The sequence below is a fragment of the Vicia villosa genome, linkage group LG6, assembly GCF_029867415.1.
Source record: "Vicia villosa cultivar HV-30 ecotype Madison, WI linkage group LG6, Vvil1.0, whole genome shotgun sequence".
Taxonomy (NCBI): Eukaryota; Viridiplantae; Streptophyta; class Magnoliopsida; order Fabales; family Fabaceae; genus Vicia; species Vicia villosa.
Window position 1 is genome coordinate 162,487,776 of NC_081185.1, and position 72,089 is coordinate 162,559,864.

The following is a 72,089-nucleotide window of genomic DNA, read 5'->3' on the forward strand; positions in this document are numbered from 1 at the left end:
TCAAGGTTATATTGAAGTGATACATAACATTACAACTGAAACTTTCATTTGAAATGGATTAACAGAACTTAACATTCATTCATAAGAAACTTAACTTAAAATTACATCTAAAACTTAACATTTGATTCTTAACATTACAACTAAAACTTTCATTCGAAATGGATAACATAACAACTACTCTAACTTAACCACAACTACAAACACCATCCATGACAGACTAATTACAAACATCATCCGGAAATTTTTTTCTCTTTTCCAATACAATCTTTCTCTTGAGTTTTTCTAATTTGTTAAGCCTTCCTACTCTGCAATCAATCTCCTCAACAATCTCTTTTCACAAACTCTTTCAAATAAACCTTGTTCATTTCACATTGACGAAATGGACGGATTAATTTCGTTCACTTCAAGCTCATTGACCAAATCATTCCACAAGAATAGACTGCAACCATTTTGCAATTTAAGTTTAATATGATTAACACATAAAACCGAAAATGTAAAGTCAATATGATTACATGCTTATAAATACTTACCATAGAATTCCTACATTTTCATAACTTTCTAACATCATTCGTTGAGGAAGATTTGCTTCCACCCATCCTAGATGATGGTGGACGAAGATGAAGGGGATGTGTACGAAGATGAAGGGGATGGCGTATGAAGATGGAGGGGAGAACGGGCGAAGATGAAAGGTAGAAGAACGGAGACAAAGAGATAATGAGGGAATAAAAACCCTAGCTTTGAAGAAAAATTGGAACTTATGCCATGTTATCATCAATATGTGTCCAAATCTTGGAAAACAATTAAAAATAAATGCCACACATGAAATAATGTCTGAATATTTTCTATAACACCATGCTATTGGGGGGTTCTATGAGGTAATCTACATAACATAAGGGGGTTTAAAAAAAACTTTACCAGGGGATGAAAATAAAACTCGCTAACATTACAGGGGGATTTGTATAGTTATGAATACATGTTGCTGCCCAGGATCAAACTTGAGACCTATGAAGTCTGAAGATGGGTCTAGGGTCGTGCCTATTTGAGGCCGATTAGTAGTCTGTAAGGGTGTCTTCTTCTCTTTATTTTTATTCCTTTGTCTACTTGTATTTTTCATTATCTTAAATTCAGATATGTACTCGAGATTTTTATTTCAATTTTCAATCTTATTTATCTTCCATGATATTTATTTTTTTAATCCATATTTTTCAATGTATTTTATACCACAAGCTTAATGGTTTTTTTATTTATAAGTTTATTAGGATTTTCACGCATTACTTTCTTGCATGTACATCTCAAAAAACAAAAATTAAAAATACATGTTGCTGCCCAGGATCGAACTGGAGACCTTTAGTGTGTAAGACTAACGTGATAACCACTACACCACAGCAACTTGGTTGTTCAATATTTAGAAAACAATTTTATGTCCTAAAGTTTCAACTTTTTTTAATCAATTTTAACAGTTTTCTCATCAGCTTTTTCTTTTGGGTTATAATTTACAATTCTCTTATAAGGTTTTAGTCTTTGAAACAAAAAAAAAGTATCAATGTCAAATTCTTAGGGTACTTTTGTTGCGATATTTTCATGAAGTCTACTTGTAGATATACAAATTATTTTCGCAAATGAAGATTTTGAATAAAGGGAATTGAGCATTTTAAGAATGACATACTCAAGGAAAAATTTGTGCATGGATAGAAAGAAATAGAAATAGAGAGAGGAATGAAAATGTTAAACGCTACTAAATTATATTGGTTAAATGTTATATAAACCGATGAATTAAGCGCAACTAGCTACCACAATTTGGTAGGGCAAATAAAAAATACTTTAACTCCCTCGATGTGTGTGCAGAGAATAAGCTTTTGTGGATTCTTTGTCGGTGGTTTCTCTATCTATTATTGAGGAGGAACATGGCTAACTTGGTCTCCCATGGAGAATGCAGGAGGAGTTTGATGTCTTATTATCTTTTTCTAATTTAGGGATTTCGGAGCTTCGTCTCTCTGAGATGACTCCGACGTTAGGATGATGATTAACCCTCTCTTAGAAACGGCTTCCTTAATGGTGTATCCTCTTGTACATTATGTGACCATAATCGATCAGATATTGTGGTTTTTATGTGCAATAGAGGACTTAAACCTCTAATGTTATGAAGGAGGGGCATACTTGTATTTGGTGAATGATGTACTTTTTGTTCATATAGGGGAGATATTATAACCATCTGCTATTCTCGAGGAATTAGTTTTTGGATCCGTTAGATAACATATATTTGTCAATGTATGTAATACCACAAGCTTAATGGTTTCTTTTTATTTTTAAGTTTTTTAGGATTTTCAAATATGCCTCAAATAAACATATAAATTCATTATATAGTAGTTTATTAAGAAAAACAAGATAAAAAGAAATATGCTAGCTAAAAAATGAAAAGCTTAGAAAAAATAAATGAAGTTTGCATTAGATTCTTGGATTTATATCTCAAAAAATAGAAATTAAGAATGCATGTTGCTGCCCAGGATTGAACAAGAGACCTTTAGTTTGTAAAACTAACGTGATAACCACTACACTACAGCAACTTGGATGTTGAATATTTAGAAAACAATTTTATGTCCTAAAGTTTCAACTTCTTTTAATCAATTTTTACAGTTTTCTCATCAGCTTTTTCTTTTGGGTTATAATTTACAATTCTCTTGTTAGGTTTTAGTCTTTGAAACAAAAAAAAATATTGGATGTCAAATTCTTAGGGTACTTTTGTTGTGATATTTTCATGAAGTCTACTTGTAGATATACAAATTATTTTCACGAATGAAGATTTAGAACAAAGGGAATTGAGCATTTTAAGAATGACACACTCAAGGAAAAATTGTGCATGGATAGAAAGAAAGAGAAATAGAAAGAGGAAAAAGAAGATGTTAAATGCTACTAAATTATATTGGGTAATTTTCATATAAACCGATGGATTAAGCGCAACTAACTACCACGATTCGGTATGGAAAATAAACAATACTTTAACTCCCTCGTTCTGGTGCAGAGAGGCAGCTTCCGTGGATTCTTTGTCGGTAATTTCTCTATCTATTCTTGAGGATGAACATAGATACCTTAGTCTCCCTCAGGGTTTTAAGGAGGAGTTTGATGTCTTATTAACTTTTGCTAATTTAGGGTTTTCAGAGCTTCGTCTGTCCGAGATGAGTCCGACTTTGGGACGACAATTTGCAATCTCTTAGAAACATATTCCTTAATAGTGTTTCCCCTTGGTTGTGCATTGTGTGACCATAATTTATCAAAGATTGTAGTTTCAATGCGCAACAGAGGACTTAAACCTCTAATGCGATAAAGGAAGGGCAGACTTGCATGATTAGCACTCAAACCCTTAAGTCAGTATTCAAGTGAAATGAGTGAATGAAGTTTGAATTTGAAATTGTGTGTTCGGTGAATGATGTACTTTTTGTTAATGCACGAGAGCTGTTATAACCATCCGCAATTCTCGAGGCGTGATTCTCTAAGATCCCTTAGTTAACATATATTTGTCAATGTATGTAATACCACAAGCTTAATGGTTTATTTTTATTTATAAGTTTCTTAGGATTTTTTTAAATATGCCTCAAATAAACATTAAAATTCATTATATAGTAGTTTATTAAGACAAACAAGGTAAAAAGAAATATGCTAGCCAAAAAATGAAAAGCTTGGAATAAATAAATGAAGTTTGCATTAGATTCTTGGATTTATATCTCAAAACCTTGAAATTAAGAATACATGTTGCTGCCCTGGATCGAACTAGAGACCTTTAGTGTGTAAGACTAGCGTGATAACCGCTACACCACACCAACTTGGATGTTCAATATTTAGAAAACAATTTTATGTCCTAAAGTTTCAAATTTTTTTAATCAATTATTACAATATTCTCATCAACTTTTTCTTTTGGGTTATAATTTATAATTCTCTTATAAGGTTTTAGTCTTTGAAACAAAAAAAAAGCATCGATGTCAAATTCTTAGGGTACTTTTATTGTGATATTTTCATGAAGTCTACTTGTAGATATACAAATTATTTTCGCGAATGAAGATTTGGAACAAAGCGAATTGAACATTTTAAGAATGACATACTCAAGGAAAATTTTTGCATAGATAAGAAGAAAAAGAAATAGAAAGAGGCAAAATAAGATGTGAAATGATACTAAATTATATTGGGTAAATTTCATATAAACCGATGTATTAAGCGCAACTAACTACCACAATTCGATATGGAAAATAAACAATACTTTAACTCCCTCGTTGCGGGTGCAGAGAGGAAGCTTCCGTGGATTCTTTGTCGGTAGTTTCTCTATCTATTCTTGAGGAGTAACATGGCTACCTTGGTCTCCCCCTGGGTTTTAAGGAGGAGTTTGATATCTTATTAACTTTTGCTAATTTAGGGATTTCGGAGCATCGTCTGTCCGAGATGAGTCCGACTTTGGGACGACAATTCGCCATCTTAGAAACGGATTCATTAATGGTGTTTCCCCTTGGTTTTGCATTTTGTGACCATAATTGATCATAGATTGTAGTTTCGATGCGCAATAGAGGACTTAAACCTCTAATGTGGTGAAGGAGGGGATGACTTGCATGGTTGGCACGTAATCCCTTAAGTATGTATTCAAGTGAAATGAGTGACTGAAGTTTGAATTTGATATTGTGTATTTGGTGAATGATGCACTTTTTGTTTATATGCGAGAGCTATTATAACCATCCGCAATTCTCGAGGAGTGATTCTTTGGGAGCTCTTAGACAAAATATATTTGTCAATGTATGTAATACCACAAGCTTAATGGTTTATTTTGATTTATTAGTTTCTTAAGATTTTCAAATATGCCTCAAATAAACATATAAATTCATTATATAGTATTTTATTAAGGAAAACAAGGTAAAAAGAATCATCTCACCTAAAAAAATCGAGTTATAATATAAAATGCGCCATGGTTTTTTTCTATAAAAAAAATCATCTATTCTCACGGATTTTGAATATAACGGAGGGGAAAGGTAATTCATGACATGCTTCGAATTCTAGCAAAAATAGTTTAAGTGTTTATTTCCTTAAAAATTGTGATTTTTTATTTATTAATTAATTGATATATTCCTTCGGTTTCTTTAATAACCAATGATGTTTTTGTTGTTGTTGTTTCCACCTCTCTTGCAAGGCCATTTTTATATTTTGGGATAATGTTCCTTTTTTGCAAATCAAAGAAAACATAATTTATTGTTTTCCTCGGTTGACAATATTGAAAAATTTATTCATAAACATACTGTAAATTGCAAGAAATATTTGAATATTGCAACACACAAAGAAAGTAGTGAATGGTAAATAATTGAAAAAAGAAACATTACATGTTACTTTTAATTTTTTATCATTCACCATTTTTTTCAGCAGGTAATATATACCTCTTTTTTTATAAAATCGAGGATAAAGTCCCTATTTTGTTTTATTTTTAATTAAAAATGAAATAACCTTTTTTATCGATTTTATAAAAGAATCGAGGGGTATATTTACTTAGTAAACCAACAATAAATATATGTCCTACATTCATAATATAACAACGCCCAAGATATTGCCAACACATCAATCCACAAGAAACCCTCTATATCCAATAAGAATGCGAACACCACCACTATATATCTTGGACGTTATCTTTTGAAACTCAAACATTGATAATGAAAGTGTTATGAAAACATTGATAATAAAATCTTGGAACATATCTTTGGGATGGATTGCAAGTGCAAAAAAAATTGTTTCAAGGTTGGTGTCCTTGCATAATATCTTTTTTTACTTACATTTTAAGTTATGTATCCAACCTTTTTTATGTTATATCAGAAATTGGAAGCGTGCAAACCATTAAGTTTGAAAAGCATTGGGTAAATTAGAATTTATTCAAAGTGATGGTGTTGAATCAAATTTATAAAAAATATGTACTTATAGATTGAAATCAAAACAATGTAACATTAAAAACTTTCAATTTAATATTTTATATAACTATAAACAATGTAGTTTAATATTTAGTATAAACAATATAATTTAATTTGTATTTTTTTTTTAATTTCTCTCGATTTTTAACAAAAATCGAGAGGTATGTGGTGGTAGTTTTTAAAATAAAAATATGTTGTTGTTGGGGATTAAACTCATGACAATTTTCACTATTCCATCGGTTAATATGAAATCGAAAAGTAAAGTGGAGAATTTTCATGACGCCATTTGTTATTTCGCTTTCGCTTGTGTAATTACGATTATAAATTATTTATAGTAGTGACTATTCCATTGAAAATAATAAATGTACATGTGAAACTCGCTTAAGAATTTTTAACATAGAACATTGGATTAGATCATATTATAAGTTGGACATTTTCATTTAACAAACCTTACGGATTTGTTTGCGAGTTTGGAGGGGATGGGAGGAGAGAACTTTGAAAAATATGAAGAATTGAGTGAAAAGAATAAAAAGATAAAGGTAGGAGAAATTTGGAGGATTTGATTTTATTCATAACACCAAAAACTCCATAAAATGAAGAACTCAAAAATTGTATTGAATGAGGGTTTTAGAGGGCTTACATAAATTTTCCAAATATCTTTTAGGTTGTTACACTATTCTGAAAATTAAAAATTTAGTAATGATAATGACTCTTTTATCATTTTAACCAAAATTACTTTTTTTAAAAATGTTAAATATTTTTTTATATTTTTTTAAAATTTATTTTTCAGAAACCTTCTCCTCCAACTCTCCTCCAAGCTCGCAAAAATAACTAAAGAAAAGTATATTTCATACATTTGAAGTTTTTTTCTTAATAAATAAAAATACAGTGAAAGCATAGAATTGAGTCAGATCCTATCACTCACTAGTGACTGATGACACAGCTTCTGATTAAATCCACATGCTATGTGATCAACTTAATTAGAAGGATAATCAAGTGAATAATAAATTGAAAAATGATTCCAAGTTTAGTAAAGATAATTCAAATTCCATTTCTTTGCATTATTACTTTAACCACAGAAATAAAAAAGATAATGTGTGGAAGTGTCATTATCAAATTTTTAATAACTTGTTGTGCTTATACACCACTTTTTAACTTTTCAATTTTTTTAATTTCCTTATATTCTTCTATGCTTGTTTGTATTATTTTATTGTCTATAGCTATGACCAAAACAAAAAAAGCAATGATGTTAAGTTCACTTTTAGTGGCCTTATTTGAGATTCGATATTGATGATGCAAACATTTTTCTAACTTAACTTTTTTTCTCTTTTCTTTCTCATTTCTTAATTATCAGCAGGGTCAACACACTAGGTATTGTTGGATTTAAAGCATAATTTCTAGTTAATAGATTCTTATAATTAATGTTTGTTCAATGATGGGTTCTTCAAATATATTTTCGTTTAATTAGTGCATGAACAAGTTGTTGGAAGGTGCACTTAATTTTTTTTATTAATCAAACATTAAGTCCTCATGTCAAAATGAATTGATATGGCTGCTTGTAAAATGTAGCTGGCTGCTATAAGTTGAGACTAAAGTTTTATTCTATGATATATGTCTTAAAATCTTAAATTTGAAAAAAAATATTCATATTTTGGTATTTATATATTTTGGATTTAGATTTATTAACATTTTGATAGTTATAAATATTAGTTTTTTTCTTTTGTTGTAATACAAGTTGCAAAATTTATTGAAAGTAGAAATTCTAGTGAGAATTAAAGGGTAAAATTCTTTAGTTATATTTTAGGGATTTGAGATTCTTTTAGATTTTGTTTGGGAGTTTGGAAGGGAGTGGAAGGAATGGCTTCCGAAAACGAATTTCTAAAAAAATGTAAAAAATATTTAACAATTTTTGAAGAAATAATTTTGTACAAAATGATAAAAGAGTGTATCATTACTATATTTTTAATTTTTAGAATAATATTATACCAATATAAAAGATATTTGTAAGTTTTATGGAAGTCCTCCAAAATCCTCCTTGAATACAAATTTTGAGTTCTCCAAATTATGAGATTTTTGGTTTTATGAATAAAATCAAACTCTCCAAAACTCTCTCAACCAAAATCTTTGGACTCATTCCACTCAATCCTTCTCTTTTTTCAAAATTCTCCCCTCTCTTCCCCTCCAACACCTTTAGGGTTATCAAAGAATTGGTAAACACTTTAAGTACATTGAGTTTGTGTAATTAATATATTAAGGTTATGTTTGCGAGTTTAGAGGGGAGGGGAGGGAAAGGCTTCCGAAAACGAAATTTTAAAATAATATAGAAAAATATTTGACATTTTTTGAAAAAATAATTTTTTTTTAGAATGATAAAAGAGTCATTATTATTACAAAATTTTTAAATTTGAGAATAGTGTAACAACCTAAAAGATATTTGGAAAAATTATGTAAGCCCTCCAAAACCCTCTAAGACCCTACTTCAATACAAATTTTGAGTTCCCCTATTTTATGGAGTTTTTGGTGTTATGAATAAAATCAAACCCTCCAAAACCCTCCTACCCAAAATCTTTTTATTATTTTCACCTAATTCTTCCTATTTTCCAAAGCCCTCCCCTCCCTTCCCTTCCAAACTCGCAAACATAGCCTAAGAGTCTGAGAGATTGAGAAACACTTGGGTAAAAATAGGATTTATTCTTGGGAACTCCAAAGACTATTTTCTTGTTACTTATTGTAATATCTTGTAATAACTTTTGAAGTATAGTAAATTGCAGAACCACTCTTTCCCCTAGACGTAGATCAATTTGATCGAACTAAGTAAGCAAATTCCATGTGTTCTTGTCTATTATTATTTTTAATCCTTAAGACCATTTGTCTGATGGTTATTGTTCTTTGTCTCATACATCAAATTTTTTGGTGTGATTGAACTCTCAATAATTCTGCCGAAATGGTTTTAATTATTCTATCAATTTTACAACATGCAGCGTCCACCATGAGACAAATGGGTTAAGTTTACAAGTGAGCATCATGGGTTCGAAGTGAGACATCATAAAAAAAATTCAAAGACAAAGACTTCAGATTTTGGAAGGTGAAGATGCAAGCAATACTAATTCCACAAATGTGTGTAGAAGCATTGAAGGGACATGCAATGATGCATGCATGCCTTACACAAGATAAAAAGACTGGGATAATGGATAGGGGTATAATTGTCATTATTTTGTACCTCAGAGATAAAATATTAAGGGATGTAGAGGGGGAGAAGATCGTGATTGAGGTGTGGGCCAAGTTTTACTCATTATACATGATAAAGTCATTGGCTCATTTATTGTGTTTGAAACAATAACTTTGTTCTTTCGTATGGTGTAGAATAAATCTATTGTGGAGCAGCTGGCGAAATTTCACGAGATCATTAATGATTTGTAAAATATATATTAAAATTGAAGATAAGGACAATGATCCACTACTACAAATAATACATTTTATGACGAAGCTTTCACATCAGCCAATAAAAAAATACGAGGTATTATGCCTAGGCGCTCCATGTTTTATTTTTTTATAATAATAATAATAAGGGTTAAGTATGTTTTTGGTTCCTATAAATATCTCAAATTTCATTTTTAGTCCCTATTAAAAAAATGACATATTCTAGTCTCCATAAAATTATTATGCACGTAGATTTAGTCCCTACTGTTAAACCGATGTGTATTTTTTAATGGTTATTTTACAGAAATGTTAAGAACGTTATAAAAAGTTCCTCGAAAAAAAGAAACTCAAAATTTGATTTTTAAGTTGAGATCTGCATTACTTTTATCATTATCTTTTGAAATTTAAAAAATTCATATTTAACTTTTCACACTATAAAAAATTATATAATTTGGTAAAAACATATTTCATAATATTCTAAACACGTATGAAAAAAATTATTCAAAAATTTAAAATTTTAAGGGTAATTAAACAGTTTTCAAAAATTTTAAAAATAGCAGGGACTAGAACTGCTTGCATAAAAATTTTATAGGGACTAAAATATGTCATTTTTTTAATAGGGACTAAAAATAAAATTTGAGATATTTATAGGGACCAAAAACATACTTAACCCTAATAATAAAAACAATATATTTCCTCAGTTTTTAAGAAAACCGGGGGAAAAAATAAATCATGACACGCTTCGATTCCCTATTTTTGCAGTTTATGTTTTTATTTGTTTATAAGTGTAGACTAAATGAACTAACACTGCAGTTTTTTGATATAACTGAGGGATCAAATAATAAGATTTCACTGTAAAAGCACTCGTCAAACAGATTTTAACCCAATTTTTACTTATATGAACCGCTCCAAACTTGCATGCATCATTCTTTGGGATGGGCTGCAAGACAGAAAAATCTTCAATGTTCTTCTATCTAGAACAAAATATTTTTACTTCTCTTGCAATCTATCTCACATAACAGTGTTGATATTGTTGTTGTATTTTTGCTCATTTGATAGATTCCAGGTGCAAAAAATCAATCTTGCTTCAAAGATTTGTTGTACATTTTCAACCAAAGAAATAGTATGACATTTATTGTGTACTCATCTCTCTTCAAACAAACAAACTGCTAAAAAATGGTGAATTTAACTGCAAATTTCTGACATTCAAGTATCACTCTTTTGAAAAATGGTGAATTTACGCTTGTTTTGAAAATAATATAGTTGGAGTTGATGGAGTTCAAATCCATGTGCATATAACTATACCCCTCGGTTTTTTAATCACCGAGGTGTTTAGTGGAAACTTTTTCATGACGCCCTTCGTTACCTCGCTACTTTCGCCGAGGTAAAACCCATTCCGTATCCGAGGTTAAAAGCGTTATTTGTTGTAGTGATCTACTCTTGTTAAGATAATTAACTAGATCATTTATGCATTTTAAGGATGCCCTTTTTATGGTAAAAAAAGAACTATAACTTTAGATGATCTCCAAAAAACCGTAAGAAGAAATGAGTTATCAAAGTTGAAAGATTTAAAGGTTGACGATATTGGTGAAAACTTAAGTGACTTGAGAGGAAGGATTGATAATATAGGAAACCAAAAAGGGAAAAGATGCAGGTCAAAATTCAAGTCTAAGGTTTCTGATAAGTTAAAGTTTAAATATTTCACTTGTCACAAAATCGATAATTTCAAGATGGATTATCCCGAAAGAGGGAACACGGGTAATTATATTCATATTGTGATTGCCTCAGACAAAGATGGTTATGAAAGTGTTGATGCATTAGCGATAACAAGTTTGGAAACAAATAAGAGTTAGGTTATAGACTCAGATTGCTCTTATCATATGTGTCCAAGAAAATAATATTTTGAAACTTTTGCGCTGAAAGAAAGTAGAGTCGTTAGATTTTGAAACAATAAGGCTTGCAGAAATTCATGGTATTGGTACAATCAGACTGTAAATGTTCACTTATCGTGAGTTCCTTCTATGTAATAAGAGGTATGTTCTTGAACTTAGGTGAAATTTTTTGTCTATAATCATGTTTGACGATTTAGGCTTCTACACTAAAGTTGTACTTGGGTGATGAAAATTTTACATGGTTCATTAATAATGGATAAATGGTCCAAAATGTGTTGGTTGTATATTTTAGATGGTTCCACTGTCATTAGTCATGCATCAGTAGTTAGTTAGGACCTTCTTGATAAATCTAAGTTGTGGAATTCGATGTAAGGGCATGTCAATGTAAGAGGTTTAGTTGAACTTGCTAAACAAGGTTTGATAGGGAATTGGAAATTAAATAAACTATAATTTTGAAATAAGTGCATTTTAGGAAAATAACACAAGGTGGAATTTGGAAGTGATGTGCATAATTATATTAGACCTTTTGTCTATGTTCACTTAGATCTATGGGGTCCAACAAAGGTGGAAACTTATGGGGGTGAATTATATTTCCTCTTTATTATTAATGATTTTTATTGAAGATTATAGATCTACATTTTGAAAAGTAAAGGTGACACCTTTGAAAAATTTAATGAATGCTATACTTATATAGAGAATCAATTGGAAACTAAATTGAATGTTGTAAGAATTGACAATGGCCTGAGTTTGTTTTAGAGAAATTTAATGAGTTTTTCAGGAAATATGGTATCAAGAGATATAGAACTGTTGCAGGAACACCTTCACAAAATGGCTTAGTTGATTACATGAATAGAAAGTTTTTGGAGAGAGTGAGGTTCATGCCGTTGAGAGTTGGGTTACCAAAGAGTTTTTGGGGTGAAGTGGTTGCTACAACATCTTACTTGATCAATAGATGACCATCCACCGAAATAAACTTCAAGACATTTAGAGATAATTTGGAGTGAGAAACCTCTAGACTATTCATAACTGAATATTTTTGGAGCTTTTAAGTTTGCTCATATCAAACAAGACAAACTTGATGTTAGGACTGTGAAGTGTATCTTAATTGGTTATCTTGAAGGGATGACGGGTTACAAATTGTGTAAGATGAATCTTGGAGGATAAAAAATTATCATAAGTATGAATTTTACTTTTTATGAGACTCGTATGAGGATGAAGTGAAAAGACCTAGAGGTTAAAAGAATTCGGGTAGAAAAGACTCACTTTAAGGTGGATATACCTACTAGCGAGACTAGAGACAAGGAGGTAATTGAGACTCCTATTTTGAGTACTATTGAAGGGCATCGTACAATGTTTCCTAATTATTAGTTGGTATGTGATAAAGTGAGGACATAAATTGTATCACCTCAAAGGTACGGTTATGCTGATCTTATTTGTTATGCTTTGATAGTGGCTAAAGAGTTGGAAGACTCGTAACCAAAGACCTTCAAAGAAGAGATCAAAAGCAAAGATAGGCAAGGATCTTTTATAGCAGTAAATGATAAGATGAGTTCAATGATGAAGAATTGTACTTGAGAGATTGCAAGACTACCTAAGAAACAAAGGGTGGTTGGATGAAAATGGATCTTCAAGAAGAACGAATGTATTTTAGGAATTTAATAACCAAGGTTTAAGGAAAGACTTGTAACTAAGGGTTTTATTCAGGAGGAAGAGATTGATTACCAAGAAAAAATTTCACCTGTGGTAAAATATTTTTCTATAAGAGTGCTTGGGACAATTTTAAATCAATATAATATTGAATTGGAATGATAGACGTCAAATCAACTTTCTTACATGGAGACCTTGAAGAGACAATCTACATAGACAACCAAAAGTTTTTGTAAAAGAAATGACTAACATGTGTTTGTTGAAGAAATCTTTGTATGAGTTGAAACAAAGTCGATGCAGTAGTATCATCAGTTTGATGAATTTCTTCTTAAACATGGTTTTGTATAAATATTGAAGAGGAATAAGAAAGTTATACTTTCTTCTATATGTGATTATAGTTTATTGGCAATCTCTAGCAAAAACGAGATTGTTAAGCTCAAGAAGATCTTGAATGGTAAATTTGAGATAAAAGATCTTGCTTAAGCTAAAGAATTATAGGTATGGATATCATGAGAAGCCATGGGAGAGGGAGTTGTTATTATCTCAAAGTAGTTACTTGAATAAAGTGGTAGAGTTCTATAGAATGCAAGATGTTAAAATTGTTAACACTTCTTTGGATCATCACACGAAACTTTCAGTTAAAAAATATCCTCAAATTGAGAAAGAGAAGAAGATCATGCAAATTACTCCCTATTCAAGTGGGGTTGGAAGCATTATGTATGGTATGGTTTGTAATAGATTGTACTTAACATATGCAATCAGCATAGTAAGTCAGTTTATGCTAACTCCTGGTCAAGTTCATTATGAAGCTTTAAAGTGGGTGTTGATATATTTGAAGGACTATATAAAGGATGGTTCAATTTACACAAGGTCAAATCAAGAGGAATATAATTTAGAGGACATTGAAGAATCAAACAATGTAGGTAATATGAACATTAGAAAATCCCTATTCAGTTATGTGTTTAAGTTGTTTGGGACAACTATAAGCTGGAGGGTAAATCAATAATCAATTGTCGTGTAATATACTATTCATGCGGAATATATTAAACTTGTTGAAGTGTCATTCACTTGGTCAATCATTAAGTTTATGATAAGAGAACAAAACACATTGACATCCGTTTACAACTTATAAGGAACATAATAGAGTCAAAGGAGATTTAGGTTCATAAAATTTCCCTCAAAAAAAAATCCAACAATTATGTTCACCAAATCATTACCAAAATTAGGGTTCAAGCATTGCTTACACTTGATCAAATTTGTTGAATAATGACTCAAACTTTTGAGAAATTAGCAAGGTGGTTAGTGGTTAAATTGACATCACCGTCAATTTAAAATCAAGGTGGAGAATTGTTGTAATGCCTTAAAATCTCATGTGAGAAAAAAAATACTTTGATACTAACATATTTTTTAGGCATGAGCTTGCTAAGGTTTTGGTAGTTATAAATATGAGTTTCCCTCATTTGTTGTAATACAAGTTGCAAAAGTTGTTTTATATATAGGATGTATACTATGAGAACGTAATTTTTATGTGAAAACATGATAATGAATCTGAACCATTAGATTTTAAAATAAATTGTGGAGATTATGTGTCATTCTTATTTTCTCTCTCCTCCATTATTTATTTTAATAATGGAGGAAAGAGAAAAATGAATGACACATAATTTTCACTATTTATTTTAAAACATAATAGTTCAGATTCATTTTCATATTCTCACATAAAAATAACATTCTCTAAGTATATATATATATATATATATATATATATATATATATATATATATATATATATATATATATATATATATATATATATATATATATATATATATATATATATATATATATATATATATATATATATATATATATATATATATATATATAGATGGATCAAATTACACTCGAAGAGTTACACTCGCTCAATAACTACATTTCAAATAAATATTTTTTAAAATCAACCGTTGGATTGAAACACACTATCATACAGATCACACCTATAAAGTTTGAGATTAATTTATAATAATTTATTATGTCATTGAATTACATCAAAATTAACGTTATATGAAAACTCATTTTGACGTTAATCTTTGGATATCTTGACGGTATAGTAAAAATTATAATATTATGTTTCAATCCAACAGTTGAATTTAAAAAATATTTATTCGAAATGTAGTTATTGAACGAATGAAACCCGTTCTATATATATAAGGCCTATGGTTGATATGGATAGTTTTTACTCTTTAAATGTCCATTGAAGTGGCTGACTTATGCATGCTTTGTCATTTTTCCACTTTCTAATCAAAACTAATTATTTTAATATGAACTGAAAGGCTGACCACTGCTGTATGCATTCTCAAGGGGAGGAAATCAATTTAGGTATACATGTATAGCTTTTCATAACTTTAAATATGTTTATTGGCACTTTATAATTTATATAAGCGTTTGTGTCATTCTTCTCACTTTCTCCTTATCAAGGTAGAAAAAAAGTTTGGTATGTTTTACCAATTTTTACTACCATGTTTCTCTTTACAACCAAACTTGTACTAATAGAAGAAAAAAACAAACACACAAAACATTCGTTTGATTTACTTTTTACTCCACTAGACAACTTGTCTCTGCCTATGAATGTCTCCTACTTACAAGTTATTCAAAAGCAATATCTAATACCTATGGCTCAAATTGTTTTACCAAAATGTATATATCGATCTTATAGGTTACAGTTGTTATTTTGAATGCTCTTGGGTCTGGATGCCACCCTTTACAATAAAAAGAAAGTAGAAGGAAATGAGAGAGTTGAAATGGTAAGTTCTATCTTCATAAAATTTAACACTTTAAACTAAAGCTAAAATTTATTAGGACAAAAACTTAAAAGGGTAATACATAGTGACCCGAGATAGAATAGGAAAGGAAGCCAAGTTCAAATAAATGGATCAATATTACACCTCTCACTTAATCTACCACCTCTCCTAAAACCTACTATTACATAATATTGAAAATCCATATTCATCTTTTGGCTTTCAATCTTAATATCCCACATCTCACTTAATCTCTCACCTCTTATAAAATTTTATCTTACAAAATATTGAAAAATCATAACCATGTAGATCTATACAATCATAACCTCCAATAGGAAAATAAATGTCGTGTGTGGTCATAGGGGTCTCTAAAGCGAGAGTTATTTTTCATACTTAAATTAGTCAAATTCAAACCATAATATTCTTTTTTTACATGCATGGACCAACACCTGCAATGATAACATGTGTTCTAGACTGGGCTTGTGGTTGTGGCTAGCCCAACGTCGGGCAAGGCCTAATCCAGGTTCTCGTCAAGGACGGTCCAAAATACTGGCCTAATCCGTTAGGGTTAGTAGAGGGCATGTTCCCCATGTGCTTCTCACCCGAGGAGAACGTCTTCAACTTCCTCGCCACGTTTCGCGCAACTAGCGAAACGGTTTCACCTTTTGTAACAGATAACTCCGCCCACACCTCCGGAAACCACGAGACTCTTGACTCAGGATCATGAGCACGTGCTGCTCATCCCCTCTTTTCACGAGAATCCTGACAGTTATTCATTATGAGCCTAGATATTCAACCCATAATGGAAATCATTGGCCCAACGTTGGAGGCTTAGTACAAATACCCTCCTCTATGAGAGGGTTCAGGTATTCTATTATAACCTTACTCTCTACCTCTACGTCGATACTTACTTTAGCATCGGAGTGTCTGCAAGTAGACCCACCTCCTTTGTTGGACCACCAAGCCTACGACGTGTTGTCGGCCACTTCCGTTCTGATCACTGGTAAGATCAGTGGCGCCGTCTGTGAGAATCATTGTTTCCCCCATCTTCTTTCTCCCTGAAACCAAAAGATCAAAACAAAACTCTCTAATGACCGAATATGACACACATCTTAAAATTTTCACGAGAATATGCATCATTAACATCAACGTTGTCATCCTACAAAACTTTTTAATCTTCAATCAGTGGCATTAGATAAACATCTATATAGTTTTCTGGTTGTTTTGGACTCGAAATCATCATAAGCAACATCATATATTTGGACTTCATGCACAACCATTGAGATAGGTTGTAAATTATGAGAAAACCATGCCATAAAGTATGGTTAGTACTCAATTTTCCAAACGGATTCATTCTATCGATGGCAAGTCCAAGTCTAAGGTTTCTTATTCGGTGGACAAAATCCAGAAATAAGAAATCAATTTTTTTCCATTGCAAAGAATCAATTACATGGAAAACTTTTTCATCATATTTTCTTTCATTTACTTGTCATCTAATATTCTTTGTGTCATTAACATTAACAAATAGTCTCATAAACCTTAAAATAATGGGTAGGTACCACATCACCTTGAGACGAGAACTTTTTGCTCACACCATCATAATTCATAATCATCATCACCGCTATTATCCTTTAGTTTATAGCGTGACTCCCCGTATCCCAGGAACTCACTCAATTTTTCATACTATTTCCTATATAATATGCAGTCATTACAATATACATGTATTTTGACATAGTCCAAACCCATTAGACACAGTATTTTTTTTACCTCATAATTATGGTCCAACAACGCATAGATTGCTAAAGAAAAAACCAAAATAACATTAAAGAGGTGGGATACAGCGATGTAGGATGATAGTGACTAAAGTCTGTGAGTCAGTTACTTCCTCCAATAAATTACTACCATATTTTATCTATGCTTATTCAGGAACTCTAGTAAATTTACTTTGTTTAATCTGTTTTAAGAACAAAACAATTCCAAGCTCGAGGTATATCTCAAAACATTCCCTTTCTATGCATGTTTTGGTACATATTATTTTAAGATCAATTTCTAAAAGTATTGTACTTTTAGTCATGGGCATGCGTGTTTAATCATAATATATTTTCTGTGACCAAACTACTTTCTCAAACAAAATTAGTCTCTCACTTTCAACAAAAGACAGCAATTCATGTATTGATTAATTAATTAAAATAAAATAACTGGCTGCTTGAAACAAGTATATGCTTTAATTTCTACTCCTATAAATATAACTCTTCAAATTCATTTCAACCTCAAGTCTTTCAACTTTCAACCTTATTTGCTCAATTTCATATTTTGTTCCATTTTGAAACTTAATCATTTATATCTTGTCATGGATATTAAGTCAACAAATCAAGTTAACAAAGCTGGAATATTATCTAGAATGGGTGGTTTCTTCAATGCTTTGGCTTTGAAGTTTAAGTCCAAGTTAATGAATGCAACAAAAAGTGTGAAAAAGATTGGAAAAGATGACCCTAGAAGAGTAATCCACTCATTGAAAGTTGGAGTTGCTCTTACAGTTGTGTCATTGTTTTACTATTCAAGGCCTCTTTATAATGGCTTTGGAGTTGCTGGAATGTGGGCTGTTCTTACTGTCGTTGTAGTTTTCGAATTTACTGTTGGTAAGTTCAACATTTCAATATCATAATTCTACAAAATAGAAGTGTCTGGTCCAAATGAGGACCAGATACTTAGACGCATGTACTATTAGATGTATATTTAAGTATAGACGGAATATATGATAATTGAATATCAAAGTTTAAAAAAGTTTTGTTCCTAATGAATCAGGTGCAACCCTTAGCAAAAGTTTGAATAGAGGATGTGCTACATTAGTAGCAGGTGCTTTAGGGGTTGGAGGGCATCACTTGGCCACTGCTGTTGGAGAAAAAGGAGAAGCTATTGTCCTTGGTGCCCTTGTCTTCATTCTAGGTAAGTAAAACTATACTATAAAAAAGTTAAGAATAGGAAGCTTATATATATTTGAATCTAATTAGTAAGATGTTTTGTGTTTGCAGCTGCAATTGCAACATTTTTAAGATTTGTTCCAAAGATCAAGGCAAGATATGATTATGGGATGGTGATATTTATATTGACATTCTGTTTGGTTAGCGTGTCGGGGTATAGAGTGGAGGAACTTGTTGAGCTTGCACATCAGAGACTTTCAACAATTATAATTGGAGCTGCAGCTTGCATGCTTATCTCCATATTTGTATGTCCAGTTTGGGCAGGTCTAGACCTTCATAACTTGGTTGCTTCCAACATAGAAAAACTAGCAAATTACCTTGAAGGTATACATAATAATAAGATACTACATTTTTCTGAGTCTCTTTGTTTGTTTGTGTTGTATGTTAATATCTAAAACTATTTACTTTCAGGTTTTGAAGGTGAATATTTTCACTCATCAGAAGATAAAGAAAAATCTAAGTCACTTCTACAAGGATATAAAAGTGTTCTCAACTCCAAAGCAATTGAAGAATCTTTGGTAAGTAGTTTAATATTTTTCTTTTGAGATATGGTATTGAATAGTAACATTTTTTCATGTTTTTGGATGGACCTTATAATTTTCACTTAATTTTCAGGCAAATTTTGCAAGGTGGGAACCAGGTCATGGCGGTTTCAGTCTTCGTCATCCTTGGATGCAATACTTGAAAATCGGAGTACTTGCTCGCGAATGCGCATACAAGATTGAAACCCTCAACACATATCTTAACCCTGAAATCCAAGTAATACATCATTATTATTACTATTCTATATAAAATAAACTTGCATGCATGTCTATTTTATGAAGATCATTTTGAAGCTAATATATGCATTTTGGTTACTACAGACTTGTTTGGAATTCAAGTGCAAAATTCAAGAAGAATGCACAAAGATGAGTTCAGAATCCAACAAAGCATTGAAAGCAATATCATCATCAATGAAAACAATGACACACCCATCATCAGCTAAAAGCCACATAGAAAATTCAAAAATCGCAATTGAGGAACTCAAAGTTGTACTAGAAGACATTTCCTTAGAGGATGTAGAGCTCTTAGCTATAATACCAGTTGCCACAGTTGCTGCAATACTTGAAGAAATCACTATTTCAGTTGAGAAAATCTATGATTCAGTTTCTGAGCTTTCTCATTTGGCACACTTCAAGAATGTAGAATCCAATGTCTCACCAGAAAAGCCACCACTACTTCATAGAGGAATCATAAAACCTGTCGAGGACATTGATAACGCGCCACATGTTGCAATCGTGATCCAAGATTTATGTACAGACTCTCCGAAAAAAGCTAGAAAAGAAACCACTGAAATCCTTCAAACAATAACTATAAATTAAAATAGTTGTCACTATAACATGATATTAGGTAGTAATTTAACTTGACATGAAATCAAGATGTCTAGAGTAACAATTTTCATGCATTCACGCAACTAGTAACCATGACGTGTTCGTTGGATTAAGATTCGAACGACTCTGATTTTAAGTTTGACGGTAACTTTATAAACAAACTTGAAATCAGAGTCATTTAGTCTTTATCCAACAACTCCGAGTTGCTTATTTTGCAAATGTATGAAAATTGTTACCAAAAACAATTCATATTTCAGTTAAGTTTATTATTACTTAGTTGAGTAAATAGTTGCCAACCTTATTTGACAAATTGTAAAATTAAGGTGAGAATCTTTTTCATATTCTTACCTTAATTTAATTTCTTCATTACTTTTGTTGTTGTTATGTTCTACGGAAAAGCTTTATGCTATGATATGATAGCAGCCACATTTGGTGCTTTGAGTCTTTATTGATCCTTAAAACACTTGTGTACTTTTTCTTGCTTTTTCATCATTTTCATTATAAAGCCACAAATAAAGTATATACTTTCTCCTCGAAGATGCGTAGAACTTGACAATTAGTAAACATTGGACGTTCAATATTTCACAACAAAAACCAATTTAATTGGAAAGCTATAATGTTACTTTATAGAATTAAAAAAAAAAGGAAAGAAATCAAGCAATTGGACTTAAGTGGTTAGTGAGCTCCCTTAACGAACAAAGCGTTTCGAAAATGAGAAAATACAAACTGTGAATTATTTGAGCTTCATTCTCTTAGGAATCAAAGATTGAAACATCAAAAATATTTTAATATCTACATTCATAATATTTCAATAAAAATATTTGATTATTTACATTGTAACTTTTATTAGGATAAAATTCTAAACTACTATATAATTGCAATTTTAACGAAGAAAAAATTACAAATTCTTTCAATTATAATTTTTGAACGGAAAAATCATAAATTTTCTCAACTATAATTATTGTATGAAAAAATTGCAAATTCTCTTAACTATGATTTTTGCACAGAAAATTATAAATTCCCTCAACTACTATTTTTAGAGGGAAAAATTGTAAACTCTCTCATAACACATAATTATTCAAACCTCATTACACTCGTGAAAAAAACTCAAACTAACTTTTCTATTTATATTAATACATTAATTTTTTTCTTTTCACTAGCCAATGTGATATTTGGATGAATCCACTTTAGGAGCAACAAGGCCTTACAACAATCTCAGTTATGCTGGAAGAAGACAGTTGATACGTAGTGTACTCTTTGCTGTCACATCATACTGGATGCAAGTCTTCCCCTTGCCAAAACACATTTTGCAGCATATAGAGTCAATCTGCCGTAGTTTCTTATGGAGCAACACTGAAGAGATAACACACAGAGCCCCTGTTGCATGGGACAATGTATGTAATCCATTGAAAGCTGGTGGACTGAACATCACTGCACTGAGAGAATGGAACACTGCATCTATTGGCAAACTGCTTTGGAATCTGCAATCCAAGGCCGATAAACTATGGGTCAAATGGGTGAATACATATTACCTGAAGGGCAAGGATATCATGGAGTGGCAGCCAAAAAATGCAGCATCCTGGCTATTGAAATCCATAGTGAAGTGTAGAGAACAAGTGATACATGTGAGATATTGGGGAGAGGCTCTACAAACTGGAAAATATAAAATGGCTAAAATGTATAGTAGCCTAAGAGGTGAGAAAGAAAACATGGCTTGGAGACACTTTTTCATTAGAAATCATGCACGGCCACGAGCCATATTCATCACCTGGCTAGTTTTCTTGGGCAGAATTAGTACCAAAGATCGTATCGTGAAATTTTGTACAACACTTGATACTTCATGTGTCTATTGTGGCATACAAGAAAATGTAGATCATCTGTTTTTTGAGTGTCAAAGTACAGGAACTGTGTGGAAGGAAGTCCTCGCATGGCTTGGATATAGAAGACATCCTAAGGCTTGGAAAGAGGAAATGACTTGGCTGATCCAAGAGACAAAGAGGAAAGGATGGAAAAGATTTTTACTGAAAATTGCTCTGACAGAAACAGTTTATCACATTTGGATTTCAAGGAATTCCAAATGTTTTGGGAAGAGTAACCATAGTGATATTGTGCAGGATATCAAACACACTATCATACATAGAGGAAGCCTTAATAGATTAGTCAAAGCCCACATTGATAGAACAAATATGTGCATAGAATAGATGCTTATGTAATTGAGGATGTACCTGGATCCCTGTTGGGGTCGGTTTGTACCCAACTGCTTTTTGGTTAATAAAGTATTTTATTCCAAAAAAAAAAAGGCCTTACAACCTTAGCTTTGCATCTTCAATCTTCAACTAACAGCGCTCGGGTCTTAACTTGCATGTTGATGTCACTCAATATCTTTGGGTGGACGTGGACGTGGTGGGGACAAGATCTACCTTTTTCGGCCAATGTGGAGGGAGCCCATCATGATGTGACATTGTTCTCCTAATTGGTATGTGTCTCATATTGAACCCGACAAAAGGATGTGTAGCTCATTTTACGGATGCTTAGTGTCGTTTCATGAACGTATGTTCTCCATATCGAGATTTAGGTTCCCCTTCAAAGATTTTAAAGTTGAGGAATTGAACTACTTGAGAATCACTCACTCCCAACTACTTGCGGTTGTTTGAGCTTCCGTGAAGGTATTCCAACATTGGTGAAAGTACCATATTGGAATGCTAACTTTAGTTATTTTTCAACATCTTCAACATGGAACGTATTTCGGCCTAAGCAGCACGGGCGCCAGGATTTTTAGCCCTTCGTCATCAAAAGAAGGTGTTTCACATTTATGCTAATAGTTAGGAGAATTTCAAATATCACTACTTCATAGAAGTCCCTTAGATCCCCAAAGCCTATTGTAGCTTAGGTGTTCTTCCGACAGATAACCTTGCCCTTCCTAGTCCCTCTAATTCAAAGTCAGGCATATATGGGAATAAATTTCGAAAAGATAGGGACTCAAGACTGCATCGATACATTGTTTGTTGTAGAAACGACTAATGCACGGGAAAGAAGAAATATTTTCGATTAGAGATGGAAGATTTGTATTTTATTTGTATTTATTATCTAGAAGCATTAAACATGACCTTGAAATTCATTTTATTTTGTAGATAACATGAGGTTGGTTCATAATATCATGAGGAGGAAGAAGGAACACACGACAAATAATATGTTCATACCTCCTCACCTACTTAGTCATATTATGAATGTGTCTGAAGCACTGGCAGAAGCCGCTCTAAAAGGGGCTGATGTTGAGGCGGGGCCATCCTAAATTGGTCAAGAGAAAAGGCCATACCAAGAGTTTTCGTCTTTAAAGGGGTGAAATAAAAATAATTCCACGATCGGTCGAAGCCTAAAGGTGGCGATCCTGCCAAGAGAGATTTTGGCAAGGATTCGGCCTATGAGGGGAACCCTGCTAAAAATTCTAAACCAATATAGTCTTTCCACAAAAGGGTTATCTTAGGTGGTAACTTAGACAACTCTTCTTCTTATTCTCTTCGTGAGCACTTCCTAACTAGGGGACCCCGTACAATTTAGGAAGTACAGTCTTGCTTCCCGAAAGGCAATTATGCCTACATATGGAACCTTTCCAATATTAATAAGCATAAATTTGTGGTCGAAGTGGCGTTTCAGATATACTTGGGTGATTCCTTGATTACTATTGCATTTGTTGGTTAGGGTGAGGTTTTAGTACTTGACAATTTTAGGAATGAGAAATAGAATTTATAAACAAGTAAGACTCTACCCTCTTAGAGTGGAACAAGCTCCAAGAGTAACTTGCTAACCTACAAAAAGAAGTATATAAGCATGGTGTCAAACTTTATTTGGAGGTCACTCTTATGGATGGGTCGTTGGTCGAGAAAGAGAAAACCCATAGGGAGGTCCAAACTTCTCTATCCAAATCGAATAAATAGTTGAAAGATGCTCAGGAGACCATTATTTCTTCTTCCTCCAGAGCCACAAATGCAGAAAACTACCTTCTAGAAGGAGAAAAGTGATTTCTCAAAGGACGTGAATGCTTATGAATATCATTCAATGGGTTCACAGAAGGAGGCTAAAGATTTACAAAATAAATTTGAAGACTTGCAAAAGGAGGTTGGATATTTTCTTCGTGAGAATGCCAACATTATGAAGGATGCCTTCCAAAATGCCTTAAGCCATGTGGATTCGTTATGCCTTGTGGGAAGATTCCTCGGGAATTGGAAGATGTTGAGAAAGAGGCCGTGGAAGGAAAGCTAGTTGGTGATGAGGAAGGTCTTGTTGTCGTATTGATTGATTGTACATGTATTTACTTCTGATTTTATGGATTTTGAAATGACGTTGTTTTTTAACATATTGTAGTTCTTTCCTTATAATTGATTGGATTTACATGACTTTGATTTATCACTTTTATTTAATGATAATTCTACTTCATCACCTTGCACCCGGGTTGGTTTTGCTTTTCTTTTCCAGCCTTGCATGATTTTATTTCATCATCAGGTTTTTCATTATTTTATTTCATCATATAGTCTTCTATAATTTTATTTTATCATATAGTTTTTCATGATTTTATTTTATCATATGATCTTTCATGGTTTTATTTCATCATATAGTATTTCATGATTTTATTTCATCATATCAACGACATCGATAAGTTGGACGTCAGTTTTCCTATGACATCTTTTTGGATTGTTCCCATCCAAAGGTCGGTTCCCCCTCCCTTCCCCGACGCGAAAGCCTAACTCTAATTTAAAGTACTTGGACTCCACTGTATATGCTCAGGAGTGGCTAGCTACCAAGAAAGGGGTGCGCCAGATATAGCTTCGTTTGCCTAGATTTGAGTTTCACCGCATTGGTCGGGTGTCCTCTTCTATATCACAAAAAGCAGGCATATTGCACAATAGGGATTATGGGCTTAGTTAATTAAAAGGTATTACATCAAAGAGTTCTTTCCAATCTAAATAGTCACAAGGTAGGAGAATATTTTAGATAAAATATCGGTTTAGCTTTATCGTGTTCCATGTACTCGAAATTGGTTCCCTATAAAAGGTTTCTATTGTTTACACTTCATTCCTTGTGCTAGTCTTTATCTGATGTGGTCCTTCCAAGTTGGATGCGAACATACCTTCAATGGAATTATTTCCTTCTTGCTCGGTCTATCTTTTCATCAAGTCACCAAGTTGTAAATCTTGAGGCCTTACTCGTTGGTTGTATTTGGTTGTGGCTGTCTGTTTTACAATGACACTCATAAGGGAGGCATAGGTTCTCTTCTCTTTTAGAAATTCTACTTCCTCCTTGATGGGTCGTGCATTGTCTTCTTTCCGCAGTGGCTGCATAGAAACACTCTTCTCCAATCGTTACTTCTCGGCACGGTGCTAGTCGGACCAAAGAGCTTCCCAGCGGCCAGTTCCACCAAGGACCAAAGTGATAGAGACATGTTTGGTATACTGAGCCAAGGTCGCCATTTCTTCCTCTAGAGCGGGCTTGGATATATTGGACAAATTAGAGAAGTCCTCTTCTAAAGAAAGGTATGGAGGTCGATCGTCTATAACAAACATGCAGGAAGACTCAAAGCACTCGACCGAATCGACCTCGTCGGAACAAATTCATCATGAATAGGCATGTTAAACACAAAGAATCTAAGAGTTTCTAGAGCTTACCAAAGATAACATTCCTTTCTTCCTAGGAATAGGCCTTCATCGACAATTGAACATTAGTGAGGTGTTGCAAGCGTTTTCGATCGACCTCGTCCATAGGGGTACCTCCCCTAAGGTAACCCGGTCATTGATAAACCTAAGCAGTCGCTTCTTCTAATACATATCTTAAATAGTAAGATCCTCCTTTTGGTATGCATATAAGTTGTTCACAATAAGAAAATCACTCACGTTCTAGTACTTTGAGACCAAATTAGTGCATCTTCCTTCCATTCCCTCCCCAACAGTGCATATTGTAGCATGAGATTTTGGGAGGATAGGGGTGACCAGAAAGAATCAATCTTCGAAAGGTTGCAGCTCATGAAGAGGCCTAAAGCCACATATGGTCGGCTCTTGGAAGATTAATCCCCTACTATGCTTTTTATTTGCAAGACTACACCGACATCGAAAGACATGAAATAAAAGGATCACAGAAGGCTTTCCTTTCAAGAATTTAAATTAATATTATTAGACTTTCACATACGCCTAGCTTGTGGGATGAAGTGGTGAATGAGTCATCGCCAAATCCTTCAAAACTTCTATCTCAAAGGCAGTGAAGGTTATACGAAGACCCAGAACTAAGATCGTGCATTCATAAAAAGGATTCACACAGACAACATACTTATTGTATATCCTTTCATCCTCAGTGGGAGTTAAAGCTAGGGATGGAAAAGATTTTTCTAATCGGTCCAAACCGTTAGACCCAAGTGATCCGTATACAAGTTGGTTGACCCATGCGGGTTATTTGGGTTAAACTAAAATGGATATTGTTGGTTAATGCTGGTCAATTTCGGATGGGTGAAACTAACCCATTATAATCCAGTTGTAATCGATAGTATAAAAAAATATTTCTCTATACTGCTACTAAGCTAGTGCATAGAGAGAAAACAAGTGTAGAGTACTTTTTCAGCTATTTTTTCTATTATAATTAAAGCAAGTCATGAGCATTCTTTCCACCAGTCTAATCTTTCCTTTTTTTTCCTCAGAAAATATTAAAATATAATTAAAATAATTAATTTATTAGTATTAAATATCATTTAATCAAAATGATCACATTTTTCAATGAGTTCTTACACTTGCTTCTATATTTTCCTTCACACTTATCGTGTCAATCTATATCGTATTGAACTTTTATCTTTAATCTTATCCTTTTAAAATCTCATCTTTTTTCACCAGCACTTTTCTCTATTTCAATAAAAAATTGTTGTTCTATTGGAGTTGAGTTGTGGTTAATCTCTATTTTTCTCATATGGGTTTTCACATCTGAGTTGTATAGTTTAGTTTCTTTATATCTTTCATCTTTTAAGCGTTCAAAATGTATGTAGATTGTTTCTAACCCGTTTGAAACCACCCAGCCAAACCGAAATTTGATATAAGTGTAATCGGACATAACCGTAAACTAAAATAAACAAAAATGGTTTATGTTCTTTCAGACGCAATTTTTTTGGATGATCGATTTACAATCTGAAACTGATCTCAACCGACCGCTATCCATCCCTAGTTAAAGAACCTCGATTAAATAATGGGTCAACTTCAAGAAAGACTCCATCGAAGCTGTCGTTTATCGAAAAATAGAGATAGTGGAAGAATGAACATAATTCACCGAAAAGGATGGAGCATTCTTTTGGGATTGGTGAGAAATCTTTTGTGGTTTTTTACCCATAATGAACTAACTTTTGAGATGCGGGAAAGTAAAATGCTAAAAAAAGCTTTTTAGATGCGGGAAAGTGAAATGCTAAAAAAGAAGATAACTGCTAAATTGAAAAATGACTCAAAGAATGAAACGCTGACCCTTTGAGGATTATATTCTAGCATGAAAAAGGAAATAGATTCTACCAAACATGTCAAATCACTCGCACGCAACACTCAAGTGTTTCGGTTTCCAAGAGACGCAGTGATGAAACTTCTGAAAAGATGTTTGAAGTATAGAGCATTAAATGCATGAATCCTCAATGGACTAAAATGTTTTCTTTTGCTCTTCCATACATAAAGGTGGGAGTGCTCGACAACCGAAGTTAAAACGCATGCCTTACTGAGCATAGACACGGGCTTGGGGCAACTGTTTTGGACCGGCCATATCGATCCTGGCCGTCCATTCTGAGGGAATAATAATCATTCCAAAATCTTCTTCGCACACGAGAATTGTCCTCATGGCGATCATAATAAAGATCACAATTGCAATCCAATGACTCTCCGCAATTCACTCTTAATTATTAGTGAGTTTGTTATTTCCTCTCTATAATATAGAGAATATGTCAAATTCATGTATCAAGTTTCAAACACAATTTCAATTCATTATTCTTCCTCATATACTGACTTAAGCGTTGAAGTGTTAACTTTACAAGTCAGTCTCTCACAACCGCTTTAGAAGCCCAAATCCACCATTACCTGTGATTTTCATTCTATTTCTATTTTTAAAACGGAATAGATTATATGATTATTTGAGAAATATAACTTAATTATTTAAATAATTAAAAATGTAAAATAATATAAAAATTAGGTGGCGTCAATTTAAACCACTAAATTAAATGATATAGATTTAATCACCTTATTAGTAATAAAATGGTTACATAATCCTAACATAAAGCTGAAAAATATCAAGAATTCCCATTTTTTAACTTCTTAAAAAATGCTCGGTAAAAAATAGTTATAGTCCGTGTTTGGAAAACGGTCACTCACCGCTGCCATACCTTTGGAGCACTTCTCACCCTGTTTTTGTGAAGCTGCTAAGGCTAGCTTTAATCTACGGCACGGCCACACCGTGATTTCTATATAATCCCAAACATAGACTAAACGTAGAGAGATAAACAACTAAAAATAATAAAATATTGTGTAAGTTATTTGAGTATTCTGGCCTCCAGTAACTCAAGAGAAACAAAACAAAGAGTGTGTATCAGTTCTGTATATAATAATATATCAAAGAAAGCTGCAAGTTACTGCTATAAAATCACTTGGATCTTAAAAAATGACATGGACCAAACATTTACAGTTCCCAATAACCTTTTTGATCGCATCACTGATTTTAACCTGGTAACTAAAGTTGTACTACATGCATTTAGGCACTAATATGCTTATAATGGTACTTGCACTTGGTAACAGCTGAGTCAAGTATGGGCTTAATCAGGTTAATTCCAAATAAGAACAGAAAGAATATACTCCTTCTAGTACCTTAACTCATTATCTTATACCTTATTATTCACCACACTCGGTCAATGGGACTCACATGTCATTGCACACTAAATGAAAAAACTCACTGCACGTGCATGAATGTAATAACATTTATAATTTTCTACCGTCTGCATCAGAAAAATTGAAGTCCTTTTTTGTGTGGCTTACATTGCTCTAAGTTTGGTCAGATTTATAATAAGCTAGAGAATGTCAACTTGACATAATATATTGCTGATAAAGAATGATCAGCTTAGAGATTAAAAATGAAGTTGAAAAATTAGTGGTAATAATAAAATAAAGGTGTTATGTGTGGTTGACGAGGCCTGGTGGGTTAGCGATCCAAGACTAACCACTTGAGATTGTTTTCTTCTTTTTAACTACCAACATAGTCTTAGCATGTATGTATCATGCTTGAGTTTTGGAAAATTAATTTAACTTTGAAATAAATTTAAAAGTAGATAAAAATAGTGTGAGTTACACTCACGCCACTCTTTTGTTAAAACATGAATCATATGAGAATGAAAAACTAATGTTGAAAAAACATAAGTTTCACATATATTGAAGATAAAATCTCATAAAAAATTATAAAAAGTTATTTCACTATATTAATTAAATATTACGGTCGACTGCGAGCATGTATCAATTGCTCTCTCTTAGATGTGTTGTCAGGGTGGCTTGATGATCGGTAGATCTGGGGGACTGGGTCCTTGGCTGGTGAGATGTTCGGCCTTTATTGAGCAGGGTCGAGGTGGACCGACATCTTTGGACTTGGAGCTATTTGGGTGATTTGAGAATCTAGGGATGATGCATTCAGTCTTGTTTACTCTCTTCTCAAACAGAACTCGGATTTAGTCCAACGGTAGCGTCACAATGGTTGAATGTGGATACCGACAGGTCCCGTACAGGTCGGTATCCAGGACGTCTATCATTGGATATTCCAGTGGACCCCTGCTTCGTTGTTCGGTCAGTGGAAGTCCTGGGTATTGCATTCAGTGGAAATCATATGGTATTCACATGATGCATTTCAGTATTTGTCCAACGCTTGGCGTTAACTACAAACTCGACGCCCTTAACTACAAATTGGTGACACCTATTTTGTGCTGTCTACACAATCACCCCGGTCGTGGTGGAGTACGTGGTCTTTTCTGCCTGATTGACAGTCGATCAGGTTGATGCTTGGCCTTCTCAAAAACTGCCTTTGGCGATCGGTATGATCCTAGAACTGAATCTGAAGTTATTTCCTCTGCTAATCTTCGAAATTATTGAGGGAACTGCACATCTTGACGTCATAGAGATGGCTGAATATGGCTCCTATTTGATGTTTTGCAAAAGTTGCGATCGACATTGTGATTTGGATCTGAAATTGTGAAAATCGTAGAATCAGAACTCGATTCCCACATGCAGCGCCATTGTTCCATTGCAGAACCAGAAATATGGTGAATCGTGGAAATCACAGTGGAGTGAGGTTCCCTGGGTACAACATAGATGAGGAATCATTGATCAAAGGTTGTGCTCATAGTGTTCCTTGAACGACAGACATTAATTTGGAATCGGTGTTGTTATCCTCTAATACGAGGCATCAAAGACGGAACACCTGAATGGTTAGCACTGCAACGCCCAAGTCAATTTAGGATTCAAGATAGTGATAGTGAATGTGCAGATTAGAGATCGTGTACCTGAAAACCCTTTGATGACACTGCTATAAAAAAACACATTTCACCTCGGACACGAAATGCCTTTATCCTCGACTACAGAAGTGAGATAACAAAGGGCGCCATGAAAAGCTGTCACTCTATCCCTCGGTTAATTTAAAACTTAGGGGTTAAGTTAACTGCACACGGGTTCGAACCCCAACATCTGCAATTTTATTATTTTCAAAACTAGTGCATCATACCTCTCGGTTTATCATTAAAACTGAGGGGTAAGATAGATTCCTGTTTTAAAAAAACTCATTATATTGTTTACACATAATATTAATAAATTAATTTGTTTACACAGAATATTAAAAAAAATCTCTGAAGATCTAATTTTAAATCTTTGAATCATTGAAATTTATGGTAGATCAACTGGATTTCAAATATTCTTTATGGTTTTTGTATGCATTCCTTTCTAATATAAAACAAAAAAGGGTTAGTTAAATGAATGATTTTCTCTTCAAATAAATATTTAAGAACACAAACCTTAAACCCAAATAATTGTGTGCTCTTTTAATCCATCATAGAGAACTTTTCATGAAAAATGCTCTTGCAAACCGTGAAGTGATGGGTGTAGATAGTTGTAAGTGCTTCATGATGTTTCATTATTAAATTTTTATATTCAGTATGCTTTTATAATGGAAGCTTTTATGCTTCATGCGGAATGGTACTGTCTTGAAACGTTAATATTCATCAAATGGATGACAAAGATTTGTTTAAGGATGGTGATCAATATCCCCAATAATCACGCTAAATTATCCCCTCAGTTTTGACAAAAACTGAGGTAAAATATATTTACCCCTCGGTTTTAGTAGAAAACTGAGGTGAATAAGCTATTTTTTAAACATTACATTGTTTGTACATAATATTAAAATAAATTGATTACAACAAATTCAGATTCATCATCATCGTTATTATTCTTGGAGAACAACAAATCCCGTTTTTGTTGTATATTTATCATCCAACTTCTAATATTTTCAAAGGTTGAACTTCTTTCTTTGTTTAACTTGAAGCAAGAACGGTTTTCTGCACTTCTAATCCATCATAGAGAACTTTTTCAGCCTTCTTTACTTGAAGCAAAGATTTCATTATCTTGAGCAAATGCTTTCACAAGAAAAAGAACAAAATATATAGTGGTGGATGTAATATTTTGTTGTGGATTGATGTCTTGGCAATATCCTGATTGTTGTTCCTTTATGAATGTAGGGTAGAAATTTGTTGTTGTAGCTATGTAACGAGAGCCTTCGATTTTGTTAAAAAACCGAGGGAAAAAGTATTTTCTTTTTTAATTTATAAAATAAAATAAGAAAAACCCTCGATTTTAATAAACAAAATGAGGTAATAAGTTGCAAGAAAAAGTGGTAAATGATAAAGATTTAAAGTAACATGTCGTGTTTAAATTTCAATTTTTTACCAGTCACAATTTTTTGTGTGCAATTTACACCATGTTTAGGAATAAATTTCTCACTATTATAAATCGAGGAAAGCATTTTTTTTATTGACAACATAGGAAGGTTATTGCAAAAATACAACATCAACATCATTATGTAAGATAGAATGCAAGGGCAGAAAAAATATTTAGTTCAAGATAGAAAAACACAAAACATTGAAGATTTTTTCTGTCTTACAATTCATCTCAAAGAATGATGCATACAAGTTTGGGACGGGTACATAAGTTTGGATTAGGGTAAAAAAAATTAAAGAATGATTTTATAATAAAATCTGATTATTCTATCTCTTGGTTATTACAAAAACCGAAGGGATGGATCATTTAGTTTATACTTATAAAGAAATTAAACATAAACTGAAATAGTTGGGATTCGAACCATGTCCTGAATTGTTTTTCCCTCTATTATATTAAAAACTGAGGAAATAAATAATTTTATTTTTAAAAGAAATAAAACATAGTGTACCTTAGCATTATACCTCATTTTTTGTTGGGTGAGGTGAAAGCTTTGTCAAGAGATGTATTATTTGTAGTAGTGTAAATGTATTTATACATTAAACTCGATGGAGCAGACTAAATAAATGGGCCTCATGTAATTGCCCCTTTGACTGGCACAGTGTGTGTGTGTGTGTGTGTGTGTATATATATATATATATATATATATATATATATATATATATATATATATATATATATATATATATATATATATATATAAACTCATACACAATTTATATTTGAAAGAGTGTGTATATGTCTGATTTATTGGATTAGATCGACAAAAATGGGTTGAATTGTAATTCGAAGCCACTAGAGACCACCTCGAATTATAGCTCACCCAACAAAACAAAGCCGGGTTGAGACAGCAGATGGACCAGGCCAATCTTGTCGACCTAAAACTGATATAATGAAATATTCAGATTAAGATACGAGTAATAACACATTTATACTAATTAATAACAATATGGACTAGGATTAGGTAATAAAGTTATATTCCAATTACCATTTAGAAATCACACTATTTAGGGACAATCACCTTAAATGGTTGGAACTACTATATAAGAAGATGATCACCAAGAAAAAAATATATTAATAATTGATAAGATAGATGATGAGACTTTACTGGCCTTCGTTAGTAAAGTTACATTGAGAAACATTTTTAGTACATTTGACCTCCAATGTGGAGCTTGATAAAACTACATCGGTCACGCAAATTAATCCAAACAATAGTACATTTGGCCTCCAACGTGGAGCTTGATAAAACTACATAGGTCACACAAATTAATCCAAACAATAGTCTGATCTCATCTCTCAAAGACGAGGGATGTCATCAATAGAAACAACAATGATCGAACTTCCATCCGAGCACTGCAAGAGAGTGTATGGGACCTACACTGACAACAAGAAAAGCCTAAGTTTATCGAATAAGAGCCCACGGATCCTCAACTACTCCCAGTGGAAATATGGGATGCTACAATCCTTTAAAATTTCAAACCACCTTCCATGTCATATATGTCAGTAATGGACTGCAATTGATACCTTCATTTTTCCTTCCTTCCGACTATCAATCAAACCTCAAATCACACAAAATTTACCTGAGAATAGAGCACACTTCAGGAATTCCCCGTACTACTGACTTGTATGTACTATAACAGCCGAGTGTTATTCTATCCCTATAATTGGTATTGTTGATTTATTTCACCGCAGTACAAAATAATTCTTGATTTTTGGATACATGAATACGGAGATGATTATATTAGTTTTTAGGGATTAAACCCTTAGAGCGTCTCCAATTGTACAACTTACATTTGAGTTCTTTATGAGACCCACTAAGCCACACTATATTAATAGAATTTATTTAATTTTAACTATTAAAATTTGAATAAAAATTTGATATGGGTCTCACAACTTTACCTCATAACTTGATTTGATTGGGTACTACAATCTTTTAGTTGTTGCATTGCAATGCAACTCTATTATGACATGGCAAATTTTTTAAATATTTAATTATTAAATTAATGGTACATGTGGAGAACTCAATAGAAAAAACTACCATCAGAGATGGTCTTAACCTTCTGTTTAGTACTTAACCTTCTGCAGTGTCTCTCAACTCATCAACCATTAACCCACTCAACTCATCAACCATTAACCCATGTGATAAATACAAGTTGTTAATAACCAGCGATTCTCTCAAGCTCAGTAATTCCGTGTTAAACTCATCCATGTTTATTACAATTAATTACTCCCACAAAGTTATGAATGGACGATTTTTTTTTGCCATTACACAGTAAAACTCAAAATTAGAATTCTACGTGTGATTTAAAAGTAGTAAAAAAACTACATCACTGAGTTAAAATACAAAAACAATTACAGCTACAAAAATTAAGGACTATAACAGGCACCTAATTACAAACTATAAACAAGCAGAAACTACAAATTTGAAGCGCTAGAGCTATTCACCAGCAATTTATAACTTTTTTACAATGCTGCTTGTCATGATCTGGCATCACAAATATTTCTTAGCCATCCCCATATTCAAACTAGTCAATCTATTTACCAGCCATAGATAGGATTCTCCACCTGTGGGGGCAAGAGATTAAGGTCTTTACAGTGTTGCTTGTCATAATCACGTGTCCCAGGTGTTGCTCCAGTACATAATCTCAGGAACTCGTTCCCAGTGAGACAGTAGTGAGCGAATGCTAAGCCTCCATTTGCAAGTTCTGAAAGATTAGGCATTGATGCAGACTTGCCAATGAGCTTTCCTTTATCTCTACTTGGTTTTACGCCATCCTTTTCCATGTTTAGGATTTGGTCAAGATCGGAATATTCCATAAATCTTTGAGTTGCAGCTTCCCAAGAAAGTTTATATCTTTGTTCAGGTGTGAGAGGATAAGGCTCATTTTCTAATGCTTCTTTTACTTTTGCTACAAAGTCTTCTGGTGTCTTGTAAATCAAACAATTGGGAAATGAATTGAAGAACTCATTTGATGGATGATCAGCACACACTACAAATTTTCCCATGGCAAGTGCCTCGGCCGTAGCTGTGCATAGCACATCACTGATGCTAGGATTTATAAAGACTTTGTACCTTCAATGACATTAATGAACAGTGTCAAAAACAAAAAAGAACCAAATTTAATAAATTCAAGCTCTATATTAGTGTATGGGTACATAAACATGAGCAATTATCATCTGAAGGTGAAGGTACTTTTATGCATACATATGAAAAATCAGTTTTGGAAATTTTATCTTCTTCACATTAACTTTATGAAGATAGGAGAGGATGAAGGATAACTCAGTTCCATGTTGCAATAGATTCAACTTAATAGTTAATATCCCAATTTTGTGTAGTATGTTACAGAATAATGTGGAGAACCTTCCAGTGAATGTATTGTAGTTTAAAGTTTGAAGTTAAATTTTCAAATTGGTCTTACCTATGAAGGGAATCATCTGCGTGATCTCTTCCTTTCTGAAAGTTGAGATTCAAATCCAACCTTCTAGCTGCACTCTGGACTTCATGAGCATCCTCTCCACTTCCAAATACATCCATGTTGAAGCCATCAAGGTCAGTCTTATGCTTTCCTAATAAATCTATCAACTCCTTATATCCTTTTGCCCATACCATCTTTCCCAAGAAATATGCCCCTTTTGTGAAAGCCTTCTGCCCTAGCTCTCTCTCTGCAGCCATCATTTCTCCAATTTTTAAGAACTTGGGATTCACACCATGAACATTGCAAATTACAGAGTTGGGTAAATCCTGAGTAGCAGCCGAGAGACGAAGAACCTGAATATAAATCAAATCATATACAATTTAGTTCCTTTTACTTTGTTCAATTCTCTTTAGATAATAGAAATCCATGGCAAATTTATCAATCAAATCATTATAACCATAGTAGCTATCTCCCAAGTTAATTCAAACTTACATGCTACAATGTTAAATTCTCATACCTTGCTACAGTAAGCTCTTGTAACCCAGTTGTTGATGTGTTTCACAAAGAATGCCTGAAGTGCCCCATTTTTCTCCCTCTTTATGTATTCTAAGTAATTGGTATGGACAACGCCAACAACATGGTTGAATTTATCTGTCCAACGCTTTCCATGATGATACCAATTCAAATGTTCTGGTTCTTCCAGGATAGCAATGTCAGCATCCTTGGATGGTATAAATTGAGAAGTATCTCCAGCGGGTAATATACTACGCCTTTCCTTTGAAAACTACATCCAATAAGGACAGAGTGTAAGTACTGACAATAATGAAATAAAATATGATAGAATATAGCCCACCAAGCAATTCTAATGTGAGCAAAAACAAATCAAAGGCTTTCCCTTTTTATTATGATTTTAATATATTTTGACCTTGTCATTGGCTGTGCTTATAGGCAATGTGGTCTTGGAAGAATTACTCTATAGCCAACAATATCAGAAAATTACCTTCCCGGGATAAAATGAAATTTTGAACTCTGCCTTAAAACCAGTTCTTTCTTCAAGCCAGTTGCGTATATAACCTTCCTGCTCTTCTGGGGAAGCAAAAGTGAGGTTGCTGGGATAAACTAGTTCCTGGTCCGATTTACAAAGCCATGGAACCAGCAGAGTAACTTTCTGCTTTTTAGACTGTGATAAATATGCAGCTCGAAATAGTGGGTTTACAGCTGTTCCCGTCATCCAAGGAAGACTAGCAGTTGTGACTATTGCAACATGTCTTTCATTGCTAGAGAAATCCTGCTTTGGACGGTCTGTCCAGAGTCCACCTTCATACCGGTGTCCTGTGCTCTGAAGGACACTGGCTATTCGCAGATCCAATTCATCATTTATGTTTCCATTCCCAAGCAAAGAAGATTCTTCCTCAGAATCAGACTGCAGTAGAAGTTGGTTCTTGCGTTTGCTATACAGGCTTTCAACTATCTTGTCGCACGTATCTGCAACAATCACAATTTTGAGAAATCAACAAAAGTGAAGGGAAGATAAAGTAAAACAAACACTTGTAGACCAAATAGAAAGCTGTAAAATAGGAAAGACAGTAGAAAACAATATTGAAAATATGGGAAATGTATACGCATGATGTTTAAGAAATACATTTCCAAACCAATGGTAAATTCATAAACTAGTCATGCTCTAAAGGATCCAATAGTTGAAATATAACTAACTAATCATACAGATCTTACATGAGAAATTTCAGAGAATATAGACAATAAGTTTGTGATCAGATGCTTAATATTTTTTTGAGAAAGTATATTATTCTCGAGATTAATTTGAAGGTATATTCTCTACATTAATTTGAAGATATTTTGATGGAGAGTACAAGATGATCTTGAATTAGTGAACTTTATATCATAAGTATGTTATACACATTGTATACTTTCAACCCAACAGCAAATTTTATGAAAATAGAAATTATACAAAGTTATAAATTGATAGATTTTGGGAGAAGTTGAATGGTGAATAACTATAGAATGAGTGTTTTGAAAAATCTACAATTGGATTGGAAGTGTGTGTATATGTTCATCAAATCTCCCATTTATCCAAGATTGTTTTGTACTCTTTCACATCGTATTAAAGTAAGTGTACAATATGTTTTTTGAAGCAAATGAAAATATTAACTCTTAATCACGCACTTGTAGTTGTTTGAAACCATTGCACTGGTTTGTTTCATATAACTAATTTACTAGTAACATGGAAAATAATGCTTTGCCAAGAGTTGACTGCAGATGTATTCCAGATTTTTTGCTCACATTTTATTATTCTACGAAAAGAAAGTTATATAATGTTGAGAGTTAAAGAAAGGGGAACGAAGGTGATTTATGAAGACAAGATTGCTGAAACAGGAAAACAGTTTCCATTGCAAGATATTGCTAAACAGCATACATACTTCTAGATAAGATATATAAAGAGGGAAAGCATGGGCTGCATTGCAATGAAATTCCATAAAGTTAAGCATAAAGAAGTACCTCTGCTGACTCCAAGTTGATCCAAAAATGGCCCAGACTGTTTAACAAAGTAGGCCAGAAGTTCAGGTACATCCAGTGGTGGCACTTCCTGCAAAAGATGTGTGGAAATGTTAGCCATCCCTCATAATTCAAATTAAGACCCCGGGTTAAGAAGTAGCGAGAATTAGTGTACAAGAAAGTTGATGACATGTATAAAACTATAACATCCTTATCATGGAACCAACTGTTTAAATATACTCCCTTCATCCCAAAATAAGCGTCACATTTGTAAAAATTAATTGTCACAAAATAAGTGTTGCTTTTATTTTCAATGCAATTTTCATTTTTATCTTCCAAATGTATTCTCTAATTAATCCTCCTAACTTACTATTTCGCTCACATTGCATTAATGTAATTAAAATACACCAATAGTCAATACGGATAACTTGGTAAATTGATATTCTCTCTTTTATTTATCATATTTTCTTAATCGGGGTGAAAGTCTCAAGTATGATACTAATTTTGGAACAGAGGAAGTAAAGTAGCATTCATAAGTATGCTTGAGAGGTCAAATCCCTATTTCTTTAGCACATCTTGCATACGATGTCCTCTTATGTCCCAACTATATGTTCTGATGTCAAAATTAAAACAAAACATTATATGAAAACAATATACTAAACAAAGAAAAATCTATACCCATCCATAACTGAAGGAAGCATTTTCAGAAATAGACCTAAGCAAAATCTAAAGAATAGAAGCATTTATATCTCCAAAGGGGCCTAAGAATGCATGAACAGGCATATTCACTGTATTCTATAAGGCACAATACACAAGCATTTTGAGTCATGCAAAGTTAGAGCCTTCCAGAGTTATGTACAAGTTTTTCTTTTTTTCTCACAAATGCCCTATATTCAATCAAGCAAATTCACATCTAAAAACCCAAAAGAAACTATACAAATTAAAGTGTACATACACACCTTTGATTCTTGGGGTTCTTTGCACATCGATTTCTGCGAGAAATAAAATTTGAACATGTCAATTTTCGAAAAGAGAGCGCTTAACAAATCCATAGACACAAAAACATGTCATAAAAAGAATAAAATGTTTCGCCAGTATCCGCATAAGAGACATTTAAACTACGAAATCATATGTATGAACTTGAGATATGCTTCACTGAAAATAACATAGCTACTTAGGAGAAGTACATACCAAGCTAGACTTAAGTTTCTCAAGAAATTCACTATTCTTAAACCCATCAAAAATTTCCACAGAAGAACTCTTCTTCTCAAACTCCCTAATCCTAGTTTTCAAAGCTCGAATCGGTTCCCAATCCCTACTTTCACTCTCACTCTCACTCTCCCCTTTCAACCCTTCCCAAAACCCTAACCTTCTCCCCTTAATTCTCTCAAAATCCACAACCCCATCCCCAATCTCCTCCTCCACAATCGCATTCCTAATAGCCGACAAATCAATCCGAATCTTCGCCCTCGGCTTCCACTTCTCCAGAACCTTCTTACTAAAATCCGGCGACGAGTACGCCCTACGAATCTCCGACAACTTCGGCTGCAGTCTCTTCACGAATTCAATCTCAGCGGGAGGAGAAGAACGCATCGCCGCGACGGAGAACCCCGGCGCAGCGGAATTGAAGAAATTCTCAAGCTCCCGGTCGAATGAGGTGGCTAGGTTTTTGAACGAGTTGGCTCGGTCTTTCATTAGACGGAGATCCGCGTCAGCTGAGTCACGGACTTCGCGCCAGCCTTTTGAGAGGAAGGAGAACGCGCTTGAAGGTTGATGCTGGGTAGCCATGGCAGTGGCACCAACCTGGTTTCGTTCACGTTCGTATGGTTTCGTTTTGTTACGTTTCTATTTGGAGTACGAAAAGAAAAAGACGAAACGCGAAATCAATGTGTGAAGAACAAGAAGAAGATGGTGTGATAGAAAGATGATAGTTTTAACGGTTGAGATTTAGGGGAAATTTCTGGAATTCCACGTAGGATAATTGGGGTTGTCGACGAGGGATTTGATTGGATGAGATGGATATATCACGTGCTTTGTTGATATGGGGGAAGTGAAATAGCGCCATGATTTTGGAAGGAAGAAATAGAATATTCGAGTGAAATATACGGTTAATAAACAAGGGAGAAACACGCGTTTGGTTTGTTTGGTGATAGAAAATTGTAAAGGTGGCGGCAGTGAAAGTGAGACTTGTTGGAAGGGGGAAACCCTATACCTATTGTCTCCTTGCTTTGATTGCGACGACAACGGTATGAATTAATTTCTCAAAAAAGTGATTACTGATGGCTATGCATTGTCATTTGTAAATTTTTGTACATGATTTATACTAATTAAATACATTTAAAAAAATACTGCAATTGTAGTATTATTACTTTTAGGACACAAAAGCATTAAGAAATAAGTAGTATATAATATATAATATAATGTTTTAAAACTCTAACCGAAATTGATCGCTAGTTTAGTTTGCATAATTATTTGTTTGATTTTTAATGTACAAAAAACAATATATCTTTTTCTTTTTGCTATTTAAAAAATAAAATATCTTTCATATTTTAAAACTATAAATGATTCTGTCAAAAAAAACTATAAATGATAAAATTATTGTTTTTTGAAGTTTGGATGCATGATATTAATAATTATAAAAGAGTTTAAGGAAAATGTATGGTAAATAAATGAAAAAAAAATTATTTTTTATTTTCTTTTGTTTAGACAAAATTCATTTTCTGCTGTCTAGATAAATGTTATTTATTATGGAAGTTATAATGACAAAGCAAAGAGAAGTAATTAAACAAAATCTATGTTATAACAAAGATGTCATTAAACACAATAGATGATTTTAGGATTTTGTTTTCCTTCTATATATTGTTGAACATACGTAATCATTAAAGTTATGAATTTTCACAAGACAAACGCACATTCTGCAAATAAGGAGAGTGGAAAATGAGTTTCATCATCAGGGAATCATTCATATTCGTTGTTAATTTATTTTCTTGCTTTAATTTGTGATAGTCATGAAACCCTTAAAGATAAATGGCAAGTTCTCCTAAATTATATTCTCCTATATGAATTTGCATTGATAATGTGAAACATGTGGTTCCATAAGATTTATCTTTTGTAAACAAATATTTTTTATAAATTATTCAAATTTATTTGTGTTTAGTGTTTTTCTTCGGTCACATAATTGGTAGAAATTATCTTGTAGCATTGAGAACTAACCATAGATTTAGGTACCGAAATAAATAGGATTGTTGAATTGCTTATGATTGTTAGAGATATGGCATACTAAATTATGAAATTGAATTGTTTTATATGTGATAAACCTTCTTGCGCTCATGATAAACATTTTTCTACTTCCTTCATTTTGAATCAAGGAGATGGAGTGTTTGTGAAAGGAAAAACTCTCATTGGTTTAGCACCACAAAAATAGTTCCTTGGAACAAGGTTGAAGATGATGAAGGTTATCTAAAGAATCTCACACAACACATCTTAGATATCACAATATCAACATTCTAGAAATTTTTTACAAGTTTGAATCAAGGAGATGGAGTGTTTGTGAAAGGAAAAACTCTCATTGGTTTTTCTCAAACTTCTTGAAAAATATGGGTTTGGATCTCACTAGATCTCTCTAGAAAAATCACATTGTGAGACTTTTTTTTGTTCGAATGTTCTCTCGTGTTAATTAACAGAAACAACAATATTAACCAACAATTACTTTTTTTTTATGAAAATGAAACTTACAAGATTAAAGGTTAGAAACAAATAGGTGAAGAAAAGAACAAAATGATTTGAGTCAAATCATTAGGTTAAGATTTGAATCAAAAGAAAGAATGACTTGAATCAAGTTAGTAAAATAAGGAGTGGCCATTTTGATTTTAATCATGATTGGTATTCATGATTTGAGTCAAGCAAGAGCATAATTGAATCATGGATTTTTTGGAAATATATTTGAGTCAAGCAAGCAAAGAATATTGTGATTCGGATCATACACATCCCTAATTCAAATCAAATAGTCAATATCAAAATCACAATTTCAACTTGATATGTTTGATTTGAATCAATAGTGTGCTTTATTCTAATTAAGCTTAAAAAAACCTTTGCTTAAAGCTTTCAAACTTGTGATTCAAGATGCATTCAACCTATTGACTTGGTCAACTTGCTCTTGCTAAAAAATAAATTGATATCGCTCAAAAACTAATTTATTAAATGTAAGGGTAGTTTAAGATACAAATCTAATAAAATACTTGAAATTATAAAATTACACACAAATTATAAATATCAATAAATCAAAATAGAGATAGAATAAATTAAATATAACATCAAAATTAGAGATGATACTGACTGCAATTTTAGTCTCCCCTTTTTTATGTTTGGCAGATTTGTGATATTAATTTTTGATTTGAGTAGTTTATTTAATTGAGCAAATTGATTTTGGATTATTGTTCAACATACAACAAATGATACATAGCTCTTTGAGACCTTTCAAACTCATCTCTTGATCACTTAAGCTACCCTTGCATTAAACACTTAATGTGTGTAAATACAACGATAATATCTCGAAAATTTCTCCCCTTTTGACAAATATCAAAAAAAGATAAAAGAAAAAATAGATAAAAACGCACAGGTGAAACCATATCAGAGTGTAAACGCAATTAAATGACACATAAGGGCAAACTACTTAAATTAGAAAATTACATATGAGCAATAATGCACTTACAATGCAATTTCAAAGTTGATGCAAGATAAAAAGAGATTGCATGCTAATAGCTTTGTAAAATAGTAGTCAATCATCAAAGTAAAGATAAACTAGCAAAAGACGTGACATACTAAGTAATCCACCAAAAAGACTTAATTAATAGTCAAATATCCACAAAATGGAAGGAATACCGATATCCAACAATAACCTTAAAATGTCATGAAAAGATGTGAAAAATAAAATGCACTGCATGATGATGAATATGGTGAGTTTGACAGGCAAGGATCAGAAGGAGCACGAAAATCGTTAAAATCAAAGTAAAAACCTGAACCCTTCTGAACAGATAAAGCATTCTTGACTGCAGCCAACTGAACTATCAACATATCTTCCCTTACCTTAACAACATCTATTCACTTTGTTTCCGATAGATCAGACTAAAGACAAGCCATCAAATATTCTTTTCTCGTCTAAGGGGAAGCCAAAATTCGGTAAACACAAACCTCCATACACGCTTTCATCGCAGGATGTAAAATCTATGAAGAAATTTTGGCATATAGAGGAACTGAAGTTGGCACAGATGTAGGAGTTGCCTTCCAAATGACATATCCTTTGGGGTTCTCATCACAATTCAAAATTTTATTTTTGTAAATCCTACAAAAGTCGTCAAATCTTGACAATCTTCTTTCAAACTTTAATAGGCATTTTCATAAAGGATAGAAGGAAAATGGGGATAAATTTGAGAATAATAAATTTACCCCCCCCCCCCCCCAAATAACAAATATGTGACTCCAAGAGTGAAGACGCTTGTTGAGCAAAGAGATAAGAGGATTCCAGCTGGCCTCAAGATGATGATTGACCCCTACAAACAAGTTAAGGTACATGAAGGGAACATATTACTGGTAACAATTAAGAAAGTCATTAGTTAAGCCTAAGAAAGCGGGATAAAAATTAACCCATGTAAGACTACTCTTTATAAAGTTGACTAGGAGCCCAGAAGTAAGCTCAAAACCTCTGAGAATGGCTTTAATGGTCCATAGATTCTCTATCAACTCCTATTAAAAGATTAAATTATCATCAAAATATTGCTAGTTGGAGATGACTAACTTTAAAGAACCAACCCTAAAATCAATAAGGAGATCCAACTCTACAGCTCGACAAAGAAGACCACTTAAACCTTCTACAACAAGAAGGAATAGAAAAGGGGCTAACTGGTCTTCTTGATTTAAATCCATTTGATTACCAAGATCCTTAGTCGGATAACCATTAACAAAGATAGCTAAATTTCAAGTAAACACAAAGACATGCATCTAAGCACACCACTTATCATTAAAGTGAAACCAAAAAAGTATATAGTCCAAAAATTCTTGGTGAAATGGTGGAGTAGAGTCTTGATGCGGTAGAGTTGATCTTTGGTACAGCGGTATATGAGTGGACCTGCAAGATTAGCACTCCAACACCCAAGTGAATAAAAAATGACAAATAAAATGAAATATGAATTCGAGGGAGAGTACCTCATGTCTCACATGTGATGCCTTATATATCAATGGTGGTTATGGATGTTCCCTGCCATTTCGGCGCAGAATGTGAAAGACTGTCAGATGACTTCTAACGGTAGATAATAAACCCTATTATGGATCCACTGTGAAACTCTAAGACACTATTACAATGTACATTTAATGTTTTAGTTGAATTTCCAATACTAATGGTGGGGCTTCCTTGTTTTGGGTTGTGGCCGACCCAAAACACTATTAATTTTGATAGTGATGGTGAGTTATGGTAAATATTTACTAGTATGTTGTTTGCTTTTCTTATATCTCTTTACTTCTAGTCATATTTTAAGTTATTTTAATTCACATAAATATTTTCAGAGTTCACTATTTTTTTTTCCGGGTTTTTCTCATAATAAGAAAGCTTATTCTTTAAAAGATTATGGCTTTATAAAGGAATGCATTTCGTGAGCTTATATATTATAAATAATTTATTTACTCTTTTTTCTAAATAATGAAAATAGTATTATATAGTGCCAATGTTTTTTCAAAAATTATATAAAATAATTTTAATACTTATTTGTAGTACTTTTTGATGATTTGTAAATTTAAAAATATTAAAAGATGTGCATGACAAATTATATAACAAACTGATAGTATTGTTGGTATCTATTATGTGCGCATCAAATTTACTAAAGATATATAGAGGGTATATCATTCTGTGGTGTGATGGTGTCTGTCCTATGACAATAAAAGATGGCCTAAAATTCTCCGACAAATTTTAAGATAATAAGTAGCACAAAGAAATGTAGTCTTCTATGAATTGATTAACTAATAAGATGCTATAATACATGCAGATATAATTATCATACTAAATTATAATCTTATAACTCCTTCTATCAAAACTTCCAGCTACTTCTATCAAAAATTCCCGCCAAAACTCTCTTTTGATAAATTAATTAATTAATTTGTTGTGAAAAACGATGTCGAGAACAAAATATAATAGGAATTAGGGAAGATAAGAAGAACACAAAAATTGGTTATAACTACTATTCTTTTACTTTCTCTTAAAACAAAATTACAAGTTTACAAGAATAACAAATAACTTTTCTCACCCTAAATTAGGATTTGAAGCTTAGCAATGATGAGAGACTAGCATGTTATTTATAATAAAACCTAACATACTAACTAATGCACTTTTTCCACAAGGCCCATTACACAAGTCAACTTAATAAACAAGTTAACTTAACAAATTAGGGTTTAAACACTAAAACCTAATTTAACATGCTAACAACCCTAGCATCTCGACACAAGCATATGAACAATCATCGACTTCATGCTTAATTATATCGAGCCAAGAAGCTACCCTTTGACCATACTAGAGTTCGATCCAATATCTCACAAATCTCCACCTTGGATCTAACTCTACAACATCAAGGGAACAACTAGCTTTCTTCATGCAGCTTTATCAACTGCATACAGTGGAAAAACTTACAACTCAGCAATGTCTTGGTGATCATATCAGCAGCATTGTCTTCAGTCGAAACCTTCAGCACTTGAACTTCTCCACGCTCGATTACTTCTCTGACAAAATGCAGCCTCACATCAATGTGCTTAGTTCGCTCATGATAGGCTGAATTCTTCGACAGATATATTGAACTTTGACTATCACATTTAACAGTGATACCTCGACCTTGAAGTTTCAGCTCCTTCGTAAAATCTTCAAGCCACAATGCTTCTTTCACAGCTTCAGTTAGGGCAATATACTCTGCTTCAGTGGTTGACAGAGCAACAACCTTCTAAAGTGTTGCTTTCCAACTAATTGCAGTGCTAAACATAGTGAAAACATATCCAGAAATAGATTTTCTGGAATCCATACAACCTACACAATCAGAGTCGACATATCCTTCAATTGTTGCTTTACTATCTTCATTCAAGGCTCCACCATAAACTAGGACTCTGTTCAGAGACCCATTTATGTACCTTAAAATCCACTCCAATGCTTGCCAGTGAGCCTTTCCAAGATTCCCTATGTACCTGCTTACAAGACTTACTGCATATGATATGTCGGGTCTAGTACAGACCATAACATACATCAAAGAACCAACTATATTAGCATATGGGATGCTATTCATATAAGCTTTTTCAACATCAGTACTGGGACACTGATCTATACTCAGCTTGAACTGAGGGTTTGTTGGAGTCACAAATGGCTTCGAATTCGACATACCAAACTTTTCAAGAATCTTTCGTAGATATGCCTCTTGAGATAAGCATAACTTCGACTTTTTTCTATCTCTTCGAATGTCAATTCCAAGAATCCTGGAAGTGTGACACCCCATATTTTCTAATTTTAATTTAATCGGAAATTAAATTATTATTTAGAATTATTTGGTATTTTGTTGAATTATTGGAAAATTATGGATTAAGGGCCATTGGGCTAGAATGGTGAGATTAGTAGTATGGGGGTGCTAAGGGAGTAAGCCCATTACTAATTATTTTATGTTTTCATAAAATAAAGGAAATAAGGAAAATTGGGAAAAAGGAAAAAGGAACGTGAAAAACAGAGCAGAGGAGATGAGAGTTTGGAAAGCTGATACGTGAAAGAGGAACAGAAGAGGAAGAGGGCTAATCAAGATCTTTGGCTAAGGTAAGGGGGGACTCTTCCGGTTAACATCTTTTATCGTATTATAGATGATGGGACTGATTTAGATGCATTATTGTGTCAATTGGTTATATGTTAGGTTGGGGTTTTGGGATGATTTTGATGAGAATTGTTTGACGTGATGAATTGTATGATTATATGGCTGTTATGATGATTAAATGATCCTCTTTGTGTGTTATATTTGTGTTATAACATGTATGTGGCTGATATGGTGGTATTTGAGGTTCATGATATAACTTGATTTGGGTTTTGGGGATTTTGGGATGAATCCCGTAATGCTGTCAATCGATGTGAGATCTCTGGTTTTTGCCAGTTCGCGCCGCGAAGGTGGGTGCGCGCCGCGAAGGCGTAACTTTTTCTCGTTCCGCGCCGCGAACCTGTGTTTGCGCCGCGAAGGCGTGTTTTCTATTCGTTATGCGCCGCGGACTGTGGGTGGCGCCGCGTGCTGTAGTGATAATTGTTTTCTTTGAAAAATGTAAAGATGTGTAACTTTCAAACCGTAAGTCCGTTTTAGACGCCGTTTTGGACGTTGTTCCTTAAATTGAATGTTCTACCATATGAAATGAATAAAACAATAACAACTTGATTTTATTTTAAAAAAAAATATATCATTTTCTTCAAATGTGGTTATTCTGATTTTGCATAGTTGATGAGGTGCAATGGTTGTTGTGTGCATAATTGAATACGTGCAATGATGTATGTTGTGATAATGTGGTTGCTTCTGTTAATTGTGCAAATGGGTGTTGTTCATGGTAAATGTAGTTATCATGTGTTTTGAGGAATGATGAGGTAAATTGATGAGTTGCTTTGTCGTACTTGGTACACGATTGTGAGGGGTGTTATTGTTGTTGCACTGTATGATGAATGATTTACCTGTTATGATGTGTGGTTGTAATTGGTGTTTGTTATACATATATTGTTGATGTAAAATATGTATTTTATTGTGGTTGAGAAATAGCATAACTGTGTATGGCTATTGATTATTGTGGTGGTTGATGATTATGACATTTGGCTGATTTATGTGGGTGATGAGCATGTTATGGTTGATACATGCATTCATAATCATTATGTGGCTGATCCTTGACGATGGTGGATCAGTGGTAGCTAATTCCCATTGTGTGGAATTAGTGAGTGGGTGTTGCCGTATCCTTGACGATGGTGGATCGGTGAGTTGGGTTATCCCAGATTTTGGTACCACATGCATATAGTTGCATTTGCATTAGGCTACTTGTGTTATTATAACATGAATGGAAGATTGCCCAATGTTATAATATGTGATGAATGTGTAATGGTTATGATTTGTTTGGATGAATTATGGTGTTGTCTCTTGGTAGTGTATTCTATTGGTTGTTATGTGTTGATGAGTACTTCCTGACAATCTGAATATAATGAAATTGGATGAATAATGTGACTATGACGTGTTATTGTTTATGATTCGATAACATTTGTTAATTGTGAATGAGACTCACCCTTACTTTGATGATTTCAGATTGGCGAGTAGCGGCTTTTGGCTTTGGTGAGGATAGCTCATAGGCCAGTTTGTTTAAGTATAGTGTCGGCGTCATGCTCTGATATTGTAACACTGGGGGAACGCTAGTTTAGAGTTGATGATGATACTCTATTTTGTTGTTATTGGAGTAATTTTGTGAGATATTGCATAGATGATGTTATGCTTATCTGTTGATTAATTTTCCGCTGTGTAAACATGAGATGTTTATGTATTATGACAGATTGTTCCTTAGTGAAAGCATGACAATTGATTTATGATAATTTGTTTTAAATTGAATTGTGGCACCCTTGTTTTCATGTTTTACTCTGAATTATTTTATTAATTTCCGCGGGTATTAGAGGGGTGTTACAGGAAGCAGCTCCCAGATCCTTCATATCGAACTCCTTATTGAGTTCAGCCTTCAACCTCATCACATCTTCAACATTGTTGCTTGCTATGAGAATATCATCCACATAAAGCAACAAAATAATAAATGAATTACCAGGTTGAAATCTGAAGTAAACGCAGTGGTCGAACTAACTTCTAATGAAACTTATGTGTGCCATGAACTTGTCAAATCTCCTATTCCACTGTCGAGGAGATTGTTTCATCCCATATAAAGATCTCTTTAGCTTGCACACATAATCTTCCTTCCCCTTTTCGACATACCCTTCAGGTTGCCTCATCAGGATCGTTTCATCTAGATCATCATACAAGAACGCGGTCTTCACATCCATCTGTTCCAGTTCAAGATCAAACTATGCCACCATGGCAAGCAACATTCGAATGGACCTATGCTTCACAACAGGAGAAAACACATCATTGAAGTCGACACCTTCTTTATGAGTGAAACCCCTTGCAACTAACCTTGCCTTGTATCTTTTCGACGTCACTCCTTTGATTCCTTCCTTAACTTTGAAAATCCATTTACAGCTGATTAACCTTGCCCCAACAGGTTTCTTGATCAGTTCCCAAGTGTGATTATCATGAAGAGATTTCATCTCACCATCCATGGCCTTCAGCCATTCAGTGTTATCTCGACTCCTCAAAACTTCCTTATAGTCTCTAGGTTCTTCGTCTAGAACCTCACTTGCAGAGATTAAGGCATAAGCTATAAGATCTGCATACCCAATTCTCTGAGGTGCTTTGATGACTCTTCTCGACCTATCTCTCGACAATAGGTAGTCATCGACAGTTTCCTCATCCTTAGCATCTTCTGCTTCTTCTTCGACTTCATCAGGGATATGCAATTCAGCATCAACATGCTCCACCTCAACAGGAATCTCTACATGTTCCAGCTCTTCTGCACTTCGACCATCATCATCAGTTTTCTTAAAGGCATTTCAGCTTCATTGAAAACTACATCTCGACTGGTGATACACCTCTTGTGACCTGGCTCTAGGCACCATAGCCTATAAGCTTTGACTCCTTCAGGGTATCCCATGAACATGCATTTGAGAGCTCTAGGTTCGACCTTTCTTGCCTAATGTGAGCATAGGCTACGCGGCAAAATACTCTCAGTTTGTCGAGATCTGGTGAATGTCTCGACCAAACTTCTTCAGGTGTCTTCATATCTAACACTGTCGAAGGACATCTGTTTATCAGATATGTTGCTGTCGAAACAGCCTCAGCCTAGAACACCTTCTTTAACCCCGCACTAGTCAACATGCATCTGACTCTCTCCAAAATAGTTCGATTAAACCTTTCAGCCGAACCATTTTGCTGTGGAGTACCTGCAGTAGTTCTGTGTCTTGCAATACCAGAGCCCGCACAAAAACTGTCGAACGCCTCATTGCAAAATTCAAGGCCATTATCGGTTCTCAACCTCTTGACCTTCCTACCATTCTGATTTTCTACCAGAGTCTTCCAACTTTTGAAATTCTCAAAAGTTTCATCCTTAGTCTTCTGGATGAATATCCATAATTTTCTGAAATAATCATCTACTATGGATAGGAAATACCTCGCTCCTGAATGTGATGGACACCTTGGAGGCCCCCAAAGATCAGCATGGATGTAATCAAGGGATCCATGTGTTCTTTGTTTGCCTTTGTTGAACTTCACTCTACAAGATTTTCCAAATACACAGGGTTCACAAAATTTCAGCTTTTTGACTTTGTCTCCACCAAGCAGATTTTATTTCCTTAATTCAACCCGACCCCTTTCACTGACATGGCCCAATCTCATGTACCAGATTTCTGTCTTCGACAAAGGTTTCGTGGATGCAACATTTGTCGAACCACTTACAACTTCAGCCTCAAGGGTATACAAACCTTGTTTCTTCACGCCTCTCAAGAATTCCTTCGACCCTTTCATGACTCCTAGGATACTTTTCTCTCCTCGGAAAACATATCCTTTCTTGTCGAATTCACCAAGAGAAAGCAGTTTTCTCTTCCAATCAGGAACATACCCGACTTCAGTCAACAATCTTATTGACTCATCATGGAGCTTGAATCTCACAGATCCAACACCTGCAATTTTGCAAGCCTTGTTGTTTCCCAGCAATACTGATCCACCATCTTGATCACATAATTCCTCGAACAAGTCTTTGTTTGGAGTCATGTGCCAAGTGCAACCTGAATCCATTATCCACTCTCTTCTCGAGTCACTGCTTGAAACCACAAGAACATCAAATGATTCAAAATCATCTTGAACAATGGCTGCATTGCCATTATCCTTACCTTCATTATCTTTCAGGCGTTCAGGGAACATCTTTCTCATGTGACCCTCTTTCTTACAATGATAGCATCGAATACCAGATGCTTCGCCACTGTAAGACTTTGACTGGCTTTTGCCCTTCTTCTTGTCGAACTTACCATCCTTTCGCAAGAATTTTCCTTTAACGGGCAAACCTTCACCAACAGTCGAAGGTTTTTGCTCCTTTCGTTCATTCAAGTCCTTAGAATACAAGGTTGATTGAACTTCTTCAAACGCCAGGGACTCCCTTCCATACAAGAGAGTTTCTTTGAAGTGAGCATGTGATCAAGGCAAAGAACACAATAGTAACAGCGCTTGATCTTCATCATCGATCTTCACATCAATATTTTCAAGATCAAGAATCAGCTTGTTGAACACATCCAACTGCTCAGCCAACACTTTGTCTTCAATCATCTTGAATGAATACAATGCTTACTTCAGGTAGAGTCGATTTACCAGCGATTTGGTCATATACAAACTTTCAAGTTTCACCCATAACCCTGATGTCGTCGTCTCCTTTGATACCTTCCGGAGAACCTTATCACCAAGGCTCAACAAAATTGCGCTGTGTGCTTTCTTGATCATATTCTTCTTCTCCGCTGCCGTCAATTATGCATTCATGGCTGCCTCTCCCTTCAATGCTTCCAAGCAACCCTGCTGAACCAGTAGGGCTTTCATCTTCAAGCGCCACAGATCAAAATTATTCACTCTGGTGAACTTTTCAATCTCATACTTTGTTGAAAGCATCTTCTCCACGCTCACCGCACCAATTTGTTGTGAAAAACGATGTCAAGAACAAAATATAATAGAAATTAGGGAAGATAAGAAGAACACAAGAATTGGTTATAACTCCTATTCATTTACTTTCTCTTAAAACAAGATTACAAGTTTACAAGAATAACAAATAACCTCTCTCACCCTAAATTAGGATTTGCAGCTTAGCAATGATGAGAGACTAGTATGCTATTTATAATAAAACCTAACATACTAACTAATGGGGTTTTTCCATAAGGCCCATTACATAAGCCAACTTAATAAACAAGTTAAGTTAACAAATTAGGGTTTAAACACTAAAACCTAATTTAACATGCTAACAACCCTAGCATCTTCGACACAAGCATGTGAACAATCTTCGACTTCATGCTTAATTCTGTCGAGCCAAGAAGCTACCCTTCGACCATACTAGAGTTCGATCCAATATCTCACATAATTTCATTATTATTAATAATAATTTAATTATATTAATATTAGTTTCCTAACTAATAAAAAACCAATTCACCACTCACATCATATCATCATCATACTAAATTATAATCCTACTTTTCACACAGATTAAGAAAAATAATAATTACTGTATGAAAATGAAAAATTATGAAGATTTTTACAAAATTATTCTTCATTAATGATATGTGGAAGATAAATTTATATAATTGAAAGGAAAGGGAATAATAAATAACTAAAGAAATAATAAAAATATAGCATTAATTATTCATTGAAATTGTAAAACGACTTACATTTAAATATAATTTTTTTTCAAAACGACTTATAATAAAAACAGAGAGAGTAATAAAAAAACTAATTCACCACTCACATTAATTCACTAACTAACAATAAAACCAACCCATCACTCACCTCTTAATTAATGCCAATTTTGTCTTCCCGTTCACTTCTATTTCTACTATTAGTAATTAATAATAATATATTGATAAATCAAATAAGAAAACATGGGAAACTAAAAAAACATACAAGGTTCTATATAACGTGAAAGGTGATTAAACCAAACCAACCTAACTTTTTTTCATTGGTTTATTTAGTTCAAATTCTATAATCCAATGTTATAAACCAAATCAACCAAACATTATTATTTTTTTTGTTAAATATATTTTTGGGCCCTATAAAATTGTCATATTTGACTTTTAATTCTTAAAATTAATTTTTAATTCCTACAAAATCACTTATTCACGTAGTATTAGTCCGTGTAGAAGGACTAAAACGTCATGCAAAACTAATTTTATAAGGATTAAAACATGATATTTTTTATAAGAACTAAAAGTCAAATTTTAAAATATTTATAGAAACTGAAAATAGGGGTGGCAAAACGGGCCGGGGTCCGCCGGGCCGCCCGCGCATCCGCCAAAAATTGGCGGGCTGGGTTGGGATTTTAGGCTCGCCGCTCGCCAAACCCCGCCAAAACCCGCCGCCCGCCATACCCGCCCCGCCAAAGTCCGCCGCTTGCCAAAACCCGCTCCTTCTCCAAAACTCACTCTTTTTTAGTTAATTCTAGTAATTGCAATTCTTGATGGTTTATTTTATACATTTATTTATAAATATATGTAATATTTTTTAGAGTAAATTTGTTAAAAAATTACTTTTATAAAAAATTGTTTTAAAAAATAAGTGAAAAGTTTAATTAAAAGGTAAAAAAAACATATTAATCTATTAAAAAAATATAAATAAAAATAGGCGGGTAAGCCCGCCGCCCGCCAACCCGCCATCTTGGCGGGGCGGGCATGATTTTGATGCCCATTTTACTTGGCGGGCATGCCCGCCCCGCTCGTTTTTTGGCGGGCATAAGGTGGGGCGGGCGGCGGGCAGGGCGGGCGGCCCGTTTTGCCATATTTTTGGGCCCTATAAAATTGTCATATTTGACTTTTAATTCTTAAAATTAATTTTTAATTCCTACAAAATCACTTATTCACGTAGTATTAGTCTGTGTAGAAGGACTAAAACGTCATGCAAAACTAATTTTATAAGGATTAAAACATGATATTTTTTATAAGAACTAAAAGTCAAATTTTAAAATATTTATAGAAACTGAAAATAGGGGTGGCAAAACGGGCCGGGGTCCGCCGGGCCGCCCGCGCACCCGCCAAAAATTGGCGGGCTGGGTTGGGATTTTAGGCTCGCCGCTCGCCAAACCCCGCCAAAACCCGCCGCCCGCCATACCCGCCCCGCCAAAGCCCGCCGCTTGCCAAAACCCGCTCCTTCTCCAAAACTCACTCTTTTTTAGTTAATTCTAGTAATTGCAATTCTTGATGGTTTATTTTATACATTTATTTATAAATATATGTAATATTTTTTAGAGTAAATTTGTTAAAAAATTACTTTTATAAAAAATTGTTTTAAAAAATAAGTGAAAAGTTTAATTAAAAGGTAAAAAAAACATATTAATCTATTAAAAAAATATAAATAAAAATAGGCGGGTAAGCCCGCCGCCCGCCAACCCGCCATCTTGGCGGGGCGGGCATGATTTTGACGCCCATTTTACTTGGCGGGCATGCCCGCCCCGCTCGTTTTTTGGCGGGCATAAGGTGGGGCGGGCGGCGGGCAGGGCGGGCGGCCCGTTTTGCCACCCCTAACTGAAAACATATTTAACCCTTATTTTTTTAATTTGTTTTTACTATTTAATTTTTCAATGTTATAATATGTTATGTCACTCAAATTTTATCGGATGTTTGTCAATTCTTGATTTTTTTTATAATAATTTTATGTAAACTTTGTATTTAGTACTCAAATATAACAATTATTTTAAATTTAAAACACAATCAAAAAAATAAAAAAATCATGTACTACTATTTCATTTCTTTCATTCCCTCTATCTCTCTCTTCCAACCATTGTTACTATCACTATCACAATCTCATTTTATTTTATTTTATTTTGTCTACAACCATCATCACCAATTTACTCATACTCATCTTTAAGAAAACATTTTTGGCTCGTAAGATAAAATTTATTTAGTTTTTATAGCTTATTATTTTTTCCACTAATAGTATCGTTTGTTGTTAAAAAAATATAATTATTTGTTAAAGAGTTAAAGTATTTTTAATTAAATAATTTAATTTAGTTTATTTTATTAATTTATTAGACTATTTAGTTTTTTTATCATTCTATAATTTATTTCTATTTGTTACTTATATTTTTTTCATTTATTTTTTATTTATCATGATTTTTCTTATTTTAATTTATTTTAATTTTGAATTTTATTATTTACATATACAACACAAGTTGATATATAAAAAACTAGATTTGTAGATGAATTTTTGTTTATACTTTTACACTTTTCAATTTTTTTAGAATCATATTAAATTTTTTTCTTATATAACAAATCATTAAATTATTGATATTTTTATAAAAAAACAGTCAATATGAAATATTTAAATAAAAATTTTAAATATTTATTTATTAATAATAATTTAATAAAATTATATGGCTAGTTAAATTAATAATAATAATGCGTACAAACAAGTTATGGTGTAATGCATGACAGAACAATTGATACTAACAGGAACGGTAAGGATCAAAACAACCATCCACGTATCTCTCTCCCACTCCCTGGCACTTTTTCTTGTGTGCAAACAATTAAATATGGGTTTTAGCTTTTCAAAACATCCAATGAATTGCGTAAATAAAATGGGAACACTTAAAAGACAATTTCTACCAATGCAAACATTGTTCACATAAACTTAGGTAGATGTTTGTTGACTTGTCTAAAAGGCATTTTTTTTAAATATACTACCATTTTATAAAATAAAAAACTCTACTTAGAGAGACAGGCAAATAATTTAAAATTTTAATGATAATTATTTTTAACAAACTATCTATCTTTGTGTTTTGGTCTATTTAAATAAATTCATCCATTTCTTTTAAAAAAAAAAGATTAGGGTATCACACCTTAAAATAGAATGGAAATTTGTTAAGGTTTTATTTGCGAAGTTGAAAGGAGAGAAAGTGAAAGGTTTAATGCATGAGAGGAAATTAGAATGAAAAATAATGATATCTTCCTTTTTTTAGGATATTTTTGTATAGAATAAAAAATAAATATTTATTATTAATATATTTTTAATTTAAAAATATTATAATAATATATATTAAATTTGAAGAACTTATATAAATTTTTTAAAATTTTCATTCAATGCAAATGTATTGAAGGCTAAGGAGTAAGCGTAAGGAGTTGTGGTTTAAGTTGTTTGTTCATAAATATGGATAGTGTATGGATTAAGTAAAGATTCTATGTGGTAGAGAGATATCTTTTCTATTGATGTTAGAACCAAGAATGGATTTGGAAGGTGAATAAGAAATAAGTCATGGAAGGTTGTTGACAATTATCGAGAGACAATGTTTTATTAGTGTGAATTATGGTTGTAAGGAGTGGTGTTATGTGAAAGGCTCTCTAAATTGTTTGTGTTATACTTTTAAAAAATGACATAAATTATTAGCATGTTTTGCAGAGGTATTTGTGTAGGCAAGAATGTTCGGTAAAAAACTTTAACCTCTGGATAATGGTGAATAATTGAAAGAATGAGAGAATTAAGGTGAAAATATGGTGTTCTTTTATTAATAATCCAGCATGGGTATTTAAATAATTTTACAAAACAATATAGCTAGTCAACAAATGAAAAAAACAAACTTCGCAGACATGTAGTCGTTTACATATTTGGTATAATCGGTTACACTAAATAATTGCCTAAAAAATACAAAAGCTTGAGAGGGTGTAACTGGTTACACATTTAGTGCAATCAGTTGCAATTAATCTTTGTTTGATTTTTAGCATTGCTGAAGGGGGTGTAATCAGTTACACTTTTGTCGTAACCGGTTAGAGTAACTTGAATTACACCATTTTCTTAACACACTGCCTTAATTCAAGTCCTCAAAGTCTTTCATACTCATGTAATTATTCGAGCTCTTGAATACTTCAATTTATAATCCCTTGGTTAGAAAATTGACCATTTGGTATTCACTTTTGCAATATTTCAGCTTCAATTTTCCTTCACATACAAGCTCTTTCTAGTAGTGAAATCTCATCTCTATATGCTTGCTTCTCCCACGTGCAGTGGGATTCTTAGCAAGGTTTATAGCAGAAATATTGTCTATCATCAAAGTCACAACTTCATATTCTTCGCATCAAAACTCCTTCTTCAAATTCATCAACCATACAACTCGACACACACATAAATACTACAACGTACTCGACCTCGCAAAAAGAGAGCGCCATAATTGGTTCCTTCTTAGAACACCAAGAGATTAATGTTTCTCCATACATAAAGATGTATTAAGTAGTGAATTTTATGTCATCATTATATCTACACCAATTTGATTCGGTATAATCGGGAAATTTGCATTTACTACCTTTATTTGTTGCAAGAAGCAGAATTCCGCAGCCAATCGAACCTTTGACATATCTCATAATTCTCTTGACTGTTTCCAAGTGTGATGCCTTTGGCTTCCCCATAAATTTGATCATTATTCCAACACCATATTCTAAGTCCAGTCTCATATTACATAAGTACCGCAATGATTCAGTCATCTTCTTACACTGCATTGGATTAATATCATACTCATCTTCATTCTTTGACAACTAAAATCATGGCTTTGCAGTCCCTTTGCCATATTACAATGTTTCATTTCGAATTTCTTCAATATCTCAAGAGCATACCTCATTTGATGCATGAGCAGTCTCTTTTCAGACTTGCGAAACTCAATGTTAAGGAAATATGTCATGAGACCAAGGCTGGTCATTTCGAACTCCTTCATTAAATCATTCTTGAACTTAATAATGCAACCTTCATTGTTGCTCGTAATTAGTAAATTAAACATTAAGACATATTATGATCGCTCCTTTTCTTATATCCTTTTTCACATACACCCCATGTTCGGATACCATTTTAGAAAGGTTTACAATAAATTTTTGATGCTTCTCTCAAAGAATCTCTTGTGCTAGAAGTTCTCTCCAACGAGTCTTTCATGATTCTTTATTTAAGGAAATGAATATTTGGAGAAACATACAACACTATGTCTTGACAAGAAAAAAAAGAAGTTACTCCGTCAAAACAAAGATCACAAGTTAACTTAAAACTTCTTATCAATTGTACATTCTTAGAAGTTCTTAAGTCATAAAGTTTTCTTCAAAATATTTAGTTAACACCTCTAATTATATATCAAGTGTAATTATCACTCTATCACTATCATTTTTCTGCAAGATAGATTATATGAAGTCTCTTGCTTGTGTGCTTAAGTATTTGGAAGTCTCTCGCTTGTGTGCTTGAACATTGAAGTCTCTTACCTGTGTGTTTGTGCAATCAGAAGTCTTTTGCCTATGTGCTTGAGAATTGAAGTCCCTTACTTATGTGTTTGGGCACTAGAAGTCTCTTGCTTATGTGCTTGAGCAACTTATAATCAGATTTGGTTATAGTGGAAATCTCTTGGAAGTACAAGGGGAATAAACTACTCTTTATTTGTAGGAGGAATCAAGGTAATTGATTATGTATTTTCTTGCTCTCTTCTTTATTTCTGATCAACATTATTTCGTTGCTTTCATCGTCAGACTCTTATCAAATTATGAACATTGTGATCATAATCTGATATGTGGTTTTAAAAGAGATAAAGAAGACAAATTTAACACAGATCAACCCCCTTCTTTTGTTTTTCTCACCTTCATAGGTTGGTCTCATCTACCTTGGATATCAAACATGTTAGGACTGACATTTGTTTTGAGATACCCACAAATAACAATTATCTTTAGACTTTAAGGTTTTAATTAACACTTCTTGATCTTTGTTGGAAATAATGAATTGTGATTTGTTGAAGCTCACATTTATACCTTGATCACATAGTTGACTTATATTGATCAAATTTGCAGTTAATCTTTCTACCAACAACACATCATCAAGGCAAGGGAAACCTGGACAAACCAGTTTGCCTATGCTCTTGGTTTTACCTTTTGCTCCATTACCAAAAGTAACATAACTATTTGAGTATGGTTTTAACTCTTCCAGATAGTCCTTTCTCCAATCATATGCCTGGAACATCAGCTATCAAAGTACCAATCTTCTCTTGAGGAAACTTTAGGAGATGTACGAGTTATGAGGCTAGTGGTTGTTACTTTGGGTTTCCAAACTTTCCTTAATTGAACCTTCTTGCTAGAATTTTGGTTGAGCCTTGGTTGAATAAAGGACTGAGGATAGCCATACAATTTATTGCAGCAGAGCCTTATATGGCCATATCTTCTACCGTGATGACATCTCACAGAAGATTTCTTTTAGCCTATGTACTGAGGGTACATATGTTGAACCGATTGTTGAGACATGTGCCCCCCCCCATCAGAAACTCACTTTTCTTCTTAGGAGGAATACACTTCTTAGAGGGAGTTTTTGATCTTTTTGTTCATGGAACTATAGTCAAACCCTATAGCCTTCATATTCCCTGACATCTTCCCAACTTCCAAAATTTTATCTAACATATCTGAACCATTGTTCAACATACAAATAGATTTTGTCATATCTTCAAGATTGGAATTTAACAAAGTTACATCCTCATCCAGGCTTGTGATGGTTCCAGGCTTGTGATGGTTGTAACAAGTTTCTCTTTTTCTTGAAGGAGAGAGCTTATGGTTTTCTTCTGTTTCTCTCCTAATATGCAATCTTCCTCCCACTTGGTGTATAAGAGACTGTATGTTGCAGCTAATTCTTCATCTGTGATATCTTCATAACTAGACTCACCTCCATATTCATACTTTCTAATAAAGGTCAACCCCTTGTTAGCAATTTCTCCTTCACTCACATCATCATAATAAAACCAAATGAATGACAATCCTATTTTCTGCTTCTTTAGAAAAGTAGGACATTCAACTTTAATGTACCCAAACCCTTTATATTCTTAACTTTGTGCTCATTTTCCCTTGTTTAGATTGTCTTCATCTTTGCTCTTGAACTGGGGACGAAGGTCTAACCTTTTGTCTTGGAGATTTGTCCTCCATTTTTTCCCAATTTCTTAAAGGCTTTGTTAAACTTTCTACAAACAAGAGCTATGGCATATGATAGACTTTCTTCTTTTTCACCTTGATCTTCATCGTCTTTAGTGTTGGATACAAATGCAATACTCTTGTCCATCTTTTCAAACCTGCCATTTATAGTCATCTTAAAGGTTTGTAGAGAACCAATGAGTTCATTAACTTTGATGATGATTAAGTATTGGGCTTCTTCAATAGCTATAACTTTCAAATCAAACTTCTTAGGTAGAAATCTGAGAATTTTTTGGCCAGATTTTCTTCAGACGTCTTCTCTCCTAAGGCAAAAGAAGTGTTGGAAATGTAACGCAGTCTGATGCTGAAGTCAAAGATGGACTCATCTCCTTTCATTATCATATTCTAAAAATGTGTTGTGAGGAGCTGGAACCTTGACTTACAAACTTTGGATGTTCCTTCATGTACAGTTTTGAGAATCTCCCATGCTTCCTTGGCTTCCATACATGTGTTGATCAATCTAAACATGTTCTTGTTCACACCATTGAAAATAGCATTCAAAGCTTTGTCGTTTCTAACAAATTTATCATCTTCAACTTTAGACTATCAACTTTAGGCTTTAAGGTTGATGTTCCATCTTGAGAAGTAATCACAGGGTGTTTCCAACCTTTTACAACAGCCTTCCATGTTTTGTTATCCATGAATTTTTGAAAAGCAAACATTTTAGCTTTCTAATAATCATAGTTACTGTCATCCAATATAGGTGGTGTATTGACTAATCCTCAATTCTTAATGTTGTCCATTCGAACACAAAATATCTTCCTTGGAGATCACTCAAACAGAAGAGGGTGCCTACTCTAATGACAATTGAAATTTTGTTCTTAAGGGGATAGATGTTGGACGCAATGTCCGGAACAATTATGCACAACTTGATGATAAAAGATTGACATAAATTGATAGCAATTATGATTTAAAACATAAAGCAATGAAGAACACAATAGAATTGGTAACCTAGTTTAGTGAAACCTCACTTATGTCTGAGGAGCTTCTAACCCAAGAAAGGAAATTCACTCTCAATAGAATAATCACAAAGTGTATTAGATGAACAAATCTTATCAAACAAATCTAAATAACACATTTCTAAAGATAGCAACAAAGCTGGTTGAAACACAATAATAATTCTTGCTCGAAACAACAACAACCTCGACCTATTAACAAAGATCAGATGTTGCACACAATGCAGGAACATCGTGTCCCACATGTGTCCTTTCGTCACCAAAACATTTTGTACACTCCATGTTATTTTGCATAATGCAACAAATCAAAAGGAATAACAATCTCCTCCTTTGGAAATTTTAGAAAAAATAACTCTTGCAAAACTTATAAGTTGTGTATATGTAAATCTTCAAAAATAAAACAAATTGAGCAAACCACAAACAAAACAACCAGACATATCAAATAACAACAACAAAAGTAGAACATAAGTAAGGTGGTTGGTACACACTCTAAATAGAATCATAAAGGTCTCTTAGTCAAGCACAAAATCAATCATGCATGTACACAAACAAAGTCAATAGTCAGTCAGGTCACCCATTACTACCATTAATACACCATTACTCCCCCTTTTGCCACAACTTGGCAAAGAAAAGAAAAGAAGGAAAAACCATATAAATACTATGGAAATATAAAAAATCTCTCGATATGCAAAAGCTCTTATGAAAGCCGCTTTTACTAAAGCCCAACTACTTCCTCAAAAGTTGAAGATCTTTTCATTGTAACCTCTTCATCTGATTAATTCTACAAGATTTGGGTCCTTCTAGAATCCTTCGAGAAATTATCCAAGGAAAACCACTAGTTTCCCCCCTTGCACTTAGACAAAAGTTGCTTCCCGAACTTCCACTATTATAAGTCACTCTAGACGCGTAAGGAGTGAGTGATTTGTTGAATAACATGTACATTTTGGTCCATCATTAGAATTATCATGTTCTGGTTGATATGATCTTGAGAATTGAGGAAATATTATGATTTTATACTCAAAGAAACAACACCATATAAGAAGAAAAACAATGAGGAAAATGCAAGTACATTGTTTTCATCACAAACATCATATTGATTTCGAACAATCCCTCAAATGGCACGGTTAAAAGATATATTACTGAATTGATGGCATCTAATAAAGAGTAAAGAGAAACTTCAACTTTAAAGCCCAAAAGATATATTTTGGGGCTCCTAGATAGTGAAGAAGTGAGAGAAATCCTGAATGACATCTTTCCCTAATGATAACAGACAATATATCCAATTGTGATGTGTCACGACTCCTGATCGATGGTGGTATTTTAAGTGATATTATTTATCTCGAGCTCCTATAAAATCTTAGGATGAATAAATTAATGTTTTGGCCTTATGAAGGATTCATCTTACAAGCCTTCAATGACAGAGTAACCGCCCAAGGGGGTACATCGAGCTAATAGCTACCTTGGGATAAGGGAAGAACACAAGGATCGACAACCTTAAATTACTATTAGTTCCCTTTTAAAGCGTGTACAAGTACATAATGGGAAAAACTTTTTCTCTTAATTACTCAATGAGATGTCATTACATTTGTGTCGATCTAACTAGAGCATGAAGGATACATAAGGTCTTGTAATGGAGATCAATGGGAGTTCCTTCATCAAGTAGTTAGGAGAGTTGTTTATAAAACCTCTAAGAAAGGGGCCAGAAATCCCATCAAATACGCCAAGAATAAAATTCATTTGAGAATTGTAGGGAATCATTTAGGGTGAAGATTGGAGATGGTTGCAACTACTTAATCCGGTAAACAAGAAAGTGATAAGTAGTAGATAACCCACTCGGTAATGTTTTTTTTTAATGTAAAACTACAAGTTATAAATATAATATAATATAATGACGCCTCTTACAATAAAATGAAGCTATTTCTACTAAGCACTTTTTCCTTGTGATCACTAAGAACACTCACAAACATGGGATTGTGTCACAAATGCTCCAATCGTTCAGCCAAAGCAGTCAAAATCCCAAGGCAAATGACTTCGGGGTGTTGTCATAAACGCTCTAAGAGTAAGACCAAAGCAATGAACCCCGTAGTGTAAGCGCACGAGTAAAGAAAGATACAATAAATTGGTGAGTAAAAGGTTCATCCTCCTCTTAGAAGCCAACTACTCCAAAGGGCAAGATGAACCCTCGTGACGTCAACCTCAAACTCAGGTCTTCCCCAGGGGGCAGGGATATGATATTGACCCTTGGTTGGGCCAAAAACAAAGACATGCATATAAATTTTTACAACGAGGAAGGAAGCCACATGCAAAGAAGATGATGAGTTTCCTAAATCCCACAAGTAGCGAAAGGAAGAAAGAGACAAGTTAGAAGGTTCTTACGTGTATCCCAACTATGGTGAGCCACAATATCTCCTACATTTGGAAGAGAGATACGCCACCAACGGTCAATATTCCCTAAAAATTCGATTAAGAACACTTGAGTGTCCTACGACAAAATGGAAATCATTATTGACAAGTTAGGTACACGTGTCAATAGCTCATTGAGAAACGTATTCTATTGCAAGGAAAAGATTTAATGCTCTTGTTCTCAACACTACTAGTGACGTCCTATCAAGAGGCTTCAGTTACTTCGACGAAAAAACATTTATCTTACAGAGTAGAGGCAAAAGGCTGGAGGACAATTGTTTTGTACCATCCACAAAGTCTAAGATGAAAGGCCCATAAGAAAGAATGGGGAAATGAACACGAGAAACATATGTTCCCTCGTTCTCACCCAAAGTAGATAACTCTTCCCTCAAATGTATCGCCACCTCCCAGATCAATCAGGCAATTGTCCGCATAAAGCATATGTTCCTCGTAGGCGGTTGTAACCGCTCCATGTATATAAAGCGAAATGCACGTCATTCTCATATATTTAAATCTATTTCCATTTTCACTTCACTTTGTTTCTCTCATAAACTTGGGTATTAATTAAAGTGCTAATCTTGAAGATCCATCCCTCTACCGCCACCGTACCAAAAATCATGTACACCTTTTCACAAAATATAGAAGATGACAAAATATTACTTTCAATCTACTATACATAAATTTAGAAGATGATATATATTACATAATAAAATAAATATGTACCTTTAAGAAATTTTTAACCATTAAAAATGAGGCGGGAATGTATTTTCCAGAGGTTGTATGGAGCAAGAAGTTGGTTATTGTTGCCACACTTAAACATGTCTCCCTCACAATTTTTACCTAATTTAATTGTCAAATTTTTATCAAAACAGAGCACACACAAAATTTGCTAATACAAATTAAAATTCGGTAGGTAATGTATTTAAAAAATTTGGTATGCATTTTTTTTTGGAATTTTAAAAAAAGAATTCAACATTTCATAATTTTTTGATAAATCCAATACGTTTGGTAATTTTTTCGAGTTTTTAAAAAATTTGGTAGTTTCTATTCGATAGACCAATTTCTTATAACATTAACGATTTTTTTTAAAAATCATGTATTTTTGTAGGATATTTGAAAAAATCGGTAAGTTCTTTTCTTCAAAAAATTATGATTTTATATCAGATGTTTTGAAAATTCAATCTAAAAATTTACACCATTTTTTTATAAAGATCCGGTATAAAATCATAGATTTTTAAAAATATATATAATTTCACAATTTTTTTAAAAAAATAGGCATAAAAATATATATTTCTTACAATTGTTTTTCAAAAATCCGCTAAAAACTCATACACCTCCCAAAAAGTCCGTAAAAACTTATGTAATTACTTAAAAATTCAGTAAATTTTCAGAAAATTTCTAAGAATTCGGTAAACATAATTTTTATTTATAAAAACGTAAATTCATGAAGGATATTAAGGCAAAAACACTATTTAAGAGGAGTCTCAAGTTTAAGTGTGTGGGATGGCAGGATAATTCCTACCCAAAGAGCATGGGTTACAAGTTGATTCTGCAAAATGTTTGGGCTGTTTTATTTTGGGCCTAGGGGATTAGGCCAGCTCCATCGAGGCCACTGGATTTAAAGGGTGCAAGTAGAAATTTTCAATTTAATAATGTAAACAACAATAAAGGTTATTAGAGAATTCCTTGATGAAAATGATCATGCAGATCCGAGAATAAAGACTTAGACTTGGAACTTAATTAGCATTCTTACAAAATTATGGTTCAGAATTGTTATGGAGCTGCTTGTGGGGAGGTCTAATTTATAATGGATTGGGTAAGATCTTTGAGTGTTTGGATAGAGGAATTTTTAACTATAAATGGTGAATCTACTTCTCTAGTGTGGGGGTTCATGTCTTTCCAAGGGTGGAATTTTAGGATCACCACCCTCTTGATAGATTAGTAATGTTGCTAATGTCTAGTCATAATGTTGCTAGAGCTTTTAGATTTGAAAGTGCATGGTCCATCCAGTAGGATAGTAGGATTTCTTGAATGACTTGAAGGGTTTGTGGAGGCTGAATTAGGGGTGGCAAAAGGGCCGCCCGTCTCGCTTTAAATCCGCCAAAAAACGAGTGGGGCGGGCATGCCCGCTAAGTGAAATGAGCATAAAAATCATGTCCGCTCCGCCAAGATGGCGGGCAGCGAGTTTTGATGGGGCGGGTTTTGCCCGCCTATTTTTATTTATATATTTTTTAATAGATTAATAGATTTTTTTTACCTTTTAATTAAATTTTTCACTTATTTTTTAAAACAATTTTTAATAAAAGCAACTTTTTAACAAATTTTACTTAAAAAAATACTACATATACTTACAAATAAATATATAAAATAAGAATTTTTCTTTACCCACCTCCCTATGGGGGTCACCCCAGCAAAAACCCAAAACTGCCCCTGCTTCGGAGATGCATCTCCGAAGTTTTTTTTTTTTTGAATTTTTTTTTACTTCGGAAATGCATCTCCGAAAACACCAAAAAAGTGGTGTTTTCGGAGATACATTTCCGAAGTCAAAAAAATTCAAATACCGTGAATATTTTCGGAAGTTCATTTTCGAAAATATTGCTGCATATACAAATTTCCCTCCTTCACTATTTCATCATTTTTCTCCAAAACTTCCCCAAACCCTCTCCAAAACCCAATCAATCTCCATCCATTTTTCGTCCTAAAATCAAGTTTCAAACCGTTGATCACGTTAAAGGGAGCATAGAAAGATACAATTTCAGGTAAACATCACTCATTTATTCCCCTATTTCACTACATTGATTGATGAATTTTATGCTGAAATTGATATGGTTCGGAAGTTCATTTCCGAAATATATTACCTAACAGATTTCGGAAATGAACTTCCGAAATATGCCCTGGCAGTAAAAAAAACTGTTTTGGCCAACTTTTGCTAATTTTTTCATTTGTTAGGTATGGTGCATCCGGACAACATTGTGCAAGACGATCCAGTAGTTGTCAGCGTTAATAACGATCTGGTTATCGACGTTAATCCTATGATCAATGCGGTTGATGTTCGGCAAGAATTTACAAATGATCGGAGCTTCGGTAGTCGCGAACAATTGATTGAGTGGGTTCGGAACGAAGCCAGTAAACTTGGATTTGGAATTGTTATTTTAAGGTCGGACAACGGAAATAGTAGGCGGAAACCGGGGTGTCCTATACCGGCTACTTCGTCCAAGTGTTTTTGAAACCGGGGTGTCCTATACCGGCTACTTCTTGTCAATGGACGACACATCGTTCAAATGAGGCGGAGACTTGGTCGGATCCGTTCGTTTTGAGAATGGCGGAGTTTGAAGAAATGATGAGCCAAGAGCGCGAACAAAATAGAGAGCAGTCGAAGAACGTACCTATTTTGGACTTAGGATCCACCGATTGGTTCGGTGAATTTTAGTTTGTTCCGGATCGTTTTTTGTTTGTAATGACCATTTTTGTATGTATTGTTGTTTATCATGTAAAATCGGACCGATTCAATACATATATAATATAAGTATGTTTTATGTCATCTTTGTCTAATTTATGTTTATTTTGAATTCAATTTGTTCAATTTACACAACACACTAAGCAATCAACAAAATGTAAAATTTTGTTCTGTTTCTGCATAATTCGGAAATGAACTTCCGAAATATGCTAGTCTGCCTCCAATTTTCGGAAGTTCATTTCCGAAAAGTCCCCTGAGGCATGATAAGGTTTGTTGGGCCATCATTGCTCCAGTAAGTCTATAAATACAACACACTCTTCTTCATCCTCTTCACACCACAAAACACAAATGACACAAACCTACCCCCACCTAGCATTCGTCTACTTCACCACCGGCTACCCGATGCCGTTCCAATTTCGCTTCTCGCGCGACACGCCTTTTGCGGAGTTGATAACGTCGCTCAACACGCTTTTGCGCTATCCCGAGAATCAAAAGGTTGTCAAGCTCGAGTACCGCTCGTCATTTCTTAACGACGAGGGAGCCACTGAATTCACACCTTTTGAGATCAAGAACGACGAAGATTTAGCGGTTATGTGGACAACGTTCGACCGATTTTCTTCGAAGGGCCCGATCGAGTTGGACGCGAAACTTAAAAGATCGGCGGACGACGTTATCAAAATGTTGACTCATCCCCACCTACCCGTGTTTAACAATATGTAACTTTAATCTTATGTAATGTGATCGATGTAATCTTCACCCGATTAAGTAAAGCGAATCGTTCTTGTTTTTCATCTTTCTTCTGTCCAGACAATATTTCGGAAGTACATTTCCGAATTCCTCCAAGGGGGGTGAATTCGAAGATGAACTTCCGAAAACACCACATTTTCTGAAAAATAACTTTATTTCGGAGATGCATCTCCGAAATCAATATTTTATATTAAAAAAAACACCTTTTCGGAGATACATTTCCGAAAACACCTTTTTTTTCAAAAAAAGTACGTTTTCGAAAATGAACTTCCGAAAATAGGGGTATTGTGGTAAATTCACCGGAGGTGGCCAAGAAGGTTAGGAGGTGGGTGAAGAAGTTTTCTAAAATAAACCCATCAAAAATTAGAATTACTATAATTAACTAAAAAAGAGGGAATTTTGGAGGAGAGACGGGCTTTGGCGGGCGGCGGGTTTTAGTAGGGCGGACTATGGTGGGCGGCGAGTTTTGGCGAGGCGGGTTTTGGCGAGCGGCGGACCTAAAATCTCAGTCCAATTCGCTATTTTTTGGCGGGTGCGCGGACCGGCCTGGTGGGCCACGACCTGTTTTGCCACCCCTAGGTTGAATGGGGGTTTCTATTTTAAGTCAAAGACATTGGAAGATAGTATGAAGCATTGGCGGCATCATGTGTTTTGGTAGTGTGCATCAAAATATTAAAAAGGAATTGCATGTTAGGCTGGATGGAATTCTAATATAGTATAGTCTAGCTTATATGGCATCACACTAGTGATTATTTAGTTGGTGACGTAACATTATTAGTTAGGAAAGTTAGAGGACTTGTAACTAACTATATTGATGTGGCAAGTTAGTTACAAGGCTTTTCTCCTTAAAGTTTTCTTATATAAGACAAGTTCTCTCTTATAATTATTATAAATGAATAAAATACAAATGTGAATATAAACGACAAGTGTGTTTATGAATCTTAACATGATATCATGATCCTTCAAGATTCTTGTCCGCAGAGTTTTTGCATCTTAAATCCATCTTCAGCAAAGCTTTAAATAGCTCATCAATGAGGCAGTCATCGCCTCCTACAATATTTGATCATATCAACCAATTGTTAGTTAGTTCAGTGGTGATTGGCGCTGAACTTGGTAGGGAGAACCACGGTTCGATCCCCCGCAACTGCGATCGGGAGGGGGCTTGAACCACTTGATGCCAGAACTGACCCCCGAACCGGACTAAACCGGTGGTGATAAACCAAAAAAAAAAATTTTTGATCATATCACTTTTATGGGCTTCCTTGCTTTTTTTATTACAACCAAAGATTCTATAAAATTGAACTTAATGCATTCCCTCACATTCCAATTATATGAGAAGAATTTTTCGCTATAGAGGTAACAAGTAAATGGAGTAATCACTACAAATAATCTTCACAAATTTATACGATCCAAACTTTCCTTGCAACTTGAGTCAGATAAGGGGGGATACTTGTGAGCCCTCTTATCATTAAATATGACATCTGGACAACTAACATTCCCTCGTACCCATAAGAATTTGTTTTGTTTAATTCTTATAATTTAAAGAGTATAAGGAAAATATGCCTTTATTTGGAAGGGTTCTTACTAAAATCATGCTTCATTTGTTAATCATTTTAGTCCCATAGAACAAAAAGAATCATCCCGATGTTTGGGTATTTCTCGGGTAGCCACTGAGAATTTAAAAGCCCAGTAATGAAGGCTTAACTATTAGGGTGGAGTTTTCACGAGGTCGATGTTGACTATCTTAAGAACATCCACTTTAAAATGGGTGAAAGGGATCTCCACCTCCAAATATAACAACACACATATGTACATGAAGAAATATTCACAATTTAAATCTTGTGGCCACATCATGTAAGCTTTCTCAACCTCAACACAGGGCTCTAACATGACATCTTCTTTGCTTCCCGTAGAAGATTTCGTCAAATCATTCTAAATTGCCTTTATCTTGATTTCATTAGTAAATGACATTCACTAATTCATCACAAAAATGATCTAGGCTTACTCTATGGATGCTAGTAGTGATCTCGTTGGTCTTGGAGAAAAAGAGACAAAATAACATCATTATCATTAGATGCATCGCTATCTAACCTACTACTATAACTACTATTGTTACTCTTAAACATTTCCATTTCAACAAATTTCTAATTTACTTTCTCATTTGCTCGTCTCAAACTCTTGACATATTTGCATCACACTCCCTAAGAAAAACCATCCTCTAAAAAACTAACAAAAATGGAATATAGAAGGGGAAGAATTAGATATCGGATGAAAAGGCATCATAAGGTACACGAAAAAAACCAGGTTTGGAAAAAGAAATGAAATTGTAAATGAAATGCTCAGTGGTTGAGTTTGTCCAGAGAGAAAGCGATGAAAATGGGTTGAGTTTGTCCTAGAATTTATAGGAACCGAGAATCCGTCGAGCCAAGTTTCCATTATTACTATGGAAGGACATCAACGACCTTGCTTCTAAGCATATGCAACTAAATGGAAGGCCTGGATTAAATGGTTCTTCCCAAGATATTTAATCACTACCACTTTAATAAGCAACCCAAAGGTTTTCAAACAAACCTCTTCATCAGTAAATCAAAATTTCTCCACCAATCAAACATACATGATTAACTATACCTTAATCAAGCAACATCACCATTTTTACGAACCTCACCGCCTTTAATCACTTCGCCCTTATAGGCCTCTTTCTTGGAAGACTATGAACTATTATGTTTTTCCTTAACCACCATTCCTCTATAGGCCTCTTGCTTGAGAGATTATACACTATTATGTTTTTTCGCAACCATTTCTCCCCATACAGACCTCATGCTTGGGGGAATATGGACTATCATGAAAATATTTTGACCCAAGCCCACACCCACATAATATCAGCAATCCTGAATCATTTTCCTTTCACAACGTAAAAAATAGAAGGACAAAAATGAAGTTAGACAAGGTAGGACATGTATCAAGCATGAGGGCGAACTTGCCACGTCTTTTTATGGCCTCAACAATGAGTCACTCAACTGCTACCTAGTAAAGTGTCGTTGTGTAAGTCATTACCAAGATTATAGCCTCAAGGCTTGATGTGTTTCATTGGCCATGCCTTGTTATATCTTTGGTGATGAGTCATCCACCATGCTCTCTAATAGAGCGGAGTTATGTGAGTCATGCCCAAGGTCACGTGTTACACATTTAGCTAGGTCGGAAAGAGGATATATATCCACCTCACAAGCTAGGTCAACATCATAATTTTTTTACATATCAAAATCCTAAATACCTTTTGCTTAGCTTATAAAAGGAAGAGTCGCTCGTATTGTACTGACCGCAAATATTGACACTAACCTGTTTTTGCCATGACAAATGGCCACAATCATCTCTCACATGCATTATGATTTTATAACATGATTATTGTTGGAACATGGCACCATCTGCATTAAAATTAAAGAAATTTGTGGGAGGGGGTTCCAAATAAATAACATAATATCTATGTGATTTTAAACTAAACAAAGTCTATAAATATATTTTTATTTTTAATTTATAATTAATTTTCTTCTCGATATTTAATTATAAATTTAAAAATATAATGACCATGCTCGATCTTTTTTGAAAACTCTTAAATAGTTTAACAACCTTAAAGTTCGTTAAGCGTGGTATTGAAGTTTTTATTTTGAAAAGGCAACTTTAAAATCAACGCATGCTCGACTAAAATAAGATTGAATTAGCTTTTTTACTTAATTTCAAAATATTTTTCTATTAAAATTCAAAAGCACTAAAATAAGTTTAGCACTAAGACATCAACAATGGTTGTTAACCACCACCAACCACCACTATGACCACCGCCATTCACTACTCCGACCACCACTAACCATTATTATGAACACCTTCGATCACCGCTTTATCCAATTAAGATCTCGAATTAGACCACCACCAACTAACATTTCAGTCACTGCCAACTACCATTTTGATCATCGTCGATCACCATTTCATCCACATACGATAATAAACTTAACCACCATTGGTCCTCGTTCAGACTACTATCATTCACCATTCTAACCACCGTCAACCACCGCTCTATCCTTCATCGATCATCACTTCATTCACCTTTGATCACTAATAAAACCACATCAATTACTACCCATTCAACCACCGTAAACCATCACATGTCCCCTACTATTACTCTAACAATTTTTTCTATTACTGGAAACCACCACTCTAGTCATCGCCACTCTAACTACCACCAGTCTCCATCACTGACAACCCCTCTAACGACTATCAAATATCACTCTAACTATTACTAAAGGCCAATTTATTCACCACTTCGACAATCGTTTGCCGACAAAGACTACTTTTAACCATTATTATTAAAATTACTATTAAATAAATATAATATATATATTTATATTATTTTATTTATTTTGTAAACCCATTGATATGAGTTACTCATATTAAAATATATTTATGATAAATATTTATTTTTAAATTTGTTTCAATCAATTTTACTTTTTGAAATTTTTATAATTTATTTTGAAATTTTTAAAATTCAAATAAAAATTAAATTTTTAATGAATTTTAAATTTGTATTACCATTATTTTTTTATTTTTTTGAATGATGGTTAATGAAATGAAATATTTATCTAAAGAGCCAGAAAAATAAATTCAATTCTGTCAAAATATAATAATAGTCAATTGACTATGTATTTTTTTTTTAAATTGTTACTTATAGTTTTTTTCAA

At 33.7% G+C, this 72,089-nt stretch overlaps 2 protein-coding genes and 2 non-coding genes across 4 annotated transcripts; 1 reads left to right on the forward strand and 3 right to left on the reverse strand.

Annotated features, from left to right (window-relative positions):
- Positions 1–1,317: 1,317 nt before the first annotated feature.
- Positions 1,318–1,390, reverse strand: TRNAV-UAC (transfer RNA valine (anticodon UAC)). The gene has a single exon. It is a non-coding gene; the product is annotated as a tRNA-Val (tRNA).
- A 1,101-nt stretch (positions 1,391–2,491) lies between these two features.
- TRNAV-UAC (transfer RNA valine (anticodon UAC)) lies at positions 2,492–2,564 on the reverse strand. The gene has a single exon. It is a non-coding gene; the product is annotated as a tRNA-Val (tRNA).
- A 15,406-nt stretch (positions 2,565–17,970) lies between these two features.
- On the forward strand, positions 17,971–20,435 carry LOC131613051 (aluminum-activated malate transporter 8-like). Its single transcript, XM_058884769.1, has 6 exons — positions 17,971–18,320; positions 18,487–18,627; positions 18,714–18,986; positions 19,074–19,180; positions 19,278–19,421; positions 19,526–20,435. The coding sequence occupies exons 1-6, from the start codon at positions 18,032–18,034 to the stop codon at positions 20,021–20,023; spliced, it is 1,452 nt and encodes a 483-aa protein (XP_058740752.1). The 5' UTR covers positions 17,971–18,031; the 3' UTR covers positions 20,024–20,435.
- A 13,887-nt stretch (positions 20,436–34,322) lies between these two features.
- LOC131610921 (digalactosyldiacylglycerol synthase 1, chloroplastic) lies at positions 34,323–39,977 on the reverse strand. The gene is made up of 7 exons (XM_058883007.1): positions 39,168–39,977; positions 38,936–38,968; positions 37,980–38,067; positions 36,466–36,950; positions 35,983–36,249; positions 35,469–35,818; positions 34,323–35,122 (listed from the first exon to the last, which is right to left on the reverse strand). Exons 1-7 carry the CDS (start codon positions 39,762–39,764, stop codon positions 34,588–34,590), a joined length of 2,355 nt encoding a protein of 784 aa, XP_058738990.1. The 5' UTR covers positions 39,765–39,977; the 3' UTR covers positions 34,323–34,587.
- Positions 39,978–72,089: the final 32,112 nt, after the last annotated feature.

Bases quoted from the DNA above. Each gene is read 5' to 3' on its own strand.
- LOC131613051 (XM_058884769.1), top strand. From the start codon at position 18,032: ATGGATATTAAGTCAACAAATCAAGTTAACAAAGCTGGAATATTATCT. The intron at 18,628-18,713 runs GTAAGTAAAACT...TTGTGTTTGCAG, and splicing joins TGCCCTTGTCTTCATTCTAG to CTGCAATTGCAACATTTTTA. The intron at 19,422-19,525 runs GTAATACATCAT...TGGTTACTACAG, and splicing joins ATCTTAACCCTGAAATCCAA to ACTTGTTTGGAATTCAAGTG.
- LOC131610921 (XM_058883007.1), bottom strand. From the start codon at position 39,764: ATGGCTACCCAGCATCAACCTTCAAGCGCGTTCTCCTTCCTCTCAAAA. The intron at 38,969-39,167 runs GTATGTACTTCT...TATTTCTCGCAG, and splicing joins AGAAACTTAAGTCTAGCTTG to AAATCGATGTGCAAAGAACC. The intron at 36,951-37,979 runs GTACTTCTTTAT...TGATTGTTGCAG, and splicing joins TCAACTTGGAGTCAGCAGAG to ATACGTGCGACAAGATAGTT.